The sequence below is a fragment of the Juglans regia genome, chromosome 4 (assembly GCF_001411555.2).
Source record: "Juglans regia cultivar Chandler chromosome 4, Walnut 2.0, whole genome shotgun sequence".
In the NCBI taxonomy this organism is placed as follows: domain Eukaryota; kingdom Viridiplantae; phylum Streptophyta; class Magnoliopsida; order Fagales; family Juglandaceae; genus Juglans; species Juglans regia.
The window spans coordinates 2,182,205-2,237,783 of NC_049904.1; the positions used below are offsets into that span (position 1 = coordinate 2,182,205).

Here is a 55,579-nt window from a genome sequence, read left to right on the forward strand (position 1 = left end):
CTTAGGCATCTGTTAGCTCAAACTGCAGGGTTTCAATCTCTAAGTCCTAAGCAAACAGTTGACTTTGTGAAGCAGCTAACTCGAATTCCAGAGTTTTTACCCACTAGTCTCGCGCCCGCAGCTCGACCCTGACTGTGGCCAGCTTGGCCTCTAGGTTCCTAAACTCTTTGACCCAAGCATCAAGGAGGGGTGACTTGTGCTTCCACATCTCCGTGAGGTCAATATAAGTCTTCTCCAGCCAGTTATACGACCTCACGTCTATGTCATGCTACTTAACTAACTTGTTCTTCTCAGCCTAGAGGTGGTGACATGATGCTTGGAGTTCTTCCAGCAATGCCTTGCGATGATCCATTACATCGTGTAGGTTGTGTCACTCTTCCTGCAAGAGCCTTACCTTGAGAAGGCATTGGTCGGCCTACTCGCGGGACTTGGCCAAGTCATCTTGGAGGATAGCCTTCTCTCGATGAAACTTGGCGATCTTCTTCTTCTTCTTCTTCCTGCTAGCGAACACCTGGGCAAAAGCCTCATCGGCTTCGTCTCTTTCCTTATTCTACTGGAGGATCATTATGCGGGCCAGGGTGGCGACAGCACCCGAACCTCTTCTTCCAACTCCCCCCTCACATCCATAATTAAGGCGGCTAACTGATCAACTCCCTGGCAAGACAAAGGAATACAAACAAAGTAAAGAACAAGCCGAGAAAGAAGAAGGCAAGAAACTGTAAACACGCATCAAGGGAAATGCTTTACCAAGGAGAATAAGGCCTTTAATTTGTCGGCTTCTCGACAAACTACCTCGGCCTGAGCTCAATCAAAGCCCTAACTAGCCCTTGGGGCTTCACTTCCCCAACTCTGGAGGTCTTCCCCCAGCCCCAATTGCCAAAGGGGCGAGGAAGGTATATGGGGAGAAGAATTTTCGCCCCCCGCGAGTGGTATGCTAAAGACATCCCACAACCTCGTGATCAGCGACCATCTTGTGCTCGAGCACCTCCAACACATGCATCCCCTCAGCCTCATGGACGACCAATTACACTCTCTACTCGAACGTCCCCTTGGCCTCATGCCCAGTAATGGCTTCCAGCTGGGTCTTCTGCCCAGCTTCGCGTTCAACATTGGTAACCAGCTCGAATGCCCTCGCAGCCTCATGGCTGCCCATAGTATCCTTGAAGGCGTCTGCCTCGATCACTGGCCCCAGTTCATCACTAGCTCCTTGGTCAGATTGGGAAGAGCCACCTTATCTTGATGAAGCCACCAACCCGTTGCTCTCCCGACACCCCCGTATCTGCTAAGGGAAGAGCCACCTTAGCGAATTCTTCTAAGGCCACCGATGAAACGACCTGGGGTTCTGGGGACACATAGAAGGGAGACTCAGGAATTGAGACCATTTCCTCATCAAGATCAATAGCTTGGGGTAGCCTAGAGACGACCCCGTGGGAAAATCGAGGAGTGGAAAAGCAAGCGAGAAGGTGAACGGGAAAGAAGTGAACTGAGAAAAACTGAAAAGAGGATCACAATGAGAGTGAGAGAGATAAGAAAGCGAGAAGGTATAGGCAGCATGGGGCTTGGGTTTAAATAGACAAATGTGGCGATCAAGCTGCCTAGACAGAAAAGTGACATGTGTCATCAAGAACGAAACGACGGAGTGACAAGTCCAACAATTTCCGTTGCACGAGGAAAGGTGGGATCAAGCCGTCAGACACAACCCCAAACATGGGAATGTGACATGCGTGACAAGCATCCCCCGCATCAAATGTCATAAGCCGCTATGCGCAAAAAAAAAAGAAAATGAAAGTAAGAAAAGAAGACAAAAATTCTCATTATACATACAGTAGGAATTGAAAGGATAACTGGAAGAGATATTTGCATCCCCTATCGGGCTAGGCCTGACTGGGAGGGATATTTACATCCCTCCCGGGCCAGGCCAAGTTTGTCCTAGAGGCCCAGTGTTCAGTAGTGTAGTTGGCCCATGAATTTCATATGGAAAAAGGAGGCCCAGGGCCTGAGTAGGAAACCAACTGATGTAGAAAGATAGGATGCCACCGACCCTGATACAACCCTGCACACATCAGCCACATTTAAGGATTTGGTACGAGACATGAACAGAGATCATGACAAAACCTCTTGTCACTGGCAGAGCGCACAGAAGGCTTACTAGGGCCTCTGACATGGGATGTGAAGTACCCTCTCGACAAGCAATATAAAAGTCAGACACCAAGTTAGAATTCAAGACTTGCATTCTCTTGCTTATTGGAATTCTCTCCATGTGATAAAAACTAACTTAGGCATCAGAGGTAACCCTTCAATCCCGAGCCTTTCATCTTCTCTATGTTGCAAGTAACTAAGTCCATTGCTTGGAATGCGAAACATGTCGTCAACATTAACAGTTTCCAAACCTAATCAAAATGGGATAATGTAATAATAAAAAACTCATTGGTACAAGCAAATCGTATAAATTATTTTGCAGTTTCCATTCAACCCAATGATCTTAATTCTTCTCATCCTTCTCCAACCTAGAAAAGACTTTGGGCTTTAAAAATGCAAGATTGCTTAAAAAGTTTTCTTTAAAAAGTATTAAACAATATCTTTCCAACAAGGTCTCTCTTAAAAATTTGCATCCCCTTCACTTAAGAATAGATCCTCTGCCCCATTTATCACATGGAAAAAGAGAGTTCCTCTCATCTTTTTTAGAAGTGTCCTTTCTCTCGAATCATGTGGAGAAAATCACCTTAGCCTTTAGATATCTCATCTGTAACTGGCCAAGACATTACCAATTGGATAAAGTTGGTTCTTAACCCTGCAAATACCCTAAGGCCTTTTTTTGAATAGTGAAAGTGTTTTATCTCATTTCATCTCATCATTATAATTTTTCTAAATTTTCATATAAAATATAATAAACAATTCAAAGTTTTTAAATTTCAAAACAATAATATTAAAAAATAATATTTTATTTAACTTTTAATTTTTATCTAAAACCATCTTATTTTATCTCACCATCCAAACGAGACCTAAATCTTTTAGCTAAAAAACTCATCAATTCCAATTATTCATTTTTTTGCCATGGACAACCTTTGATTCAGTAGAAATCAGATTATTCATGATGAGTCCTCCAACTTTACCATTGGACAATTTGGAGAGTGAGATGAGAATTTTGTATTTTATTTTGAAGTTTAAAATATTATGTTTTTATATTATTATTGTTTTGGAATTTGAAAAATGTTTATTGAGATTTGAAAAAGTTGAATTGTTTATTATATTTTATATGTAGATTTAAAAAATATATAATAATAAGATGAGATGAAAATTTTATATTTTATCTTGTACTCCAAATCTATCAGTATTCAATCACCTTTGATGTAGTAGTTAGATCAAATGGTATCACTGCAGCAGCAATATGCAGATCTGATGATCGCTCTTTAAGATTTGCAGAACCAGCTACATAAGTAGCATTTATAGGAGTCCAGGAAGCTCATTCCCAGCATATCAAAAATATAATTATTGAAAGGGATTCCCTAATGACCATCCCAACTATTAATCAACCTCAAAAAGCTACGGACCGTATGATAAAAGAAATAGCAATAGATAAAATATTTCTGCTAAGCTATTTTGAAAGTTGGAAAGCAGTAAAAAATATATCGATATCAAAATTGACGTACGCATTTCATCACAAATTCTAACAATTTGTATAAAAACATCCACTAATTAAGATTTTTCAATGCTTATTAGACTTTCATAATGGAAAAATCCCCATGTTTAATATTTTGTTGTATATTATGTACTTTAATTTTATGTGTTTATCAGACTGCTTTTCCATATTAACGAAGATTAGTAGCTAAGCAAGAAAAATAAGAATGATCTTTATATATATATAAACTTATGACATTTAGGTAATGAGATGCAAATGTAATTGTATAAATAGTAGTGAAATAATTTGAGTTAAAATATTTTATTAAATTTTAAAAAAGTAGAGAAAAAAATATTGAATAAAAATATTATAAATTTAAAATATTATTATAATATTATTTTTTTAATATTATTTTCTTTTTTTAAGGAATATTATTTTTATTTTGATATTTGATAAAATAGATTTTTTTTATATGTTATTTAAAAGTTTGTAAAATTTATAATAATTAAATTAAAAATTAAAAAATATTTACTTTAGATAATGTTGGTAAAGAAAATTATGATAAGATATTAAGAAGAGATGACTTTCAGACGAGCCTTATTTTCTTGTCGGTACCCAAGTGCCAAGTTTTATGAATGAGAAAAACGAGAAAATCAAATGATGAAACTCTGACTGATTGTTGCGCGACGAGACCGGGAACCAACTTTGTATTCTTGACTGAGAGAGAGATACAGTCCAACCTTCAGACCGAACCACTCAGTTTCTGATATCCCCATATTTAAATTCTCGAGCACATCATCGAGCTGGCATCCCCACCACTCACAGAGAAGGTGAAAAGATCAGAAAATCTGTCTTGAGCGAAAGAATTTCGCCCAAAAACCAGAAGATCTTTCTGGGTTTTGTTCGTGATGATGATTTGAAGTATACCCAGAAGCTAACTAGGCTCAAAACCTCTAAATTCATTTCAAATTCGACCAAAACTATACTGCATCTTTTGATTGATTGCCGATTGATTTACTATATTAGGAGCACCCAAGAATCAAATTTCTGATTTGGTTATATCTTTATGAGGAAATCAAGAAAGGGTAGGGGAATAAAATTATATTTTTGAATCGGGCTCATTTTGTTTCTGTGGAGGACATGAATTTTAGGAGCTTAGACGAGTTTTGGGCTTTCTATGTGAACCAACACTCAAAACCATCCACACGGCGCTGGCATTTTGTGGGCATGCTTATTGGTATTTTCTTCTCGCTTTGCTCAGTGGTCTTTAGCTGGTGGTTTTTGTTCCTTGTGCCATTCTTTGGGTATGGATTGGCCTGGTACAGCCATTTCTTTGTTGAAGGGAACGTTCCGGCCACGTTCGGGCATCCGTTTTGGTCTTTTATATGTGATTTCAAGATGTTTGGATTGATGCTTACAGGGAAAATGGATAAGGAGATCAAGAGGCTTGGAAAGAGGCCTGTGTTGCAGGTCTTTTAATAGTAAGTGTTTATATGTTCTTCAAAAACATACTTGCATCTGAAATTAAGCAATTCTATTTGAACTCTAGTTGTTGATTTTGGTTTGAGTCTATGTTTTGTTCCCGTTTATGTAATTGTTTATTGACATTTATGTTACATTCTTGGCCACAATAAATTTGGGTTGGGAACTTTTGCTCATAGGATGCCTGGATTGTTTGGTTGATGCATAAGTTTGTGGTAACGCTGAGTTGAAGGATGGACGTGCTGTGCTATAATTTCTTACAACTATGAATACATATTACATGGATATTCTTATGTGATTAGAATGTCAGTTTGCCCATTACGTGGTTTTCTTATGAAAGTTTGGTCAAAACAGAAATTTTATGTAACCAAATAGTAGATGGTTGCTGTAACTGTCACAGACTGGAGATTTATATGATTCACCAGTGTGCCTGCTTTGAGGAAAAATAACCAATATCCTTCAACTGATTGTCTCCCAATGGATATAGTCAAAACTACTCCAGTTTCACTCAAACCGACTAAGCGCTGTTCGGACTATGGAGTTAGGGCACACAAACCCTAAGTAGATAAAATTACGGGTTGATGGGTTAAGCTGAGGTTAAAGCATGGAGGAGATATGCTCATGACCTCGTTTCAGATATTGTTAGTTACCCTATTGCCAAAACTTGAGAAATAAACACCCGTTTAGATTTAGAGATGAGTTGAGATAATTTTAGATTAGTTGAATAAAATATTATTAGAATATTATTTTTAATATTATCATTGTTTTGAAATTTGAAAAAGTTGAATTATTTATTATATTTTGTGTGGCAATTTAGAAAAATTGTAATGATGAGTTGAAGTGAGTTGCGATTTCCTTTTCTTTGGATACTCTGGATTTCATCCTGGACATGATGTCTGGGAATATAAATTCTTGATAGCGAAGTACTGCAACCACAGGCTGTCGATCTTGGAGGTATAGCAAAAATATTGATTATGTGGAGGAGTAAGTAGCCAAACATGTTTTGTCATGCCACAGTTCAATGTTTATTTATCAGAACTCAGCTATAGCCTTTAGTAACTCCTGCATCTGTATTAAATTGGAACATGAAGTGTGATAGAGCCGTTGGATCTCCTAGCTGAGATCAGATAATGAACATCATTCAGCTCACATAGAGATGTGCTTCCTGAAAGTAACAAGAGGGAGGAGGTGTCCAGGTGGTGTTCTGATAGGGAGAGCCTTTCAAAATCAAGTCAAAAGGAAGAGAAATGGGAAGAAGCGGATAAGAAATATATCCTTCTCTAGAATTGAGATTAGGTACTTGAATTTGTTGTCTCTTTCCTTTTAGAGGGTTCGTCTTGGCTCTGATTGGGTTATTGATGCTTTAATATGACAAGCAATTGTCCATATGCAATAAAAAGTTGAAAGCCAGCCATGGGAGCTAAATCCATGCAAATCCAGTAGTTTATATTTTATACAATGAAGTTATTGCACACATCCTTATCTAAAGACCATTATCTTAACGGTCAAATTTCATTGTTGAGGTAAAAATTAAGACGTCGTTTTCAGAGATAAGATGATTGTTTTCAGAGATAAGATTAAAATTAAAAAGTTAAATAAAATATTATTAAAATATATTATTTAATATTATTTTTATTTTAAAATTTAAAAAAATTAAATTATTTATTTTATTTTGTATTGAAAGTTGAGAAAGTTACAATGATGAAATGAGATTAGATATTTTCTGAAAACAAACGAGATCTAAAATTATATATTTCAAACAAGGGAGTTAATCAGCAACTACGACAATTATAGGTCAATATATATAAATATTAAAAAAAAAAAAAAAAAACAAAGCCCTTTACTACATCATAGAAAAAACTAGCATTCACTACATATAACAATAAAAAATTAATTATAATAATAATGATAATCGATAATAATATACATGGAGACCCTAATCCTAACTCTTGATCTGAACAACTAAATGAAAAATTACTTTCAGGCCTGATGTTGAGGACCACCAAGTGTACCAACTGGATCGTACTACGTACCAGCACAGCACACGTTACAAGATTATAGCTAAAAATAGCTAATTACACAGAATCTCACCAAGAACCATCCGACCATGCAAAGCACCTACCAAAATCTGGCATATATAGAACTTGCAATGTGACCTGTGCATGCGGATATCGGAGGGGTATATCTGTCTCCGATCACTAATAGACCTCAAAGGTATTGTGGGCATCTATTGCTCAACCCTCCATCCATCACCTCCGCCGTGCTGGATTCGAATGCTGGTGGGGTTTACTATCATTCCGTATCCTATCGGCATACATGGGCAAGCGAATGATCTCTTTAATTTCATTCAACAAGACTTCCTCTGTGATATTGTCCCTTATACTCCGCATGACCTGTAATTTAAAACAACAACCCGGCTTCATCAAGTGCACCTTGTTCCAAATGATACGGGTAACAGATTAACAGATTATAGATAATTCAGTGGTGAGACTGACCTTCTTGTAAGTATTGAAATCATTCGGAGTTGATTTATCTACTCTGATCCGCATGCAGACCCATTCCTCTTCTTCAAAATCAAACGAACACTCGATAATTTTTCCAGAATATGAGTTGGGGTCTGAACCATCTGCAATTTTTTTTTTTTAACTTTGGTGAGAAATCAGAATCAAGACAATACAATACATATATTTATATCTAAATGAGAATAACAAAAAATAAATTAAACTTAGAATAAAAGCGCATATAACAGAAGTATGCAAGTCAGTGAAGACAGATGCAGCACAAAAGCATCCATAAAAAAAAAAAATGCAATCCCAATTAAATTGCAGCTTTTTTTTTTCGTGGTGTAGGGGTGGAGCTAGAAATTGCTTGTCTCAACTGAAGATCCAAAATTGACAATCTCAACAATACATCATCATTTATCCCCCGTCATCCATAAAATAGGGAAATTGATAGGTGAAAAAAGAGACGGGAATGAGAAGATGATGAAACATCATGCCATATGACGTAGAACCTCCAATCACTCATGCTGCACACATGGTATACCATGTAAACTTCATATTTACAGTATCTCTAAAATCCTCTTAAGTTGATGTTCTCGTTTTCTGCAACATGGCAAGGTCAGAAACTAGCATTAGATGCTTTTGTCCTTGAAGGCAAAATTTAGCCACCACCTCAATGTGAGGTGTATATAATGTTATACGGAGGGATCAATAAGCACGTGACCCTATCTTCAAATGAAATAGACAGGCCATCAAAAATATAAACCTCAAAGCAAAGTTATGTACACTACAGTTGGAAACAGGCATGTCCACTGTACGGACCCCGCAATTATAATCCCTAGTTACTGAAAAAAAAAATTGTCATGCCTAGTTAAAAGATTGTTTATGCTAAAAACTATTTCCTTTTGAAGCACTAATAAAACAACTTAAGTATTTATGCCAAAAATTATTACCATACAAATTTATATCACTTATCTAGGAGTTTAAACTTTAACTACCATCTGTTTCCACAAAAAGTTCATATGAATCTCATAGCTGAAACCCTAGTAAAGTTTTGTGCCAATAGTTTACAAACACTCCCAGGTGCTTTTGTCAATTGAAACTAGGCTCGTTTGGATACAGAAACCATCTCACCTCACCTCATCTCATCTCATCATTACAACTTTTTCAAATTCTCACATAAAATATAATAAACAATTCAACTTTTTCAAATTCCAAAACAATAATAAAATTAAAAAAATAATATTCTAACAATATTTATTCAACTCATCTAAAACCATCACATCTCATCTCACTATCCAAACAAGCCCTAAAGCTAATCTGAGATTTTCGCTTAAACATTGATTCATGAGAGCCAGATAATATCATCAACAAAGAAGCAAGGTGCATGATAAAATGCGGGAAAAAAAAAACATTGACCTCTGAAGGCAACCCTACTCCCTTTCCCTTCCATCAGTTTCTTCTTCCCCCGTTCATACAGAAAAAGTAGCTGACGATCATCATTGTCTATCTGTCCACCAATAAATATTAGAAGGCCAGCATCTCTATGAACAAGGAGCCAATATAGAGAGAAATAAAAGAGCCGCCCAAACTAAAAGCTGAAACTAATATAGAATATAAAATAGTACAACCTCGAATAGAAAGTCAACTGAATTCATTTCAGGGTATTTCCACTTCAAGAGGCCTTCATGTGTGCGAGGGACATAAGGATCATCCCAACCCTGCAAACAAAAATGATTATCAGTACCATTTTTCTAAATCCTTAAAATAAGTATAACTCAACTTGACCATGTAGACCATGGTGTTCTTTACCAAAATGACACAGGACAAGGCATGTAGACTCAGAACATGAGAACTTCTGAGTGTACATGGTAGCGTCGCTAAAGGTCCTTCTAATAATCTAATAACAACATACTACTAGCAATTGAAAGGTGAACTTTATGGCCCTGAAACAGACGAGTTGAATGAATAAATTCTCCCCCAACTAATACTTTCAAGGAAAGTTAGACACAAGTCGGACAACTATAAAAAAATATTTGAATTCCAAGGTTTGTTCACAGTTTCCAATCATCAAACCACCTGAAAAATAAGACCATCTGCATCATGTGAGAGCCTTGGAATGAATTCCTTTAAAAGCTTGGTAACAGTAGAGAGCAACCAAAAGTCTTTCCTCCTCACCTGATAAACATCTAAACCAGATCAACAAAAAAACCCAGCAGAAAGAAACACCATGAGATGGAATAAAAGTTAGTAGTCAGATAATGCATACCCTGAATGGTTCAAGGTCGTATCTATAATACGGATTCCTACACTGGTAAATATTGTGGCGTTCAAAATTTCGAGGTTCAATCACTTCTTTCTCAAGCATCTTCCACCGCTCGTAGAAAGGCCGCTGCACCACTATTAAATTAGCATACCATATATCTATAAATTATACAAAAAAGCAAAGATAGAAAAAGCACACATTTAAAGAAGTAAATAATGCAGATCAGGGACACTTCAGGCATATTGATCTGGCCATTCTAATATGCCACACCAATGTCTGAAGAAAATCTGGGATTTCAAAGGGAGAATGCAACTAAAACAATGCAATAATCAAAGGTAATAAATTCAAGAGAGCAGGGTTCTCTCCTTTAGTGGTGTCGTACAGCCAAAAACCCCACAAAATTGACACTAAAAAATCAAGCATTTGCTTCTAGTGTAGAAATTTCCATTTGTTTCTCAACATCTGACTGAACCATACTGTTTAAAACTGTGCTATCTTGGTACCAGATTTCACAAATCCATAAGTCTAGATTGGATAAAGATAGTTTTTAAGCTGTTTTGTGACTGAGTATGCCACTTCAATAAGAACTTTGAATATTCTGTTAGCCCGATTACAAGCAACTCTTCCATGGAGCAACATTACTTATTCCACAACATATATATGTGTGTGTGGGTGGGTGTGTGCGCATTACTTATTCCAATATCTAAGCCAAACAGCCAAACAGCCAAAAAACCACTTGATAATAAAACGCGTCATACAGTCATAATGAGCAGAAATAGACAATTGTTTGTTTAAAAAAAAAAAAAAAAGTAATCATATAATATACATTGGAAAGGTATTAATTTTGGCAGGGTTAATTCAAGAGGAACAAAGGGGATAAAACATCAGTAACTACCAAGGGAAAAAAATTATAATCTAAGAATTTAAGGACAGACGAATACATGGTCTTTCAGAACTAGGGAAAAAAAAAAGGAGGACAAGGTGGATGCCAAGAGCCAAATGGCATTGGCAACTCCAATTTTATGACACTGACTACTCTTATAGAAGGTTATACGACAATAGCCAAAGTGCATTGTGAACTCAATCTTTCAAACACCAAATATCTTTTTATTGAAGGTTAAGTAACATAAGAAAAAAAAAAATCTGATAAATGAGTATAGGCTATATCCAAATGAAGAATGGTAACATGCATGAGTGCCAATATAATTAACATTCAAAAAAACAAGTAAATCTGTAATATGCTGAAATCAGGACCAGTAGAGGACAAGACAACAGGAAGGTGAACATAAAAGAAACTCTTAGTACCAAAGCGTGATGTAATTCAAGAAGAAGGTAAACAGATATAGTTTGAGGCTGTGATACAGGTCACGACTGCAAAGGGTATAATACCAAATATTTCTCTATACAAAACTAAGGGAAAGAATCCATATAACAGACCCAACTACTTGAGATAAAAACTGCCCCATTTCAGGTGACTGAACATTGTCCACAAATAAATAAGCCAAGGGATTAATATTCCACATGTTTTTGGTAGATGATACTAGATGAAGTACTAATAAATAATGAAATTGTTTCCCAATGACACATTGGATGGAGATGCATATATTGCTATGCTTGTGGACCTGCAGTAAAAGGACTTGGGCACATGAATCAAAGGGTGAAAATACAGTCTGAAAGAAGTAGATAGATTTGGCATTTAGGCAAACAACATATCACATATAGTTAAAAGCTATTCTTGTATATAAAGGTGATCCTGCAACATAAACTATTGGCATAAGAACCAGCAAGAATGAGACAATCAGCATGATTTTTTTTTTTTTTCTCATTAGTTGTAAACCAAACCTCTATTACAGGCACTTGATTTATTGCCATAAGATCATAGATAAGGTATCTTCTCTCTTTCTTCTGTGAGTCTGGCACAGTATCGATTATCATCTCCCCATCAAGTAATGTAAAGTGATGAGTCTTGTCGGTGGCTAAGCCCTTACAAGCCAAACAAAGGAGAATGTCAGGTTGGATCTCATTGATAAAAAAGATGACTGTGCAAAACACTCAATATAAGGAACTTGAAAAAGCAAACATATATGTATGCGTACATCATTTGTGTTTCTGCAAGGAAACCTCATCTGCACCCGTCGGAAATTATAACTCCTATCAATCAAGTAACATCCATCTATGGTTATTAGCATCATATACCGTGTTCCATCAGCTTTCCATGTGGCATAATAATAACGCTGCCTTAACAGTTGTAAATTGTCCCTGCATACCACACAAAAAATATTGTTCGTCTCCTCGTGCCAGAATTTGTGCCAGAACAAGGAACGCTGAACAGAAAATAACTTCCAAAATCAACTGTGATAAAAACTTCCTTTCCGATTTTTATAATGTTGTGAAATAAAACAAGAGCCACTATTAAATCTGATCTGTGATACCCCATATGATAAGAGGATAAGGTAGGTAGTGTATGAGATCCCACATTGCTTGGGAAGAAGAAGTTATTGTTCTTTATAATGTTCCAATGGGACTCCAATTGTATCATTGACTAGTCCTTTTGGAGTATAGGCCAAGTGTTTTGGACTTTTCATTAGGGCGTTACAAAAGGTATCAGAGCTTATTCCAACTAGAAATATGAGACTTGAGTCATGCCACCTACAATGGATGGGCCCGACGAGGATGTCGGGAATTTAAAATAGGGAGATTGTGATACCCCATATAATAAGAGGATAAGGTAGGTGGTGTATGGGATCTCACATTGCTTGGAAAGGAAAAGTTATTGTGCTTTATAATGTTCTAATGAGGCTCTAATTATATCATTGACTAGTCCTTTTGGAGTATAAGCCATATGGTTTGAGCCTTCAGTTGGGGTGTTAAATGATCATATTCCATTTAGCCTTAAGGTCGAAAACATAGACTCAATTGCCTGTATTACATGAATGCACTTCATTAGTGTCTGATTGGTCTGCATTTAAAAATAACTATCCCATGGTGAAGCAAAGTGATGGCAGCATGGAAAATGGAAGTGACAGCTGTTTTTTTAGTAATTTCTAATTTTATGAACTTTGGAAATTTTAATGCGTAGGACACCTGCAACGATGAGGGCCACATTGTGCCATATGCCATGCTAAAAGGAGTCTTTGGTTAAATATGTAATTATTGCAGTAGCGATGGACATCTATACACGGTGAAAGAATTGTAACTTTCCCAACTTTTGTGCAAAATTTATCTTAATATTATTAGTGGTGGTTTTTTTATAAGTTCATACTACTAGTGGTGTTACCATAAGCTTAGAAAATGTCTTGCAAGGAGTATCTCCTAAGGCTTTTTTTGTTCCATGGTTTTTTTTTTTTATAAGTAAGAAGTAATTGTATTGATAAAGATAGGCATAACCCAAGTAAACCAGAGGTATACATAAGTGTACACCAAATTAAGAATGTTTTTGTTCCATAGTTCAAAATACAAAGTCGCAAGACGGAGATTCCTAATACTGGTAGTATAACAAAGGCAACAATGGAGGGGATGTCAATGAGTTTTTTCATCGCTTTTTTAGCTATAGAATGTAACTAGGTGTTTCTTTTGTATACTTCATGTGTACATGGGCTTCGCCTATTACTATTTTGATGAATAAAATTTTTTACTTATAAAAAAAAAAGTATAACAAAGGCACCAACAGTACCTACATCTGTCAATTGTACTTGAACAAATTGAAGATTTGATTTGTTCTATTTTGTTTGTTTAAATGGTTAAATACTGAAATAATCCCTGTGCTTTGGCCTTTAAACAGTTTATTCCCTGACTTTTAAAAATGAACTTTTTTATCCTTGTACTCTCAACTTTGGTCGTTTTCGTCCTTCTGTTACAAATCTATCAAAACCACTAACGGAACCCCTGCCACGTGGCTCATAAGCCACATCACCACAAATTAAAATGTGCCACATGTCCTATTTAGCCATGTGTACATCCACGTGTCTCAATAATAAAAAGTGAAAAACAAAACATATATAAAAAAAAATTATTAGATTGACTTATGAGCCAACCTTCCTATTTTTTTAAATTGACTTTTTTTTAGGTTCTTTTTTTTTTTTTTTTTGAAATATTTGTTCTTTTGATTATTGTGACTCGAGGGGCATTTTTATTGGTGGTGATGTGGCTTATGAGCCACGTGGCGGGGATTCCATTAGTGAGTATACTGGAACTGTATTGAAAAGATAAAAAAAAAAAAATTGAAGTTGAGAGTATTAAGGATGAAAAAGTTCATTTCTAAGAGTGAGGAAGCAACCTGTTTAAAGGCCAAACTATAAGAACTATTTAGTATTTAACCCTTGTTTAAAATAAATTCAGCTCCCAGTTCTTTTTCTTTCTTATTCTCTATTTTTTTTTTTTCCTTCTCCTGTGTCTTCTCTACGTAGATTGCAATAATAGTGAAGTAACAATAACAGTCACATTAAACTTAAGTTCAAGAACCCTCTCCCTCCCGCATCTCCACCCCAAACAAAAAGGGATAAATATCTGCCACCCTATATCACAGGCAGGACTTGAGGAAAGGAATTTAAATACACCATCAATTGATTGATTCAGTTGGACATAAAAGCAGATAATTCTAGACAACGTCTGCTATTTAACTGAGACAAACACAGTTTATACCAATTTGTTCCTTGTTTAGCCATCTTTAGGACATCTCTGGGCTGATTAATCCATGCACTTGGTTTTTTAAAAACTATACTTATCAGTAGGAGTGTACAGGAACCGACCAAACCGGCCGCAACCTACTGGAACCGACCGCCGGAGTCAGGAACCGGCCGGAACCGGTGAAGAACCGGCCGGCGTGCGGTAGATATTTGCTGAAACCGAAGTTTTCCGGTTCGGTATCGGTTCGACCCAGTGAAAAACCGATGAACCGGCCGACCGATTCTTATTTTTTTTTCATTTTATACCTATATAAGAAACGACGTCGTTTCATTTAAATGAGTGAAACGACGTCGTTTTAATCCACCTAGTTGAAAAAAAAAATAAAGCAAACGGCGTCGTTTGGTCTCAACCAAACGGCGCCGTTTCATGATTAGGTTAAGATCCCCCTTCCGCTTTCTCGTTCTCATCTTTCTGCGCCGCTCGTTCTGCGTCTCAGCTCGCTCTCTCAGATTCTCTCGTCTCCCTCTCAGCTCCCTTTCTCTCCGATGCCGTCCCTCTCTCCCTCCATCCATTTGCGCCGTTTCATCCATTTGCATCGTTTCAAGCTTCCATCTCCGATTTGTTAAGGTTTGTTGATGGGGACCACGGTTCTTTTATTTTTCTCAGAGAGGGTACCGATATTGTTGTGATAATGTGATATTTGTTGTGAATCATTTGATATTTGTTGTATATATTGTAATTTTGTGAATTTGTGATGATGGAGTTCGAGTTTACATGTAAATTTGCTCAAACCGAAGTTTTCCGGTTCGGTTTTTGTGTTTCTCATTCCTCTCTCTCTCTCTTCACTCCGCCGACAACTCCGACCAACCGACCGGTAGAAAACCGAGATCGACGTCGACGGTTTTCTTCCCCTTCACCGGCCGGTTTCGGTCGAGATATTGAGAATTTTCAGTGTATCGGTGCGGTCTCGGTTTCGACTCTAAACCGAACCGATAAGTCGGTTTTTCACCCCTACTTATCAGACTGGAATGGAAATCATTGCAGATATTCTGCCTTCACCAAGCTCCAAAGAAATTAGAAGGGTGAACCCACAAGATTGCAACCTCTATTGGAATGAGAATTAAAACTTAAAATGCCAATTACCAAAACTTTTGGATATGTTGTAACTACAAAATGACAAATTCATCCAAGTGCTAGCAAATATGAAACCAATTACTTTTTTTCAGTTGATAAAACAAAAGCATATTAGTGTACACAGGTAGAAAGGAGTAGGTATCAAGGAACCTTAAAACTCCAGGCAATTAGGGTGCATTAAATAACTACCATGCATTAGGAGGCAAAAGTATAGGAATAAATATCCAGATGAAAGTTCGACTTCTACACTGAAGCATCTAAATTTAATCGTAAAATATACAATAAAATCTAAGTTCATATTACTGATTAAATTTCATATCTCTGATTTTAAAAAAGAAAATTATTTTAAAGAGAATAAATCATCTGTTTGTGTAAAGAAATGGCAGGCAACAGCAGTAACCCTGCTAAGGGCCACTGTTGTCAGCTATCATTTTGACATTTGGCAATATGACAAGCTGCATTGGTAGTAAGTTTTCTCCCATGTATAACAGTACTCTTGCATGTCTACATGCATAACTAATAGATCAAAAACAATAGTCCATTCTTCTCAATACGAATTTTTTACTGGGAAAGTGTGACAGCTGCACATAAGTAGCACTGCTACTTGTATTTTGCTCAGTTAAAATAAAATAACTACGTAATAATAACTTCCAATAAAGAATCAGATAACCCAAACCTGTTAAGAGAAACTGGGTGAGACCCTGGAAATTGTGTGCTTGCTCTTGGCTGAAATTAAAGAAGAAACCTGTCAGAACAGCTATGAAGCATATGGAGTACGTGAAATGGGGGGAGAAAACACAACACAACAGGGAAGCAAGTACAAGAGAATTGTCTTAATGGTCTGAAAGTACCACTAAAATTTTTTTTTTTTTTTTTTTTTTTTGGATAAGTAAGAAATTTTATTGATTGAATGAAACTAGGCAACGCCCATGTACATAGAAAGTATACAAAAGAGACTCCTAATTACATTCTAGAAAGCTGAAAAGAAAACAAGAACTTATGAACATTCCCTCCCTTTAGTACAATAGCAGCCAACCATTGAACTAAAGAAGCTCAAGCAGACATAAGCGAAGTGGCAGAGGACAATACAACATAAACATTAGAGAAACAGAGAAGACATCCAGTATCCAAATGCCAGACTCCTCAATTCTATACAAGAAAAAATGTAAACCAAAAAAAAAACAAAATAGAGGTATTTGAAGAGCCTACCCCAAAACCCAACTTAAGCGTTTGATAGCAGAAATGCCGCAGTACATCTTGCTGGTCCCTAGGTATCTCATCCCCTAATACATCGTCATTGGTCATCACTACATCTATATCATGATTTTCCTGAAATAAATAAAGATATGTTAAAATCAGGAAATAAAGCAAATATGTAAGGCCAAAACAAACGTACAACAAATGATTAGAAAAAGCAAACTGTCATTGATTCTATGAAATATTCAAAGAGTAGCTAGCTACCAAATCTGTCCGCTCAGATAACCATACAGTCATGTACATGAACTAGGCAACAAACTTTCCACCAGTGTCGTAGACATAATATGAGTAATATATTCTAACTTGGAATAATTTGCTCCTAGGAATTTTCACAGAATAATTCAATCTTCCATTCATGATTTTCCAGTGGTATTTCATTTTGAAAGACAACCAGAACATACAGTATAACTGCACTAGTTTCTGGATGTCTGTTTAGCTCATTCATGGGATAAGAGGCAACCCAATAATTTTTTTCTTAATTAGACAAGAAAAGAGAAACTAGCTAATAAGCACAAACTTAAGGTGTGGGTGAGGGTAAAAAACCTAGCTATTATTAGGCTTTTTTTTTTTTTATCAGTAAAAGATAGTATTATATATACAAATGAAATCGGCATAGCCCTTGTACACTTCCAGAACTCCTAATTACATTCTAAGGACGATAAATTAAAGACAAGAAATCCTGGACATTATTCCCATGTAATACAATAGTGGAAAACCAACACATTAAAGTGTGGAGAAAAAAATTCTTCAGCTCAGTCGTAGTGCGTTCCTTATCTTCAAAGCACCGCGCATTCCTTTCCATCCAATGATAGTGTAACCAATAACCAATAATGGGCCGAGACTCTATTTTATGCTCAATAAAATTTTCTTTACCGATAAAAAAAAAAAAGGCCAATGACTCAAGCTGAAAATGATCATTTACCAACTCAGACGAAATTTTTTTTTCCATTTAAAGCAATTCTTCTGTAGAACAATTAATTCTCTAGGTCAATAAAGCAACAAACATGCAAAACCTCTCTTCCGGCAGCAGCTTCCTTTGTTAACACACCGTTCAAATAGCAGAAACCAATCTCAGAAACTATAAAGCAAATTAAACTTTCAAGAGCAAGCATACATTCAAAGGAGCAGCCGCAGCCGCATCCCCATCATCATCATCATCTGGCACTGCTTCACCATTGAGATCAAGACCAGAAGATCTTTTCCACTCCGGAGTAGAGGGGTAAACAACCATCTCTGGCTTTTTTTCATGATAAAATGTATACAACGCATCAATATAGTCTGGTTTGTAGATTCCTGGAGGGCGTGCTTCAGCAAACATTTTTATTGCCTGCAATTGGCAAAACCAAAAAAAGAAAAAAAAAACACACATTTAGGAATGTTCATTCAAAAATCCAATCCCCACATTTATTAACAAAAAACAACCTGAGTAACAGAAGTTTGATGCGAGCGCATAATATAATGAACTATCATATATCCTGTGCGATTATGCCCATGTGTACAATGGACAAGGATGTGCTTCTTTGCCTGTTTCTGACGAAAGAGGAATTGAGAGACCTGAAAAGAATTAAGTATTTACAGGTAAAAAATCTATATAAGGTTTCTCATATATCATAATAAAGAATAGTCGATACATTCATAACTCGAGAGAAAGCACATGCTAATTTTCCACAGTTCAATTCAGTTGGGAAGCATCAACTGCCCAATCAAATGATAAATGCTTGGGATGAAAACATAATGCTCATATGCTCAAATGGAACATAGGAAAATTTATGGTTCCTCATTGATGCACCATATAAGAAATACAAATGCTTGCTGTGGTTCACCGTTCAACTCCTTACATGATACATGAGCAAAATATAGAAGTCATAGATATTAAAACTCTATAGATAATAAGTTAAACTACTAAACAGCAGACAGATACTGGGGCCAGGCACATGACAAGAAAACAAACCTCAAAGACAAAGTTATTTACAGATGCATTATCAGGTACAGCATCCCTCCCCCTGCATTGAATCTAGACCACAAAATAAAATTTGAAGAAGAAAATTAGAAGAATTCAATCATAAAACGATTCAAATCAGATAATAAGGAAAACAAAATTTCAAAAGTAAATACAATCACCACAATCAAAAAACCATAACTAGGAAATAAAACTATATCGGAATCCTCTAATACCTTAACATGCTTGATACCCTCTTTCTTTAAATCTGATACTGGATAGTATCGAGAAGTATTCGTCAAATCGATCACTAAACCAAGCTGAAAATCAGAGAACAAAATCCATCCATCTTTCAAACAATGAATCCAGGAAACAAATCTAATTTCTTTAAGCTATTTTACATTAGAGAAGTGCACGTTTCATTTCTTCTTGCATGTTATGACACAAAGATATAAGATGCAACTAGAAATTCCAGGTTCAAAAGTATTGCCACATGAACCACATATTATACTCTTCTTAGAGCACTCCCAATGGATTCTTTATCTTATCCTTTAAATACATTACCAAAACCAACTTTTTCTATTTTACATACTGACTTTTACAATATACTATACATCAGCTTATCTATTTTTTCTTCATATCATTTAAATATTAAACTTTTTAATATTTTTTATTCATTTCAAATATTTTCTCTAACTACCAATGATATCTTCATATCTTTTGATATTTACAATATCTCCTCATATACAATATCATATAATTATGTTCTATTTTAAATTAATCCAAATTTATAAGCTAAATCTAAATATAAATTCATTTAAAAAATAAAAAGAAGATATTTTGTCAGTTCACTTGAAGATACGGAATTTTTATTTGAAAGGAACCGAGAAGCTAAAAATCATTATTTGAGCAAAATTTGGTGCCTAGAGTTGTTATTTAAGAGACCCAGACTCTTTGACGCTAAACAAAGATGAAAGCGTGGGAAAGAGAGAGAGGGTTGGTCTAAAATGAAGATAAAAGATTTTAAAGAGATGGGGAAAATCAGATGGAGGAGAGAGAAATGAATTAAAAATGTTTTACATGGATGAACAGTTCCCTCTAGATGTAGCGGGATCACTGTAGCAAAATGGAAAATGAAGATGAAATACAACATCCATTGTAGGTCATTTTTGAACAAATTTCTTCATATTTTAAAGAAAATTGTATTATAGAACATCCATTGGGAGTGCTCTTAGATCAAATAAGTTTTCCCTAGCCAATCATAGAAAAAAGGGGAAAAAATTCAAAAGTTCAGATTAATTACTTTTCTTCCTAAAACTCTCTGTTGATGGATCACTTGCTTAAATGAGTATCTTTTACCCGGAGCAACAAAGTCATTGTAGTATTCACTAAGTGGAACCTTGGAAGGAATCATGCCAAATATTTCCTGACCAAATGCAGGGCAGTCCAACCAACCTGCACATAAAGAACAAAGTGTCTGAAAAATGACAATACACAAGAAATGACAAAAAAGACTTTCATAAAATTAAAAGAGAAATCAGATATCCTTTTTAGAGTGAAAATGTAATTTTATTATCTTTGCCCAGTTAAGTTCTAGAAGATTGTCTATAAGGAGGAACATCGAAGAGAAAAATGTTTGCCATTTTTCCCAAATATAAAAATACCTCTCCAATTACCATAATTTTTTTTATGTCATTTTTATTAAGCATGCAAAAGGGCACTACCCACTTACGCAAGATATATACAAGTGACCATAATGTTTTTTTTACAAGTCATTTTTATTAAGCATGCAAAAGAGCACTACCCACGTACACATGTCACAGGATATATACAAGGGGATCACCTGACAGGAGAAGCGAAGAAAAACAGTAAGACGAAGAAAAAGTCTAAAAAGGAAGAAAATTGGCTAGAATTATGAGCCAACATATAGACAAAGTGCTTTTTGAAATAAGGAGCAAAGTTCATCATTTGTCTTCTTGAAATCTTCAAACTCCCACTCATTCTTAATATGATTAAAGAATAAAATCCATCCATCTAAAAAACTCTAGCTTCGATTTACAAACTTCACAACATGTTATTGATAAAATAAAGTAATTACAATAATAACTTATTTAATTTATATAAACACAAAGCAAAAAAATATATCATTCTTAATCATGCCAAAATATGTCGTAAAATAACTCCACTCATTTTGGATGAAGTTGAGTCCACTTAAACATCAATGTTTCTTTTTTATTCCACATTAGGACCTTCAAAAGCAAATTGATACAAACAAAGGGTCCATTTGTTTTAAACTAGAGTTAAATATCCATGGTTTTTCTCAAGTCAAGTTGCTCTCAGTGCTTTCTAATTAAACTTTTTTTTACTCCCTATGCTTCAAGTTTTTTTAACAGTTACTCCTTGTAATTTTAAGATTAATCAAATTAGTCTCTTTGTTAGAAATCCATTAGTAAAATGTTAAATATGTTGATGTGGCATGCCACATAACATGCAACATGCCAGAAAACTTAAAAAAAAAACTTTAACTTAAAAAATATTAAAAAATAAAATAAAGAATAAAAATCTCAAAAACATAACTTCAAAAACTTTAAAATATTAATATAAACGCTTAAAATAATAAATTTAAAAGATATAAAAATAAAAAAGGCAGGGATGGGAGATAGAGTAGAGAGAGGAAGGCAATGCAAGAGAGAAAGAATCAGGGAGAGGAAAAGCAGAGTGTTATTTGAAAATCGAGATCTAATTGAGCAAGATTGGAAATCAATTTCTGAGGTTTTCAAGCCAAAACCAGTTTCTAGAGAAAAGAATGCTTAGGATTTTCATTCATCAAATTTGTTTTCTGTTGACCAAATTTTCCAAGTGCATCCAAACATCAAACATCCATGAAAACTATTTATTGAAATCGTTTTACAGCAAAATAAACGAAGCCTTTAATCCACAATTATTAACCATATATTTGCATATAATGAACTCTGTTTGACTGCATTTACTCAAGCACCTTTTTTATGTCAGTCTTATTAATAGTGCAGAGGTTCAATCTTATTAATAGTGCAGAAGTGCGCAAATAAGCCTTTGATTAATGTGAATGCATTAACAAAAAATGGCATTTAAGCTTAATAATAATGGATATCTATTTACCAAGTCCAACTCATTAATGTGAATGCATTAACAAAAAATCATGCTGGCAGTTTGTGATACCCCATATGAAAAGAATAAGGGTAGGTGTTGTATGAGATCCCACATTACTTGGAAATGAGAAGTTCTCGCACTTGTTCCAATGGGACTCCAATTGTATCATTAATTAGTCCTTTTAGAGTATAGGCCATGTGGTTTGGACATTCTATTAGAGCGTGTATCAGAGCCAATTTGTGATACCCCATATAATAAAGATAATGGTAGATAGTGTATAGGATCTCACATTGCTTGGGAAGAAAAAGTTCTTGCTCTTTATAAGATTCTAATGGGGCTCCATTGTATCATTGACTAGTCCTTTTGAAGTGGCCATGTGGTTTGAGTCTTCCATTAGGGCATTACACAATTTCAGCAGCAAATAACACTAACAAGCCCTTTGATTCATCCAAAGAATAAAAAAATTTAGCCCTTTCCCATATGCCATGAAAACTGGAATTCAAGCTCCAATTATGGGTCAACTTTGGTTGATGTACATGGCAATCCTTCTCTCCAATACTGTATCGGAGCACCTTTTTCAATGGGTGTAAATTAAATCCACTACTTTTGGCCTGATATTTGCATTTATATGAACTTATTTATGCCAGAAAGTAGTAACATTGATGCAATCTAATAGTCACAATGACAACATTGACAAGTACCAGTAACTAATTCTTTGTCCGCTATTATAAGCCCATATCCTACAAAATAAAATACCTTATTGACTATACCAACGAATAAATGGTGTCGAAAGCTTTGATACAATAGCAACCAATTCACAGAAAGAACAGAAATTGCTTAGAAACACCAATGCCAAAAAACAAAAACCATGTATGACTCATGATTCCCCAAAATTGTAAACAAGATGCACACTATTAATAATAAACTCTATGTAACAAGATGCACACTATTAAGAAAGAAGAAAACTATTCCTCATTCATTGAATGCAAAAGATCGCCGCAATTTCAAGATCCATGAATTGTTCAATTGAAAAAAAAAAGAGAAAAAAGAAATGCAAGAATTACCAGGGGGAAGCTTGCTTTTATCATAAGACTTCATGTTTTTTGTTTGAAACTGATCATATGCAGGTGGTTGAGATATATGCATTGGTCTGTCATCTGAGCGTTCTATTTTCAATCGCTTTCGTCTTTCATCACGCTCCTAACATAAGAGGCACACGAGATCAGTGATCATAAACAAATTGTGCATGCACAAACTTAAATATATTAAGTACAACTACAAAACAAAACTATCTATATCAATGCTTCATTCTTTTCTTGGTATGCCTCTGTGTGCGTGTGTGTGTGTGTGTGTGTGAGAGAGAGAGAGAGAGAGAGAGAGCAAGAGAGACACATGAAGAGACAAAGAACAAGACTATACTCCTGCTACTTATGATTTTTTTTTTATAAGTAAGAAGCGTGCACTAAGGATGTGAAACAAGATTTTTTCTCCACTGTCCGAGAAGTAGACGTAGTTTCACAACGCATCGTTGCTCAAATGCTCGAGAGCTTTATATGGTGGTGGAGGAGTATGGTGGTGGTGGGAGGAGGAATTTTATTTTCATTCCTAAAGAGGGGGGCAGTGGCTGGAAAAGGATGGGGGAGGTGCTGCGTGATTTTTCCTTCGGCAAGAGAGGGAGTGACGGCTTGGAAGGACAAGATGGTGCAGAGAGGGAGAACTTGGAGGTGCATAAAGACCCAAGTACATCCTCGGTGGTGAGGCAATCCTATGCGGCAGCTCTAAAAACGGGTCATGCTTTGGGAATTCAGAGTGTGGGGGGTCCTCAGGACCAGCTTGTCGAGATGCACAATTCTTTAAAGGAGATGGAAACCCAACTTATCGAGTTGAAGGCAACGATAGCTTTCTTGTCTACGAAAATAAAGCGGCCTTCAGCTGGAGGCAAAAGGGTGGTAAGAAACAAGATAAGTCTGAATCCTTTAAATTCAAAATAAGGAAAACGGAAGATCGGATCCAGCGCTGTCCCTATAACCAAATCCAGGAGAGTATGGCGGATCAAAAGGAAATATGGGTTATTTGAAGCGGGGTCTACATCCAGTATTGGCATAGAGACATCAGTAATGGAATGTCATTCACCTCGTGTAACACAAGATAGTCCAATAGTCGGTATTACACCCTTGGTCCCCGAATAAACTATGGCTCCCTCGTCTGAGTTGAAGGAAAAGGGTGTATTGCCAAGATCTAAAGGAGATGCAGGATACGCTATCACCCCAGAGGTGAAAGGACTTGCTATCACCCCAGAATCTCCAATGGGGACCCCGATACCATTGGAGAGAACCAATGGAGTTACTGGAGAACCAATAGGTTTGGCGCTGGTGCCATGGGTAAAGGAATGTCTAGAGTCAGGAGTGCAGTTGGATACTGTGTCTGGGGATATTATGGCTCCTCTAGTCTCTCTTCCTCCAATAGGGAATTGGATTCTGCCTAAAATTAACGAGATTCAGCAGTTTATGAAAATTTCACATGAAGGATGTGAAGACCAATTTAAAGAACTAATTACTGCAATCAAGGCAAGCCACACACTTGAAACCAAATCAAGTTTCAAGAAAAGCAAAGAGTTACAACATCTTTTTTCGACAATCAACTATGAAGCTAAGGGTGGTAGCTCAACTAGAGGAGAGTCTAAAGGGAGGGCATTGTGAAGACGAGAATCAAGGTGTTGGGGTTGGTGTTCGGGTAGAGTTTTAGTTCTACGAAAAACAAGGGGTTGGGGTCGGATCTAGTGCATTTCGGGTTTTTTTTTTATGGGCTTTTTGGGTCATTAGGGGCTTTTTGGGTCATTTTGAGTAAGACGTTTTCTTGTATACATTCAGTGTACTTGGTTTCTCCTTTTAATATATACAATATTTTTACTTATAAAACAAAAGTAAGAAGTTTTATTGATCCACGTAAATAGGCAATGCCCAAGTACACAGGAAGTATACCTCATGCTACTTATGTTTAGGGTAAATTATGAATGCCTTAAAAAAGGGAGAAGATTTTCTTCTAGCATGCTATTCTAAGTCCCCATATACAAATGACAAGAAATTAGAAGGTTCCCATTCATTGTATTGCAACAGGTAACCATGCCTATTTCAACTCAATCAAGTCTGGTTTGGCCTCTGTATCTAAGCTTTCCCAGGGTTGACTCCATGGCTTGCATAAAGCCAATAATTAAAAATGAAAAAAAAAAAAAAAAACATGCATATCAAGCTTCAATAATAAAGTCCAAACATTCTACTTGTGAACAATAATAAAGTAAGCATCTATGTGCTATTATGTACATAAATACATACATAGAGATAGAATATACATATGGATAGCTGAATGGATGGATGGGTCTATAGGTAGATAGGTATGTAAGTCAATTGAAAGATTGATATTCTAAAAATAAAATAACAAAAAGCCAAAGATAGAAAGCTAATTTTTTTCTGTTGATAAATAATTAGTAGGTGAGGTGCTGACGATAGTCACCAAGTAGAAGCCTCAAGCTCATAACAAATAGAATACTCCAAGTCCTAATTCAATGTAGTAATAACCACAAGAACCTTTCCACTCTCAAAGAGAGTTTTTTTCATTGGCACCGGGTGTCCAAGACAAAGTCCCAACTAATCCCGGGAGTGCACAAGCTTTTGGCAAGGAGTTTCCCAAAACCGAACCTCATGTAATTCAAGGGAAAATTACCCCATTCCAATGGCCTCAAGAGTGTGAATACAAAGTTTCAAACCCAAGACAACTAATTTATATGGCTCGGCCCAAGACCACTACGCCACCCCTTGGGGTTCTCTCAAGAAGAGTAACTTTACTAGAATGTTTAGAAAGAATAATACTATTTATTCCTAGACAATCATATTCACCCCTTGGGGTGGTGAATATTTTTTTAGTGTTAAGAGATGTCTTAGGGGTAACAATCATATTGTTGCTGTGTGGAAAATTATGCATCTTTGTATTATATGGTGTCTTTGGATGGAGAGCAATGGTTGGTGTTTTGAAGATTAGGAGCGCTCCTAAGATGACCTTAAGAGACTTTTTCGACAATCCATTATCTTAGGCTTTTGTCATTCTTTTTTATTCTTAAATAAGAATTTTATCAATGAGAACTAGGCATAGTCCAGGAATACGGGACATATACAATGTTGGGCTTTTATCATTGATTGTAATAGGACTAGTCTTCATAATTTTCTTGTATCCACTTCTAGTTCCTAGTTGTTACAACCACTCTTTGTATACTTCTTATATACTTGGGCTATGCCTTCTTTTCTATTAATAACACTTTATTTTACCAATAAAAAACTACCATTATGAAACATGCAAATATATAATGCAACAAACACAACAAGCAAAACCAAGCCTCTTAATCCACTTTTCACAGTTACAAGCAATTAACTGTAATAAATTCCAGAAAGCAACTGAGAGAAACTTTTAAAAACACCATAGAACGACAGCATTTCTCTACTCACCAAAAAGGAAAGATGGATTATCCGTGTAACTCCCTAAAAATCTAAAAATTGAACCTCCAATAATATGTGGAGACTATCTAAATGAGTAGTAAATATGAAACAAGAAAACAAAAGAGAAAAAGAAGCAGGAATGTCACAAGTTAATGATTGTTTCTACAGCATAGCTAATGACAATGCTCGATAACTTCTGTGGTAACGATAAAGTAACTAGACACAAATTTGGTCCCCACTGAAAAATGCCTCATTTTGAAGCTATATATGCAAACCTCCATTTAATTGACTTCATACACCAGGGACAATGAATCGAACTTCAGAAATTTTTCCAGATTCAGATAAATTGCTAGAATAAGTAAAGTAAGAAGATTCCAATTATCATGAGTGGCAACAAACACATTCGTAGAAGGAAAAGGGGCAGGTATTTCAAAGGACAAAAAGTGTACCCGACGGGCTATATCAACTGCAGACTCTATACGTTCTTCTGGTGCAGGGAATTCTTCTATGTGCCGTTCAAAACTTTCTTCATCTTCTTCGGGTACAGGTGAGGCATTTAAATCCATGGCAACGATCACTCAACATGAACCAAACAACATTTGCCACTGTAAAATCCAAAAAGGCAATAAGTCTCAACTTCCTTAGGAATAATTTTAGCACTAACTCTGCATTAGTCCAATGTGCCCCAGTACGAAAACTAACAAACATTTCTAATACATTAATTAGAAATAAGAATTTTATGTAATATTTTTAGCAACGAGCTCAATTCAATTGAAGCACCAAGTACTACGTAGAGTGCCGGCATTTTAATCAAAGAGGCTAGAAAATAACTAAGTAAAACTAAAAGAGCACTCATTTCCCAGGCTCGAGTAATTTCTCAGGAAGCAGACAGCTGTTAATTAAGTCCGGTGGTTATATAATACGCTCCCTTTGACAACAAATTTATAGTTTCCCCCCAACTCCAAGCAATGAAAAAATTGATCTCAAAATTACATTTCGTCTTTGCTTTGTCGTATTTTCCCGCAAACATGCCCGGAACGGCTCTCACTTACAACCCTAAGTAAAGAAATTCAAACGAAAAAAAAATCACCGGCAACAAAATCAAGAATAGCAGCAGACCTGAGCAGGGGACATGTAATCGACGACCCAATTATCGCCGAAACGACGATCCTGCTCGTTCGGAGAAATCTTGCCTGTCAAAGAAATGGAAGGCTTCCTCGATCAGAAAGGACCAAGACGGCTTCTCCAATTGTGGCATGGAAAGGCGAAAACCCTGCAATCGCAGTACGCTCACAACTGAAAGTTGTCGTCCAAACCCTAGAGAGAGAGAGAGAGAGAGAGCTGGGGACTGGGGAGGTTAGTTGGATTAGAGAGAGGAGTATTCTTTATAATTAATCACTTCCACGTCGGGATCGAGAAAGAGAGTAAAAACTTACGATGTCGTGCAACCCAAACGGACCCTTACTGGCCAAGTGGAGAACTGCTTTTGTAAAAAAATTTTATAAAAAAAAATTTATAAATTGTGATTAAATATATTATATTATATCATTATTTTTATTATAAAATAAATTTGATTTATTATTATATTAATTTGTATAAAAATAAATTTATAAATTGATTTAATTTATATTATGAATTTTGTAATCTACAAATAAATTTATGTACCAATCTACGTACTAATATTATTATTTTTATATTTTAAATTTAAATTAATAATATTTTTAATAAAATTTATTTTTTAATCAATCATATTGAATAGATGTATATATTAGTGTATAGAATTATTTATAATTAAATTTTTTTTTATAAATTATTTTTATTATAAAATAAATTTAATTTATTATTATGTGAATTTGTGAATTTATTTATTGAGAATAGAATTTTACTTTCAAAAGTGACTTATTAGGAATCCGAAGGGAAATCTATAGAAATTAGAGGCAAAATTCTAAAAACTGCAATGTTTTGGGAATCCAAAAACTGCTTGGAGCCTGACCGTACGATTTCGAAAAGGTGAATGATATTTGCAGACAGGCTCAATATAAATTGAGATTCAGAATAAAATTTAACAGAGTTATTTATAATTATAATATAATAAAATATAAATTATTAAATATAAAATTTTCAAAATTTTTAATAAAATAAGATTTTATTTAAAATTTTTAAATATTTTTTTTGAGTTTATATTTAATATAACAATTTAAATGAGGCCTCAATACAAATTATGTGCCTCAATTTATCAAGATTTTAAAAAATTATTTAAAAATATAAATAATTCATTATATTAAATATTAAATTTAGCGTTATGGAGCCTTGCACACATTGAAAAATATAAAATTATTTAAAATTTTATTTAATGAAATGATTTTATTTTTTAAAAAAAATTTAAAAAAAAAACATATTACTTTTATTTTTGGGGACTTGATAGGGGCATTGGGCAATGGCTTAAATGACCTTATCATTGAGCTGATCCCGGATATTTGCAATTCTATAATGTATAAGTCTTATACATTTTCTTTATAAGAAGTGAATAAATATAAGATCTATATAAAAATAAAAAATAATAGTAAATTTTGATCTTTTTAATGCACGAGATTTACATATTTTATAACTATATCTAATATTATTTATTAAAAAAACAGAATTGTTTACCTTTATGTTTAAATTTTAGACTAAATGAAAATTTCGATAATTCAGTAATCATATTATTAAAATAAAGGTGAAAGTTTGAAAGGATCAAGCTTAATTTTTCTTTGATTAGAAAAAAAAAAAGATAAATATTTTCTATATCAAACTCACTTTATTATTAGTGATAAGTTGACGTTCACTTATCAATATTTAAAATAAAAATAATTAATATTTATTATTTGTGATAAGTTTTGTGATATGTTGACGTTAGGAAAATTATTAAAAAAATTATAAATTAAGGGTAATTTTATAATATTAAAATTTATTATAATATTTTGAGAAATTTTATTTACAGTCCTAAAATGAAAACTGTATGTACAGGCACATTATTAAATGAGAAAAAATATTATTTTAGGATGGATCATTTTGTAATTTTAAAAAATTTTAAAGTTAAAATAACTTAGGCCTATACATACAGTCCTCAAGTGGACAGTATACCTAACATTGTTCTATTATTATAACATTTTACTTCCCGCGAGGGGGGGGGGCGCCTATGGGGCCACCACTAGAATGGACTCGCATAAAGAACGGGACGCTCGACTCAAGCCAAGTACAACGGAAGTCACTACGGAAAAAGGTAAGAGGAAGCTGAGTCGTTTGTGTCTATGCGGGCGTCGTTGCCATGGCGCGTCGCCGAGTATACCAATTTCAAGTCATGTATAGGTTTATAGCCTTCTGTCTGCTCTGCAATAGGGCTCGCCACCATATACATGTATAGGATGCTCACTGTTGGTGGGGCACAGCGCATACACGCTCCTCAGAGAATTTGACAGTTTTCAAACTAGGCTGTCATTTTAATAGTGAATTAAGACGAAAATAAGTTTAAAGATAAAAAAAATTAAAAGTTAAATAAAATATTATTTTTTAATATTATTATTATTTTTAATTTTAAAAAATTATATTATTTATTATATTTTATGTAAAAATTTAAAAAATTATAAAAATAAAATAAGATGACATTTGTTATATCCAAACTGGAGCTCAGAATCAATCAAGTTTGAACGCAAACGCTTAGCTTGCTGACTGCTGAGCACAAATAATACCTTTGCACGTGGAGACGTGATAGGATTGGTTGTATTGAACTTGAACATTCCTTAGCGCTGGACCTTACATAGTTTATATATGACTCATCTTGAACTCAAATTGGATCAAAATATAATGACTTTATACATCCACATGATAATATCCTCTATAATCTGCCTATACCAAGACCAACATTCCTCATTTTTGTTATATGCATGTATAACAGATTTTGCATCCCCTTCCAAATTAACACATTAAAAGCCCAAATTTGCAGAGTTGTAATGTTTCTCAAAAGAGCCAAAAATTTTGCCCAATAGGACTGTGCATATGATCCGAAAATCCGTTAGACCCATTCAAAATGACCCGACCTTTATCGGTTCATTATCTGATCGGTTTCCAGCTCAACTAGTTATGGGTTGGTGTCAAACCGTCCGACTATAAATAAGAAACTATCAAACCCTAGCCGCCCAACTCCTAGTCCCATGAGCTTTTCGCATCTTTCTTATCAAGTTCTAGCACAACCACACCCAGCTCATTCGAGTCTCCCTCAATACCCAAATCCAAATATCGACAATTATGCGCATACAACAACAGCCACAACCACCCATAAATGCTAAATTATAATCTCAAAAGCCGAGCCTTCTATTTCTTCTTCTATGAGAGGTTACTGGGCATGGGTTCTCCAAGAATGCCATAACTTGGTCTCTAGACGGATCGTATTCTGGGTCAGATCCTTCACTTTCACAGTAGACTTCCTCTTCTTCAGATTGGTAATCGTCGGACTGTTCAGAGAAAGCCATCGTTTGTTTCTCAGCCTATTTTGCTCAGAGAAATTTCCTATTTTTTTCTCTTATTTTTCTCCTGTTGGTAGTGTAAAAAGAGACAGTTGAAATCTGCTATCCGAGATTCCGAATGACTCACCACAGCGAAGCCATCAACTCGATGACTACATTGAGTTTCTGCAGACAGCTTCTGCAAATGAATGCATCCGAATGACTCTTCGCAAAGTTTTGCTCTTTTCATCTTTTCATTTTTTGTTTTCTAGGGTTTTTTCTTGAGATTGAGAAGAATATGAGATAGAGATTATATTGTTATTTGTCCTCAGATTTTAGATAAATCGATGTGCATAAAGTTGGGTTTTTTTTTTTTTTTTGGTTTGCTAAAGGTCGGGTCATACAGGTTCAATCTGAGTCTGTTTTATTAGGTTCGGTTCGGTTTGGCCCCAGAAACGAGTACACTCGGGTCGGGTACAAACCCGGTTGTACCAACTCGAGTTGCAGCCCTATTGCCAATACAGGTTCAGAGTTAAAAGCTTTTGAAGCACATAGAGAAGTAAGAATACCACCATCACTATCTCTGATAATAGAACCAATCTCCATCTTCAAAGATATAGAATCAATTGATGCATCCCAATTAGCTTTAACTAAATTCCCATAAGGTTTTCTCTATGTAGATAACTTTTTGTCTTCCATTCTTGTATTTTGATGTAGGGAGTTATTGGCTTGATGATACTCTACTAATTGTACTTGTGCTAATTGAATCAGTGCACTAGGGCTTAAAAATTGATCATTGAACATATAGTTATTCCTTCTCAACCAAATTCAATTTCCCTCATAGTGATAGTTATACCTTCCACCTCTTCTTTTTGCAAGTTTGTAAGTAACGGTTCCTAGAGCTGAATTAAATCCATCATATTGCTAGACCATCTATGAATTGGACAGATTTATTTGCCAACACATCATTAGCCGCTGAATAGCTCCACAAAACATGTGTAACTGTTTCATCTTCAAGCTGACAAATTGATAATGCATTTTCAACAACTTTTCTGCTACAGAGATTTTTCATTGTAGGCAAGATGTTATTCCCTACCTTCCTCATGAAGTTTTTCACCTTACCAGGTACATTAATCTTCCACAGCTTCTTCCATCTGTCATCTACACAATTTCTTTTTGAAGTCTCACCTTGTGTTGTCCTCTTCCCCATCAAAGCAACATAATACTTTTATTATAACCCAAACAATTTTATCTTCACTGCCTGTCTTGCTTATAGGAATGTTACTTATTATATCAGCTTCCTTTTCATTAAATATTTCTTTAATAGCATCATCCTTCCAACATTTAGAATTCTCATCAATCAGTTCACAAACAAAAGACTCATTTCCCAATTTTTTAACTTTTGATTGGAAACTAAATGATGTTGGCTTAGGCATCCACTTATCTCTCCAAATTTTAATACTCTTGCCATTGCCAACTCTCCACCTAGAACCGCATTTCACCATATCTATTTCAGTTCTCAAATTTCTCCAAATCTGAGATTGTGCCCACCCCAATTTAGCTTCCATAATGCGACCTATTGTGAAATATTTTTCCTTAAATGTTGAAGCCACTTGAGACTTTGGAGAATGTAATATTCTCCAACATTGCTTGGTTGAAATCCTTTATATCTCTAAATCTCATACCTCCTCTTACTTTTGAATCTCCCATTTTACTCCAACTTTTCCACTGCATTTTCTTGTCTTGTTACTATTGACCCCACCAGAATTTAGAAAGTATAACAACTATTTCTTGACACAATTTTAGGCAATTGAAATACACTCATTGCATAAGTAGGAATGGCCTAAAGCACTACTTTAATTATAATTTCTCTTTCAAATTGTGATAGAAAGGTATTCTTCCAGTTATTGATTCTATTCCATATCTTTTCTTTATACATATGAAGGTTTTGTACTTTTATTTTCCCAACATTGAAGGCAAACCCAAATGCTTCTCTTACCTTCCACCTATCACCAACGACTTGAATGGTTTTTTTTTTAATCACAGGTCTTTGTATTTGAACTAAACAGAATAGATGAATTCTAATTATTTAAAGCCTGAACAGATGCCCTTTAATAGATAAATAGATAGAATCTCCTTTCACTTGGACCAATCAACCATCTTTGCTCAACTGAAAAGCACACAATCATCTGCAAATTAGAGATGATTAATCATTATCCCACCTTTGGTTACAGAGACACCTTTTTTTTTTGCAAAATTGATCATAGCACTTAAGGCCTCAGCATACATTATAAAAATATAAGGAGATATCAGATCTCCTTGTCTAAGGCCTCTTGTTGGCACAATTTGTTCTCCTGCCCTTCCATTAACAAGAACTGAATAACTAATTGAGGTAACATAATTCATCATCAACCATATCCCCTTCTCATTGAATCCAAGCTTCCTCATAACAGCTTCTAAATAAATCCATTCAACACGATCATAGACCTTGGATATGTCTAATTTCACTGCCATACTCCCAACTTTCCCACATTGTCTGGTCCTCTGTAACACCTCCTTCCCGTAGGTTAGGTGTGTCACGTATTTTTCATGAAAATAAACCCGGCAAGCGATTCTCTAATTTCATAATTGAAAAAAAATAAACTGAAGTAATTTATTATGAAATAAAAGGTCTAATAAAAATGTCTTTCCAAAACATTAAAGGAATAAACTGAATAAATTCGTCATAAAAGACACATTTTATTTTAGAAAGTCTGAACAAAACTAAAATACTCCTTCTACTCCTGGCCTGCCTGCTTGTAATCATCATTTTCACCTGGGTAATTAAAACATGAAAATAAACTAAAATGAGTCGATGACTCAGTAAGAAATCTATCATAACGAAAACGTAATAAACATAAGATTTTCGTAAGAACTTTCATGCTGAGCTTAAAATTTATGACTATTCATGCTTATGCTTATGCTATGTATGACTAGTTTATCTGAACTAACTGACTGAATTATCTGACTTATCTGACTGGCCAACACACTTAACTCTGTGTGCAAGGTTGTGCACCAGACCCACATCCCGCTGCAGCAAGGGGAACTGCTGATAGTATTCTAGCATACTATGGTGGACCACGACTGAGTTCGTGGCTTGCACACCACCCTGAAAACTGAACTGCATTGGTACCATGCATCTGAATGGCCATCTTATTAACTGATCTGATTTTTATCTTACACTTGAGTTTAAGATGGCTTACGTGTCTTATACACATGAGATACATGACATATTACATACATAAATCATAAATTTCTGAATTTAAACATGATGCGGAATGACATGATCATATGCTATGCTGGATGACATGCTTGCACATGAGCGGTTCATAAATAATGGCTATCAAAGAACTGGCTTGAATAATACATACATATAAGCTAACTGTAATGATCCTAATTTATGATCAAATTTACTTACCTCGATGCGTTTCTTCTTGAATAATACTTCGTAACTTGAGACCTATATTCAATAATTAACTATCACTAAATTGTTTGGAAATACATAAATAAATACTAATATCTTACTTAACTAAATCAGAATTCTAAAACATAGTCAAACCAATATTTGTTTAACACTAAAATCAATAATTCATAGTATTTAAATTACTTAAAATACTAATTTATAATTTAGTAGAAATACTCGAGCTATTTTAAAATAATTCACAAAAACTTAAATTCTTAACTAAGTTTCATTTCTCAACATAATTATTAAATTTTATAAGAAACTTAATAAATTCCATTAAATTCTTAACATAGAAATTTTATTAAAATCTTACTAAATTGACAAAAGAAATATTAACTCAAATATTAGACTTAAAATTATACTTTAAAACATATTTCCAATTCTTTAAACATTTATTAAAAAGAACCTTAAACTAATATATTTATTTAATAAACTCAACTAGTAATATTAAACTCAATATAAATCACTAAAACAATTATTGAAATAAAATAAGATCAGGTCTAACTTAAAATATAAGCTCAATTAAATATCATTATAATCTGTAAAAAGGGTAAAAACTCTGGCCCATAAATATAATACTGCAAGAGCCCAAACAGGAAATAAGCCCATCCCATCCTCATACGGGCCTAAGGCCCAAGGCCCATCAAAAGAAACCCACGGGTTCCTCAAGAATCCGAAAACAAGCCTAAAAAGAAAATGAAAACAGAGTTGAGAGAGAAAGAGTCTGCGATGGAGGAGCTCACCGAGGGAGAGGGGCTAACTCGACGACGGTTCTGGCGGCTGGGAGCGATCGGCGGCGCGATAGGGGGTTCCTATGGTGGTGCGGCACCGAGTGAGAGAAAGAGAGAGAGTTTAGAGAGAGGAACTACTAACCCGAAACCAAAAGAGAGAGAAAGAGAGCTGTGGCGGCTGAGGCCTTACCGGAGAAATGAGTGGTTCGACGGGGGTTGAGGGTCGGCGGTTTCTGTGGCGTCGAGGAGAGGTTTGGCGCCTACTGAGATGGCTACCGAGGAGAAGGGCGATGGCACTGGTTCGGCAACAGGGGTTTATCGCAGCTCACAGGTTTGTCTTCTCATGTACGGGTAAGCACGTTTTATAATGGTAGATGATAGAGAATTAGAGAAACCCTAGAAGAGCATAGACGTGCACATGCAAGAGAGTGGAGACGTGCAAGTATAGGAGATACTCGGCAACAGAGTAGGATTTTCCACTAGGATGCTAGCGAAAATCACTGAGAAGTATACGGGTTAGATGGTTTGAAGTTTTCAAACAGAGGCTAACAATGTGATGAGGTTCGGAGACTAGAATAAAAATTTAAACTTTAAATTTCAAAACAAAATCGTAGTGAACGTAATCTGAAACACTTTAGAAATCCTTATTAAAACAAAACTCTAACAAATCATAAATAGCAGCTATAATAGAAAATATAGAGATAAATTAAATATAAATTCTGTTAAAACTATACTCATAAAAATATAAATTCTAAAATAAAAGTTTACTAGGAAAAATTACTAATATACCCTAAAACCAAAACTGGTATGTCACATCCTCATAGAATGGAACACCTCATAAGCTATCATAATATTATCAGTAATCAAACGGTCTAGTATAAATGCACTTATACACAATTTTATACAACATATTGCAAAGACTTATGAGCCTATAATCACTCACATGAATTGGGTTTTTTATTTTGAGAATAAGAGTAATATAAGTATAGTTTAGGTCAGAATTCAAACCCTCTCCATTCAAAATCTCGAGCACAGCTTTGCACACATAATCTCACACTATATGCCAGTGACTTTGGAAAAAATATGCTCGAAATCCATCCGGGCTTGGAGATTTTAAAGGGGCCATTTGCTTTAGTGCTGCTTCTATCTCCTCTTTTGTAAACTCCTGTGTTAAACATGTGTTCATATCATCAGTGACTTTTGTTTCCACAATAGATAAACAAGACTCAATATACTCTATAAAAGGGTATGCAGATATCAAAGTAAATCTTAAATACCTTTTCTATTTCTTTTGTACTGTTTAGAATCATATTAGAATCCCCATTAATCTGCTTGATGAAGTTTTTCTGCTTTCTCTGATATGCACATGCATGGAAAAATTTGGTATATCTATCACCTTCTTTATACCAATTTCTCTTTGCCCCTTGTTTCCACTTCAAATCTTCTTGTTCTAGAAGCAATCCTAACTCTTCTTGAAGACTTTTTATTTCTTCTAAGTTATGAACCCCTTCCATGTTCTATAGTATTTTGAGTCTATCAGATTTTGCCGTTATATCTGACCTTATATTCCTGACCTTTTGTGAACTCCATCTATTCAAAGTTTTACTACAGTCAGTAAGTAGATATTGAACTCTATTCAAAGGATCATGATTTTCATTCCCACGCGTCCATTTCTTCTCCACAATTTTTTCACAATCTTCACTTAAAGCCCTATTGGCTTTATATCTAAACATCATTTTCTTTCTCACTGAATCATTACACATTTTTTTATAATTCAAGATGATAGGCTTATGATCAGAACATCTAGCTACCATCCCTTCTAGCCAAAACTCACTAAAAAGTTCTGACCATAGAGAATTAGCTACTGCCATATCAAGCCTTTTCTTGGTAAAGGTACTATCCACATATTTGTTGCTCCAAGTAAACATATCTCCTTGAAATCCAAGATCAAACAGATTATTATCTTCTAAGACCTTCTTGAATTTGTCCATCTGAGGTTCTTATCACAGCCTACCCCCTATCTTCTCTGTATGGTTTAAGACCTCACTAAAATCACCAATAACACACCATGCTACCTGATCTGAGGGTTTTGCAGCAAGTAAATCCCATGCTTCTTGTCTTTTATTAGTTTCTGGCTGGACATAAAAACTAGCCAATAGCCACTAAGAACATGTAAGATCACCATTAATCCAAGCATTGATATGCCTGTGTGAGTAATTTACAATGTCAACATCTCCTTCCACTTCCTAGTATAGAGCTAAACTATTCTTTATGCCCACTGGATCTACAACAAAACATCCCCCAAATCTCAATCTTTTCTTCAACCCTTTGAGCCTATTCTACCTTATTTTTGTTTCCATTAAGAAAACAAAATTGGGCTTCTTTTCCTCCACCAATAGGCAGAGTTCTTGAACTGTCTGAGGGTTCCCAAGCCCTCGACAGTTCCAGCGTAATAGAATCATGGCAATCGATGGGGCTGACCAGCAGCCTCCTCCAAATTCTATTATTCTCCTTCATATCCTAACCCACACTCAGTTCATGCCTTTTTTGACTCAGCAAAATTAGAATTCACATTATCAGCAAAATGATCTAAACCCAACCTTTTCTGATTCAGGAAATTTTTAGTAATAGTTGATGTAATACATGTTGCTCTTGCCCTCTTCTTCCATCTGCCGCTGTTCCTTATATTGCTCACTCCTTCCCAAAGCTGGCCCTCTGCCGATGGAGCCCCAGTTCGATTGTTACTATTATTGCTCATTTGTTCTGTTGCTTGGGATTTTAGTCCATTATCTTGTAAAGTTGTGTTATTTGGCCCAATTGAATCTCGACCCCTACTAAAGCCCATACCTTCAATAGTTTTATCCTTACGAGTTTTTAAAATCTGGTCCATCTACTTATTTTCCTCGTGTTCTCACGTTCTTCCCTTCAATCCTCACCAAATGGTTATCAACAATTTTAGTTTCCTCTGTTTTCTCCATGAAATCCACTTTTTCTTTTTCAAACTCTTGATTCCCATGACTCCCCCACCTTCATTCAAACTCTTCCATGAATCTAAATCGTTCAGTGGATCTTCTGCCACCGTCGGACGAGCTTCGATGTCAGATCTTTTGACCTTTGATTTACTCCCTTCATCACTATAATTTTGAAACTTATTTTGTTTACTTCCCCAATCTGCAAATTTCATTATCGATCTGTTTCTTGTTTGTGTTTCTGCTCTTAACCATGAACCAAACTTATTTGCTAACTCAACGTTAGATAATTCTTGGCTATCATTGACAATACACCCTTGGACTCTATGTTTGATTCTTCTGTATCTAAAGCACATACAAGGGAGCTTCTCATATTTGATTGAAACCAAAAACCTTTTGCCTTGAACATGAATTGATCTGCCTCTTGATATAACTTTTGTTAAATTTAATACACTTTAAACCTGAGAAAAGTCTCTCATCCGACACCATCATCTTGGACATCAACATCTATCACCTCCCCTATTGTGTTACATATTTGGATACCACACTCTCTATTCATACGTAATATAGGCAGGTCATATAACTATATCCAGAACAATTTCGTATCGAAATTTATCATTTTGGGTTGAGAATAACCATCAAATGGTTTATGGATCATAACATAGTTGTCAAATAGCCATGGACATCCATCCATCCATCACCTTCTACTTATTCGCCTCAGTTTTAAACATGATGATAAATACAACCGACTTGCTTACCTTCCACACTCTCCCCATGGTAGAACTAATCACATCTCTGTTTATAATTCTATCCAAGCAGAGCAATCCCACCAGGCTTCTCTCACTCTTTATCTTCACTTCATCTGAGATTTCCCTATCCAGGTTGATCAACTCATGCTCTTCTTCCGTGAGTCAGAGTTAATCCAATTTTTCTTCTAATTCATCCATCCAATCTTCTGTAGTGAAACAATCATCGTATATGATGGCCAAACCCTCTCTTTGCCATAGTAATAGACTATTAACTAAATAACACCTTTAAAATCTCTAGAGAGAAGTTACAGAGGAGACTTTTATTCTTTATCCAGAGAATGTTGTATATGTTCTCAAGTCTCCTTTCTTCCTTCTAGTTAGGCTAGTTCGCCCAACACATGGTATATAACCTAGTGAATGCGGGCGGACAACACTAATTATCAACTTCACATGACAATATTTTATTCTCTTTTCCAATGTCTACATTAGTATATCATTAAGTAGTTCTATCGTTAGTTTTCTAACGAAAAATTGATGAAAGTATTTAATTGTAAATTTTTTTTAGAAGAGGACGACACTCCAATTTTATTGATTAGCTCTCACATATAGCGGAAGAATGCCTTATACAAAGAAGAGCAAGGGATTTACAGAAATCCCAAAACCAGACTCTTATGCCCAAGTCAAAAAATAGTTTTCCAAGAAGAAAAGAGGAAGAGAGCTAAGAGTTTTGTTATAATGATTAACCTTCTCCTTGACCGGCATTCTCTTATTTATACCCTCATCTCTGGAGAGGTCTCCGACTTCCCTACCTCTGTAATGATCACTCTCTGTTTTGAACGACATGATGTAGTATTTAATGCGGTTGTTCCTGTCAGGGACAGGATCTTGACCCTTGGTGCGGGTCATTCGACGTCATATTAAATGCAAATGATCTTGTATGGGATAGGATCTCAACCGATTATTCCCTCATTAATGTCGCGCGTCTAAGTGTATGTTGCTTGCATCTCTCTCTCTGGGCCAACCCAAGCCTCCATATATTTCACTTCCTATCTCTTCAAGTCATGGGCCTTTAGTTGCAAAGAAGTGGGCTGAGCCTAGCTCGGCTGGGTATAAAATCCCCTTTCCAATTATCCCGTAAATTTTTTCCACGTGAGTGTGGCAAAAATTTTATCTCCTCAGCACATTTTCACTCCCCCACTTAAACTCATTTGTCACTGCGTATTCTTAAATCTTAGGAACGGACGCAATGGTCACGTCCGTAGGTCCTGTCAACTCTCTGCTGGAGCTCGTTGGCGGCAAGGTGCCACTTGAGCTCGTTGCCCCCAAGGGCTTTTCTAGCGAAGACCAAGTGATGCTAAGTGAGGATGGGTCTTCAGCTTCCTCTTCCTCATAGCCACTTTCTAGGAGGTTTTGTCATAAGTCAGTTCCACGTGCGTTAGCCCTCCTTCACAGTCAGGGGTGGGGAGGTCAACGAGCTCGCTCCCAAGGGGCCCTTAACATCGCGAGTGTTCGACGCCCCTGACCCTTTTCTCTTAGGCCATTAAGTGGCTTGTAGCCTTAGGATGGGTAGGGCCCTTCCACATCTCACCCATCAGGGCCGGGGGCCGATGGAGTAAGGGTCGAGGCCATATGGGAGGTGGTTGATCAACTCAAGAGCATCCTTTCTCCAGTAGGGATTTTGTTTCCTATTTGATCTATAATAGTAGCTTTTTCTGACTGGTTCATTTGGTAAGGATTTGATTTTCTGGCGACTTGGGTCGTGGATGGCTAGGCTGAGGCGTACAACGAGGCCCATACCTTGTATAATCTCGATGAGTGGGCTTTCCGCAAAATGTTCAGGCTTCAAGCTGTGAAGGGGCATGTTAAGAAGGCCTTTGTAGAAGTCGAGGTCTACAACGCGTCCTTGCTAGGAAGCGTCCAACCTCCGAAAGGGCATGGAGAAGTTGAGGCAGGAAGCATCTCACCACAAGTCTGAAGTTAGGGTTGCCGAAGAGAAAAGGAACTTGAAATATAGGCATGCACTATACTTGGAGGAGGAGTTGAAAGAGGCCTAAGAGCGTTGCTTGGGCTATGTTGCCTCACTAGCGAAAGCCAAACTTGAAGAAACGTATCGGCGAGCTTCAGTTCAAGATAGAGACGCTCGTAGTGAAGAACGTTGCACTCCAAATGGACAAGGACAAAGCAGAGGACTTGTATGTAGAGTTGGGTGAATCCCACTTGTGGCTCAAGAAGGAGCTGAGGTCCTGTGAGGAGCGAGCGAAGGAGCAAGGGGCTGAGTTTGCCATTGCCAATGGGAAAATTACCAAGCTCTCTTCTCATTTAGCGGCGGCCAAGTAGCTTCGTAATCAGGTCTGGAGTCGCGAGGACACTCGAGGGCTAGAGAAGATGAGGGGGCATATGGTGGCGAATCCCCAAGACAATCCTGAGGCATTGGATCTGGGCGCATTTATGCCCAATAGGGACGATCTCAATTCCCTTGACTCCTTAGGTCGAGATTTGATGCTAGATGTCTTCCCTACCCTGGCGCTTCACCCTTGAGAGACATATTTTAAAAATAGGGAATTTTGTAGTTTGTAACTCTTGCAAATGTGTAATAAATTCTTTCCTTGGCGTCATTTCCTCATGTATCTCCGTTCTTGTGTTTTCTACGTCTCTTGCCACTTTTACTCAGTTTGACTTCTTACTCACCCTGTCATGCCTTGGAGGGATAGGCTTGGAGGAGTGGTTTCCACCTTACCCTTAGTCGGACCTAGGTTTGGATTAGGTCTTTTGTAAGAGCATGTCCCTTCCACCGGGGTTTAAAGTCCTCGACTAGGATAGTCGCGAGCATTGGAAGCATGTTAGATATCCAGGTGGGAGATAGATTCGACCACATTGGATGGCAAGGTGAGATTGGGACATTTGGGAGACGTGTTCCCTCCTATAACCGCCGGGGTGCGAGCACGGAGCAACGATTTAGATAGCCAGGCAGGAGATAGACTTGATTGTATTGGGTGACAAGGAAAGACAAGGACACTTGGTAGAGGTATTCCCTCCTATAATCGTCTAAGTGCAAGGACGGAGCATTGACTTAAATGGCCCGGTAGAAGATGGACTTGACCGCACTGGGTGGCGAGGAGATTCGCTGCAACATTCAATTCATACACACATCTACATACACACATATTATACCTTTTATTAAGTTTATCATCTATTATTTACATGGGGAATTATCGAACAAAAGAGGGAACTATCTCTAGTTTCCAATACATCCCGGCTCGTCGAGCCTTTACTTGGTTGATCTTTGGTCAAGCTTTGGACGGCTTTAGGTGAGGAAGTCGGTTTCTCATCCCTTAGCTACTCCATTGTGTGGCCGCCACACTTCTCACCCTTTTGCTCCTACACATAACATTCCCTCGCCACCACCTATTCACTGCGTATCACCCCTACACCCGCCTCCGTTGGGAGTCTCATCTTCAAATGATATGTCAATGTTACCATTTTCAAGCTATTTAGTATTGGCCGCCCAATTATGGCGTTGTACAAGGAGTGGGCCTTGACCATGAGGAAGTCCACCATGATGGTTGTTGTGAGTCTTTCCATCCCAACAGTTATTGGAAGGGTTATGGAACCCAGTGGCTATATCGCTTCGCCGAAGAATCCCCTCAACGGTGTGAGGGATGGCTGCAGTCAATCCTGGTCAATCCACATCTTGTCGAAGGCCTCCTAGAATAGAATGTCAATCGAGCTGCCGTTGTCTATTGATATCCTCCTAGTACTAAAACCGGCCACCAGCATCATTACTACTAGAGCATCATCATATGGGTAGATCAACCCTTCACAGTCGATGTCATCAAAGGAAACTGTCGAGGTCTTTTGGTTCGGGCTTGCTTGAGTAGCCTTCGGACGCTGAGGACTTCTTCATATTTCGCCCTTCTAGCATATGCTTTCCTACTAGATTCGGACGCACCTCTACTCGCTAGTCCCCTGGGTATGGTATGGATCTCACTTAAGGGTACGTTGTTTTGGTTCCATTGTGGCAGACTTTCCTCATTTCTCCTCATGTTTCTCATCCTTATCGGGGTTTCATTTTAGCAATCTTCTTGCCTTTCTCCCATTGCTCGCTGGGGCGGTGACAAACGACGAGCTCCCAAATCTCTGAGCATCTTTTCTCAGACCTCGTCTCGAATCTCTTCCATCTTTTTCCCTAGGCGATGGCAATCGTTGGTCTATTGGCCTTCCACATTGTGAAATGTGCAGTACCTACAAGGTATTTGGCCACGATCGTTGCCTCCCTACGGGAGCTCCTCGTCCCGCATTTGCACGTTCATGCTCGAGTGCATTTTCTGTGGGGTGGTGCCTCTGTCACTTTTTCTCGTGTTGCCCATTTTTGCTTTGGGTTCCTTCTCATGGATTTTCGTGATGGCGACCTGCTTGGAACTGCTCGTAAGCCACTCTACTTTTGTGCCCTCGAGGCGGTCAAGGCTTTGATGGTATCTTAGATATTGACGAAGTCGTTGGCCCTATCCATGAAATCCCACAGAGTGGTCGGGGGTTCTTCACGCTATTTTCGCCATGAAGGGACTTCGGGGCTAGATGCAGCCCAAAAGCGCTGCCAACATAATCTTCTCGTCTTGGTCATTCGTGGTCATGCATTCTTTATTGAATAGGTACATATACACCTTCAAACTCTCGTCCTCCCATTATTTTACAGTGAGAGATAGGTGGCTGATCACCTTATCTTTTTAATGGGCATGAACTGCATTAAGTATTGCCGGCCTAGCTCTTCAAAGCTGCTGATGGTGCCCCACTGCAAGGCTCCAAACCATGCCTGGGTGAAGACTTTCAGCGTTAATGGAATGCTCGGCAAGCGATTTTTCCGAGGAAACAGTGTAGCATCATGTGGGTCTTGAATGTATCCAGTGCTTTGACACTATAAGGGAGGTCCGTGCTGCTGAGCAGTTGATCCACTGAGGATGATACCCTTATTCTCTTCAACATTTCCTCGTATTTGCCCATAAGGCTGCTCGTTGTTTATCCTCTTGTCTTCCTCATCTTCGGGCCCCAACCAACATTTCTGACTCATTCTCCATTTGTTCAGTTCGACTTGGTTCGGTGCCTTCTCCGAACTTGACATTTCTCATTTTTAGCGTCTCGTTCTCCCGATGGAGGGCCTCTATCCGAGGCCATTTTCTTCATGTGTTCTTCCATTTTGCAAATCTTCCCTTCATGTTTGTCGATGTGACTTCATGCTCAAGGATTGCTTGGGAATGCATTGTGGCTGGCATTCGAAAAGCATGTTGATGCTATTGGACTGAAACTACTATCGATCCTACAGACGACTCCAATTGTTAAAAAATGTTTTGTAGCCACCAACTCCAAACATCGTCAAACGCCTGCAAAAGAGTAAAATAAGGTGGTTTGGTTTGTCCGTGACACCTCCGATGCCCAAGTCAAAAAATAGTTTTCCAGGAAGAAAAGAGAAAGAGAGCTAAGAGTTTTGTAATAGTGATTAACATTTTTCCCTAACCAACATTCTCTTACTTATACCCCCATCTCTGGAGAGGTCTCCAAATTCCCTGCCTCCGTAATGATCTCTCTATTTCAGACGACATGGAGTCGTATTTAATGGAGTCGTTCTTGTCAGGGACAGGACCTTTACCCCTAGTGTGAGCCATTCAACGTCGCATTAAATGTGATTGATCATGTCGAGAATAGTTTCTCGACCGACCGTTCCCTCATTAATGCGGCGCGTCTGAGTGTATCTTGCTTGCCTATCTTCTCTCCATGGGTCTACCCATGCCTCATTCCTTTCACTTCTTGGCTCTTCAAGTCATGGGCTCCTACTTGCGGCAAAGTGGGTTAGGCTGAGCCTGACCCGATTGGGTACAAAAGCCTCCTTGCAATAATCCTTAATAAAAAGTTGTGAATTTTAGGTATCGAGTTTGCATTTGACCAATATGTTTTACCTAAAGAGGTCCTCAAATACAAAAGAAAGCTCCAATGTAGTGCTTTTTTTAGTATACTATACGTGTGTATCTATTTTCTATAGATAAAGAGAGAGTTTGGAGCAAATTATCGTCACTTGATCATACAAGAATACCCTCCATCTTTTGGTTGGTATAGAGCTACAAATTACCCTTTAACTTGTAGGTTAAGAAAAACCAAGCTTTCCATTTTTTCCCTCATGCTAGTCTTGCAGGTCCTATCTCATCTTGCATAGTTCCAGGGAGATTATGGTATCGCATAATCTTCACCATGACATTCTCCTTTTTGTCTGCGTTGGACTCATTTTGTCTAACAATCTTTTCATTTATTTATTTCGGTCTAGACACATGGACTTCTTCTCTTCCACCTCATTTCCTTCAGAATTTTTCTTGATTTGTCTTGTGTTAATTCCAATACTCTGAAAAAACAAAACCCCTTTATGTCTCAATTGTCTTGAGAAATAACACCCATCTCTCTTGGACTAACCAATTAGTTATAATTGTCGGTTTTTCATGCTTTAAAAATATGGCTACCATCTATCTTGTACTGACGAATGAGTTACATTACAAAACCGTTTCTATGCTTGGTCTTATCTTTTATCTACTTGGTTTTGTGTGAGGTTTTAAGGATGCCGCCCAACTTGAACTCCGGTCTATAACTCATTTCTCTGTTTTCGTTTTCGTGTAGGAAGTGAGGATGAGGGTTAGGCCATCTTCTTTAGAGCTTTTTTTGAAATCTTGGGATCACGCTCTGCCCTCGCTTTTCCTTCCTCAACCTTGGCACCACCGACCCGAGGCTGATGAGCTACGTGGACTCCACCGTGGTCTCTACCTTATCCTGCCTCAACCTTGCTGCAAGCTTGCAATACATCATCTCTGTCACTATTGAGGCATGCTTGTTATCTCTCTCAAGCTTCCTATGTTCAATTTGGTTTCATTTTGCTCAATTGCTTTTATATTCTTAAAAATAGATAAATTTACCCACTCAAAAGCAAAGTGCTCGTCACGTAGGTGAGCATCTCGAGAACAAGTAATGATGCTGCTTGCCCCCCAAGCGAACATCACTGAATGGAAAAATGCTCGGGTTAATGTGCGAGCAACACGGAGAGCAAGAGTGATCGCCTTGCGATAAGCATACTGGAAAGGCAAAGTGCTAGGCCCAAGTGAGCATGGTGGAGAGCAAAGTGCTTGTTGTTTGCCGAACATCACTGGAAGGCAAAGTGCTCGCCCCAGGTGAGTGTTTGCAAGACCAAGAGTGCTCGCCCTAATCGAGCATCGTGGAGAACAAAAATTCTCGTCTTAGCTAGCACCACCTAAAGGTAAAAATTTCTCACCCCCCGAGTGAGCACCATGAATAACAAAACTGCTTGCAGAGTTTGGAGAGCATCTTGGAGGACTAAAGTGCTTGTCCCTGGGCGAACACTGCTTGAAAGGCAAAAGCACTCGCACCTAGGCTAGCACCACTGAAAGGCAAAAGTTCTTGCCCCCGAGCTAGCACTACAGATAACAAAAGTGTTTAACCCCTTGACTAGCATCATGTAAAGCCCAGGGAACATCAATCCATAAATGAGTGTTCCAAGTGCATGCTTAACGAGGAATTAAGCATGATGCACGTGTACATGATTTCAAATTATTTATTCTTATTGAATTGAAGTTTTCATTTTTCATTTAAAATTTTTAATCTATACGATAACGAGGAATCAAGCACATGCACGCTTTACTAATATATATATACTAGGCTGTGCCAAACAGAAGACATGAATAATAAACCAAAACACGTTATTTCAAATCTTGGGAAGCTTTAATAGCCTCAATTGACACTCGGCAACCTATACAAAGTTTTCCGTGTCTAAATAGAGAGGAATATGTTCTAGGCAAAAGAGAATAACAAACAAAAGGAACTGGATAGCTGCTAGGCTGTAACAACTTTATATATAAATTTCCCCATTCTGGTTGGAAAATATGCAGTTATGCTGTGTCCCTTTATGTTTCTATAGATGCAAAACCTCATGGATTGGAGCCAGATATAAGCAATGCATGCTGGTGGCAGTGAAGACAGCTTAAGGTTGATGTTCTTCCAGGAATCTGCACAGCTTCAATTGTCTCGTCAATCGCCACAATTTTATCTAAACCTCCTTCAATAACAAGAAACCAGCAAAATACTGATATCAAACTGCACAATGCCATAAATTAATGAGCATGCATGATTGTCCAAAGTTCCAAATGGATAGTTAAGAAAATAAGATATGATAGTCCAAAGTTCCGGGTGCAACCCTTTTTACCCGGATCATTGAGTCGGGAAGAAGTAATCTGAGTTTTAGTCTCTGAACTCTGAAGTCTTGAAAACAAAATACCAATGTTTTCTTTTCTTATTTAAAAAAACATAAGGAAAATTTGGCCAGTTTCCCCATGTACTTTGCTTCGATTAAGACTCGCCCCTGTGCAATTTGTTTTTGGAAGAATAGCCCAAGGTGCTATGACAAATTTGAAAATTGACTCATCATTGACTAATTCTGTCCATCTGACGTAACGGAAAACATGTAGTAATCTGTATAACTGACACAAGGAAATTCAATTTTTTTTTTTAAATTCAAAATTATACTAAAATTTAGAAAAATATTTTTCCAAATTTGAGTATATCTTTAAATTAAAAAAAACAAAAAGAATTTTCAACATGTCAATCTTATAGAATGCCTAAAAAATTGTACAGAAAGAATCTCAATCAAGACAAAGTAAAGAGGTTATTGGCCAATTTGTTTTTTTTATAAGTAGTTATTAGCCAATTTTCTAAAAAATAATATAAAAAATCATAACCCCACAATTATTCCGACCAAAAAGTTAAAGACTTATCTGGTCGATAAGAGGAGTGGACAAGAGTGGGAAAAGAAAACGAATTTGACACAACGAAAGCAGATGAACTCACATCAAGCAAAGGTGCTATTTGCACCGATCTCTACTCTTGGTTCAGCATATGTAGAAGAACCATCTTCTCTCAGATATTGTCCATTCAGACTTCCATCTAGTCCTCCAGAAGATTCAATGGTTTTAGAAATCTCTGCCTTGAGCTTCTCATGTTTCTCTTTTAAGTTTGAAGAATCTAAGGCCCCTGCAAGGCTCTGTTTAATCTGTTGCTCCAAAGCTGCAATTCTATTTTTGGACACTGGACCAGGTGTCTTTCCTGCCTTTGCAACCTCCAACTTCAGTAACTCGATTTTATCCTTTAGATCCGATGACTTGATTACGTTTTCAATTCCTTCCTTGATTTCTTCATTCAACTCTTCTATCTTGACTTTGACATCTGAGAATGAAGTCTCTTGTTCACTGAGCTCCTTCGCTTTCGACTTAACAACCTCAACATCCAAATCCAAGGCTTTGAAAGCATCAACCAACTCTAACTCTATATCTCTCTTCACCTTCATAACTTTCTCCCTTAGCCCATAGTCCAAATCCATGACTGTCGATGCCCCAGAATTTTCAATTTCAGCCTTCAGTGCCCTGAATTTCTCCTTTATATCAGACCGATTTGTGACTTCTGTAAATTTTCTATTGATCTCCTGCTTTAATGCGGCAGCCTTATTATTCTTTTCAGCAAGACTTTTGGTTTTAGATAATTCCTTCAACATGTCTAGCTTATGCTTCAACCTTTCATAATTAGGAGCCGCAGACAGGCCCTGGTTCAACTCATCCCGAAGCTTTTCGATCTTGTCCTTCAGGGCTGGATGCACAAGTTGATCCTGTGAATTTACTTTTGAAAATTCCTCACGTAACATCACAAGCCTGTCCTTCAGACCAATGGTTTTGACAACCTCAGAAAATTCACGATCAACCTCTCTTCTCAGTTTTTCCATCATCTCAGCCAGACCCAACCGTGGAGGTGTGACAGAGGGCTCCTTGGCATCCAATCTGCGTTGCATGAGTTTTTTGACCTCATCCTCTATGTTTTGATCGGAAGTCTTCCTGATGGGCTCATCTCTCTTTTTCATGTTGACCTTCTTCTTCGGATCTACTGGAAGTCCTTCCTGAAAACCACCGATTTTGCGGAACTTAAGCATGCGATGCTTCAGAAGATCTTGTGTGTCCATCTTCATGAGTTCCTATAGAAATGACAGATCTTAAATGAGACTAATACTGGATGCCTTCAATCATTTTTAAGATTCCCATGAGAAAGGCACTTACATCCATTGATTCATTAATTGCCTTTTTTATCTGTTTTGAGGACCAGGATGGATCCGCATGTGCACCACCAAGTGGTTCCTGTTAAAGGTTAAATGTAGAAGGGATCATCAAATTGAAATAACAGTTGTTATTGAGGTTAAGACAATTAAAAAAATAATTAAAATATGAATAATAAAATGGACAGCTATTTTACAATCCATTTCACAACCAAACAATTTGATTGTGCCACTTCATCAAAAATACCAAACTTTTAGAAGTTTTCATTTGATTTGCATAAATGCCCTCCTAAAGGAAAACGAAATTTTGCAAAAAGAGTTGTAAAAAGGATTGAGTATCTATCATTACTCTTGTTTTGATAGGTAGTTTGAAAGTTTCTACCATTACTCCTAAAATATTGATTATCTACTCGAGTACCATACATAAATAGATTGCCTGAATCACTTTTTGGCAGTTAAATAGATTGCCCAATTCACACATCTAGATCATACCTACAGATGTTTTAGTCACAGGAAATATCCAGAGAAAGGATAAAAGAAAAAAGAAAAACAGGAAAAAATGTTGGTTCTAAGAAGCTCTCTTTTGCCCCATACAGCAGTAGATACATCTCGTCAAGTATGCATGCAAACACCCATGTGTCATCTCCGTTTACTGTTTGGATAAGGTGCTGATTGTCATGGTTAGCATCGGTAGAAGTCATTTAAGAGAATGGAAGACAGACAGCTGAATAGAACATATAAGAAAGGATGCTTACAGGGATAATGCCATCTGCAATCTGCAGTCTGCACAACTCTGTCGCAGTAATCTTTAGCCTCTCAGCAGCCTGCAAAGAAGAAACTTGTTATTGATTATAGTTAAAACAATAAATACCACTGATAGACAAGCCAAAGAGTGAAAGTTGTAAAACCTTAGGAGCCGCTTTGGCACTTTTCCACAAGATTGCTGCACATGCTTCTGGACTGACGCATGACAATAATAAAGCCAAAACCAAAGAAAAAAATCAGCACATACAGATATGAAAGCACAACCATTTACATTAACTAATCCAGACGGAAATATATCCATAACAGGAAAGAAATAAGAAATCTACACCATATAATTCATTCATGGGTAGGACTATGACTTTGGGTGGCCAGACAGTGATAGCAATATTCATATCAAAAGCATGTGGGGTGTGTGTGCCAGGGGTGTGGCCATACAAAGCTAAAGAGAAAAGTATGTTATGTGAGGCAATGTCCTTAGGCAGGCACCAAGTGCCATTAGAGTACAGTAACATATCCCCCGTCTTGCATAACCAGACAAAAACTTCTCTCTCTTTTTTTTTTTTTTCCAGGTACTATGCTGTAGCATCTAACACCTAAAAGGAGATTCGACTCATTTTAAAAATGACGGCATATATCATTAATACCAAAAAGAATATTCGAGCAGCCTCACAAGCAATTATCACAGACTTCTGTGACTTATTATCAAATGAACAAAGAGGTAGACAGGAAACACAAGGTGCAGGTTGGCAATTGGCAACTAGTAATCCATTCTAACACAGGACTTTACAGACTTCTGAATTATCATCAAGACAATGCAATTATTCCAGAAATATGGTCAAATCCACCCCTCCCTTCCAAGTCGTTGATGATTTGGATTGATAACCCATAATGCTAACATACCACCCATATAAGGTCTATGTAATATGCAGTAGAAAAGAAGGCACATATCCGACAGAATATTAGTACTATCTTAAGGAGTTGCAATGAGAAGAAATCCAAGCTCAAATCACCTGGCAACATAGAAAACTGCATTTTCAAGCATGAGCAATTTGTTAGCACAGCCAATGGCAAGAGCACCACCAGAGCCACCTTCCCCAATGACAATAGAAACAATGGGTACCTTCAAACCAAACATGGTCCTTAAATTGTGCGCAATGGCTTCACCCTGCATATACATAAGACTTAAATATTAATAGCCTGCACTAAAAGACAATCGTATAAATTTCAAGTTACAGTTGTCCACATACTTGGCCTAGTTCTTCAGATTTAAGGTCTGCATATGCCCCGGGGGTGTCTATGAAAGTAACTATGGGAAGCCCATGGTGATCTGCATAATACATCATACGAAGAGCTTTCCGGTAACTGTATGATAATAAATTTTCCGTTAAGGTCTGATACTAACAAGTTGAGTAATCAAGAACTTGACAAATAGGTTGAAACAAAGGATTCTCTTCCATGTCAAAGCTAATTAATCAAAGAAACACGTCTTTATCATTCCACACACCCATGGGGAGTAGGCATCCCAAAGTTCCGTTGAATGTTCTCTTTTGTATTTCTACCCTTTTGGTGGCCCATGAACATGTACCTCCTACCATCTATGGTTCCTATACCAGTAACAATAGCCGGATCATCGTACCCAGCCCGATCTCCATGAAGCTCCACAAACTGTAAATAAGGGGTATATCCAAAAAAACATTTAAGATATAATTAATTGAGCATCCACAAGCCCAAAGGCAAAATCTAGTAAACTATTAAGAAAGAAGAAAACTTTAAAAGCAAATGAGAATATGAGTACCAGACCTTTTCAGTAATGCTAAACACATGATCAAGGAAAGTTGGTCTGTTAGGATGTCGTGCAATATTAACACGCTGTATAGGAGTGAGATGCGTATATAAATCCTTTAACGCCTGAAAAGAAAAATGGAGAGTAGTGAGAGCATTTCAGAACCAGTAACTATTTTGATAAGATTCCATCATCTGCAGTATAGCATCGACTTCCCAAAACATTTTTTTGTAAGTGACTTCCCAGAACATTTGTTAAGCAGATTGCATGAGGTAGGTCCATCATCATAAGTATCAATAGGAGGCTATCAACAGGAATTTGTGTTCAGATTTTCCACAAATCCATTATAAGGTTAAACATATTAAGGCTTACATCTTAGACTCCTAGGAGAGCCAAGCTTCTTATCCTGGCACACTTAAATGATTTTTTAGGGTTTACAGAACAAGTAAAGAACGTGTGCAATTCCATTATAGAAATAAAATTCTCAATAACTCCCAATGGCACTTCCAAAAAATAGGATCTGTAAAGCCAACCTCTATTGCAAAGATGCAGAATTCATAAACCTAATTAATTTTTGACATACTTGTAAATCAATGCTTGGGAAAATAACATATGCCGGTTATCTGAGGTCTTAATACATAATCACTTTTTATCACCATACACTGCTTTGTATTAAAATAGTCAAAGAAAAGTCGTTAGGTCATTTATTGAAACTAATGAATGCAAGCCTCATCAACATATAGTTCATCAAACCTGCTGATATTTATTCTCTAATGAAATAATCTGATCACTGAAGTCCAGACCAGTTTCGTTAGCCATTTTCCGGACCTGCACTCAATTATGAGAGCCAACCATTAAACCAAACTTTGGAAAAGTTTCAGCTCAACGAAGAAGCTATAACAACTGTAAATGGGATTTACATCAATGATTTTCTTCTCTAGATCAAGAAGAGGTCTCTCGAACTCCAAAGTTACGGGCTTGGGCTTCTCTTTCAACGGCTTAAAATGCGAGAGATGGCTAAGGACCCCACCTTTAACATTGGGATCCGCATTATCCGGCCACGGATGCTCATGCTTCTTCACCTTCCTAATCTTTGCTACGACCGCAAAATCTCTCCTCCTCGCGCCAAATTGCCCCCTTCCTAGGGTTCTAAGAGGAACGCCACTGACGCCGTTGCTCGAGCTCCGCAGAAGATCCGAAGCCGAAGCTCCGACGAATGCAGCCGGAGAATGAGGTATGGAAGCCATTCTCCGAATCAGAACGTCGACTTGTTCGAACTCACTCAGCCGAATCCCCCAACTAGATCTCCTAATTCCAAATACAGCTATAGAAATCATAAATCTCGAAAAAGAACAAAATATCTCAGAAAAAACACAGTAACGCTTTATTCGACATTAAAAAGAACGTATGGAAGTGCCAAATTTGGTTGCTCTAGACAAAACAGGGAAACAGAAGAAAGCGGATAACAAAGAGAACGGAGAAACAAAAAGAAAGCACTCGATAATGGATTTCTCACAAAAGTTTCCAATCAACTACTCCTAATTTAAATATTCGGCATCCATTTAGCTAAGCGGAGCTTCCGCAATTGTAGAAAGCACTGAAGCCAAACAAATAAAAGCTCAGGATCACAAAATTATTTTCATTTTCTCGACGTTCCTTCCATCATTTTCTCGGCAACTAAGCATAACAACAATTTAGGAAGAATACGACAATCCTAACCACGGATTCAACATGCACCGAACCCAAGTTCAGGATCAGCACAAAGAGAAACCAAAAGAGCAGATTACAAGAAACAAAAAAGAAATTTACCGGGAAAGTCTGGAGAGGATCTGTAAGAGAGGGAAAAGGAAGAAGGCTAAGCTTCAAAGTGGTTGGGAGGAATGTTGGGGTGAATGGAGATTATTAAGCAATGAGAGAGAGGCCCGAGGGGGAGTAGCATTGTAAAGATCGTCAAACCGAGAAATATATTTTGCCTCTTGTGTTTTGGGGGCTTTCTTTTCTTCTGTGTGCGTGAGAGGGAGTGCGTGTGGGTGGCGATACTTCCTATGCGAAGCCGATGGAGGGAGGGACCAGCTTTTTTCGGTTTGGCCGTTAACAGACGGCCTCTTCTACGCTTGCTCGGCATGTGTCTGCACTTCCCTCCACACGTGCCTGTCTATTGGACTCCTGAAATGATTCTTACAATCAAGTGTTGCACAATTATTTAAAAAAAAATAAATAAATATAAGATTTATATAAAATAAATTAATTTTTTAATAATAAATCTTTCTCTTCTCTATGATATTTACACATTTCACGACTATTATTCGTCCGATTCAGATGTAATTTGCTTTGAATTTTTTCACCTGTCTGAATTCTACGTATAAATATGACTATTAATTAATATTTAATATGTGTATTTAAATAAAATAATAAATTACTTATTAATTAAGTAAATGTGCCAAATGTAAGACTTTTTATAAAATAATATGTTTGAATTCCACGTATAAATATAACCATTAATTAATATTTAATATTATCTTTTTAGCCAATGACATGTGTCTTGATGGCACGAGACCCACATCTCCAAAATGGAGATCATAGGTTCGACCTCCTCCCCAATGTATATCACATATGATGTATTTAACTATGTAGAATACCGTCTTCTTTTTTAAAAAAAAGATATAATTAAAAAGTCATATTAATTTATAAACTTATTTTTATAATATTTTGTTTAGAGAAAAAAATTTCTTAGATAATTTAAAAACTTATTTATTATTGTGTCAAATACATTATTTTTTGGCCTTACAAATTAAGATGGAGGCTCTCGAGTGTTTAGTTAATGTACGTGGCTCTTTTAACTGCTTGTTTAATTAAGCTCTGTTCTATTCTATTTAAATATTTTTATGCCAAATACACCATCCACGTGGCACAATTTGATTAGGACAATAAGTTTAAAAATTTAAATCTTATATATTAAATTATATTATATAGATAATATATAATGTAACAGTACTTCTCTACTCTTTATAGTATTCTTACCGTCAAAATGGACTTACTTAGGAAAATGTTTGGGCCATCAAAGTACAGACCATTCTAAGGCTATTTTTATCTCTCCCAAAATGGGACAAAAAATGCCGAGAATGCGAATCAATCTAAAATTTGGCTGACGTGCTGTCTGGAGTATCGTATCGGACAGGAGACTTGTCTGTGTACGTGGTAATTTGTTGGTAAGGTTAGGTTAAGTTTGGTGGTCTGCACATAAATACTAATGTAATTTATAATCGTGAAGTCTGTAAATGTCATACAGTCATTTTAAAAAAATATATATTTTATTATTAAAAAATTAATTTCTTTTTATGTAGATTTCGTATTTATTCATTTTTTTAAAATGATTGTACGACGTTTGTACACTTACGATTACAATTATTATTTCTCATACTAACTACTCTCAAGAAATAATATTTGTAGTACGTAAGTATTGCTTTTTTTTTTTTTGAAATAATTGAATAAATATAATATTCACATAAAAATTAATTTTTTAATAAAAAATTCCACTTTTTTTTAAAAGAGTATGCAATATTTGTACAATTCATTACTCTTATATTTATATTTATATTTATACTTGTTTTTGTTTTTATTTTTTATTTATTTTTGGGTTGATGCACAACTTTATTTTATTTTTTCACGGTTGGTGACATTGCTCACAAAACTTAATATGATTTTAAATTTCATAAAACCTGGAAGTTAATATAATTTATTTTCATAAAATATATTATAAAAATGGTATTCTTTAGCAGCACAAACATGGGTTTGCTAGCTTCCACTTGGCCTCTACTCCCTTTTTTTGGTGTTTTAGAAAATCTATTTATAAATTTAGTTGTTGTTAATCTAAATAAAATGGTGTGGTGGAAACCCCTATCATATCAGCTAGTTTAAAAATATAAAGTTTAATATTTTCATAATTATAATAAGACTATAGTAATTGGTAATAAGATGTACTACAACTATAAATAAATTTTATAAGAATAAATTTATAAAT

General features: G+C 36.6%; 3 protein-coding genes across 10 annotated transcripts; 1 reads left to right on the forward strand and 2 right to left on the reverse strand.

Moving 5' to 3' along the window:
• The first annotated feature begins 4,243 nt into the window (after positions 1-4,243).
• On the forward strand, positions 4,244-6,338 carry LOC109000807. Of its 3 annotated transcripts, none has more exons than XM_018977815.2 (2): positions 4,244-5,100; positions 6,040-6,338. In XM_018977815.2, the coding sequence occupies exon 1, from the start codon at positions 4,760-4,762 to the stop codon at positions 5,096-5,098; it is 339 nt and encodes a 112-aa protein (XP_018833360.1). In that variant the 5' UTR covers positions 4,244-4,759; the 3' UTR covers positions 5,099-5,100; positions 6,040-6,338. The 3 variants fall into 3 exon arrangements, with proteins under 3 accessions (XP_018833360.1, XP_018833359.1, XP_018833358.1); XM_018977814.2 differs by having other exon boundaries at positions 6,193-6,338; XM_018977813.2 differs by lacking the exon at positions 6,040-6,338 and adding an exon at positions 5,281-5,830.
• A 638-nt stretch (positions 6,339-6,976) lies between these two features.
• LOC109000805 (mRNA-capping enzyme) lies at positions 6,977-27,813 on the reverse strand. The gene is made up of 18 exons (XM_018977807.2): positions 27,560-27,813; positions 26,890-27,045; positions 23,018-23,153; positions 20,128-20,279; positions 19,061-19,144; positions 18,837-18,899; positions 18,308-18,439; positions 18,000-18,212; positions 16,838-16,957; positions 16,305-16,354; positions 11,965-12,127; positions 11,711-11,851; positions 9,872-9,994; positions 9,682-9,780; positions 9,234-9,323; positions 9,022-9,112; positions 7,597-7,727; positions 6,977-7,494 (listed from the first exon to the last, which is right to left on the reverse strand). The coding sequence occupies exons 2-18, from the start codon at positions 27,004-27,006 to the stop codon at positions 7,351-7,353; spliced, it is 2,049 nt and encodes a 682-aa protein (XP_018833352.1). The 5' UTR covers positions 27,007-27,045; positions 27,560-27,813; the 3' UTR covers positions 6,977-7,350.
• Positions 27,814-46,578: 18,765 nt separating this feature from the next.
• On the reverse strand, positions 46,579-53,615 carry LOC109000808 (acetyl-coenzyme A carboxylase carboxyl transferase subunit alpha, chloroplastic-like). Of its 6 annotated transcripts, none has more exons than XM_018977823.2 (12): positions 53,368-53,615; positions 52,479-52,866; positions 52,312-52,386; positions 51,576-51,683; positions 51,280-51,440; positions 51,023-51,137; positions 50,786-50,940; positions 49,919-49,970; positions 49,766-49,834; positions 49,015-49,092; positions 47,762-48,932; positions 46,579-46,923 (listed from the first exon to the last, which is right to left on the reverse strand). In XM_018977823.2, the coding sequence occupies exons 2-11, from the start codon at positions 52,803-52,805 to the stop codon at positions 47,763-47,765; spliced, it is 2,310 nt and encodes a 769-aa protein (XP_018833368.1). In that variant the 5' UTR covers positions 52,806-52,866; positions 53,368-53,615; the 3' UTR covers positions 46,579-46,923; position 47,762. The 6 variants fall into 6 exon arrangements, with proteins under 6 accessions (XP_018833368.1, XP_018833367.1, XP_018833364.1 ...); XM_018977822.2 differs by having other exon boundaries at positions 46,579-46,964; XM_018977819.2 differs by having other exon boundaries at positions 46,579-46,973.
• Positions 53,616-55,579: the final 1,964 nt, after the last annotated feature.

Excerpts from the sequence above, each read along its gene's own strand:
- LOC109000807 (XM_018977815.2), top strand. The coding sequence starts at position 4,760 with ATGAATTTTAGGAGCTTAGACGAGTTTTGGGCTTTCTATGTGAACCAA.
- LOC109000805 (XM_018977807.2), bottom strand. The coding sequence starts at position 27,006 with ATGGATTTAAATGCCTCACCTGTACCCGAAGAAGATGAAGAAAGTTTT. Across the intron at positions 20,280-23,017 it reads TAAAAGCAAGCTTCCCCCTG|GTTGGTTGGACTGCCCTGCA; the intron begins GTAATTCTTGCA and ends CTTTATGTGCAG. Across the intron at positions 9,113-9,233 it reads CAGTTGACTTTCTATTCGAG|ATAGACAATGATGATCGTCA; the intron begins GTTGTACTATTT and ends ATTGGTGGACAG.
- LOC109000808 (XM_018977823.2), bottom strand. The coding sequence starts at position 52,805 with ATGGCTTCCATACCTCATTCTCCGGCTGCATTCGTCGGAGCTTCGGCT. Across the intron at positions 51,684-52,311 it reads TAGAGAATAAATATCAGCAG|GCGTTAAAGGATTTATATAC; the intron begins GTTTGATGAACT and ends TTTTCTTTTCAG. Across the intron at positions 49,835-49,918 it reads GTGCCAAAGCGGCTCCTAAG|GCTGCTGAGAGGCTAAAGAT; the intron begins GTTTTACAACTT and ends TCTTCTTTGCAG.